The 69,995-nt window shown below is 32.1% G+C and overlaps 8 protein-coding genes across 12 annotated transcripts; 3 read left to right on the top strand and 5 right to left on the bottom strand.

Annotated features, from left to right (window-relative positions):
• The first annotated feature begins 722 nt into the window (after positions 1-722).
• Positions 723-6,615, top strand: LOC101208498 (pentatricopeptide repeat-containing protein At2g30780). 2 transcript variants are annotated; one of them, XM_031882938.1, is made up of 3 exons: positions 723-1,942; positions 2,507-3,747; positions 6,243-6,615. In XM_031882938.1, exons 1-2 carry the CDS (start codon positions 1,526-1,528, stop codon positions 3,632-3,634), a joined length of 1,545 nt encoding a protein of 514 aa, XP_031738798.1. In that variant the 5' UTR covers positions 723-1,525; the 3' UTR covers positions 3,635-3,747; positions 6,243-6,615. The 2 variants fall into 2 exon arrangements, with proteins under 2 accessions (XP_031738798.1, XP_004147968.1); XM_004147920.3 differs by having other exon boundaries at positions 724-1,942; positions 2,507-3,751.
• A 2,109-nt stretch (positions 6,616-8,724) lies between these two features.
• Positions 8,725-11,849, bottom strand: LOC101208741 (RHOMBOID-like protein 2). The gene is made up of 5 exons (XM_004147921.2): positions 11,133-11,849; positions 10,204-10,367; positions 9,933-10,096; positions 9,586-9,836; positions 8,725-9,056 (listed from the first exon to the last, which is right to left on the bottom strand). The coding sequence occupies exons 1-5, from the start codon at positions 11,408-11,410 to the stop codon at positions 8,945-8,947; spliced, it is 969 nt and encodes a 322-aa protein (XP_004147969.1). The 5' UTR covers positions 11,411-11,849; the 3' UTR covers positions 8,725-8,944.
• A 3,087-nt stretch (positions 11,850-14,936) lies between these two features.
• LOC101208984 (replication factor C subunit 2) lies at positions 14,937-20,209 on the bottom strand. Its single transcript, XM_004147922.3, has 7 exons — positions 19,957-20,209; positions 19,357-19,463; positions 19,169-19,270; positions 18,696-18,891; positions 15,706-15,834; positions 15,430-15,624; positions 14,937-15,356 (listed from the first exon to the last, which is right to left on the bottom strand). The coding sequence occupies exons 1-7, from the start codon at positions 20,110-20,112 to the stop codon at positions 15,246-15,248; spliced, it is 996 nt and encodes a 331-aa protein (XP_004147970.1). The 5' UTR covers positions 20,113-20,209; the 3' UTR covers positions 14,937-15,245.
• A 1,333-nt stretch (positions 20,210-21,542) lies between these two features.
• Positions 21,543-27,148, top strand: LOC101209228 (E3 ubiquitin-protein ligase At1g12760). Its single transcript, XM_011652137.2, has 5 exons — positions 21,543-22,372; positions 25,065-25,184; positions 25,283-25,415; positions 26,389-26,553; positions 26,686-27,148. The coding sequence occupies exons 1-5, from the start codon at positions 21,813-21,815 to the stop codon at positions 26,857-26,859; spliced, it is 1,152 nt and encodes a 383-aa protein (XP_011650439.1). The 5' UTR covers positions 21,543-21,812; the 3' UTR covers positions 26,860-27,148.
• A 1,208-nt stretch (positions 27,149-28,356) lies between these two features.
• On the top strand, positions 28,357-44,525 carry LOC101213131 (protein unc-13 homolog). The gene is made up of 26 exons (XM_004147939.3): positions 28,357-28,607; positions 28,940-29,004; positions 29,547-29,820; positions 30,146-30,212; positions 30,412-30,562; positions 31,015-31,182; positions 32,231-32,326; positions 32,468-32,635; positions 32,732-32,833; positions 33,516-33,752; positions 33,980-34,060; positions 35,181-35,267; positions 35,385-35,567; positions 35,689-35,847; positions 37,421-37,513; positions 38,203-38,274; positions 38,667-38,784; positions 39,326-39,492; positions 39,762-39,846; positions 40,717-40,854; positions 41,252-41,358; positions 41,488-41,565; positions 41,788-41,883; positions 42,024-42,119; positions 42,218-42,404; positions 43,946-44,525. Exons 1-26 carry the CDS (start codon positions 28,430-28,432, stop codon positions 43,981-43,983), a joined length of 3,291 nt encoding a protein of 1,096 aa, XP_004147987.1. The 5' UTR covers positions 28,357-28,429; the 3' UTR covers positions 43,984-44,525.
• Positions 44,526-46,565: 2,040 nt separating this feature from the next.
• LOC101213377 (DEAD-box ATP-dependent RNA helicase 47, mitochondrial) lies at positions 46,566-49,366 on the bottom strand. Of its 2 annotated transcripts, none has more exons than XM_004147940.3 (2): positions 49,154-49,366; positions 46,566-48,592 (listed from the first exon to the last, which is right to left on the bottom strand). In XM_004147940.3, the coding sequence occupies exon 2, from the start codon at positions 48,452-48,454 to the stop codon at positions 46,787-46,789; it is 1,668 nt and encodes a 555-aa protein (XP_004147988.1). In that variant the 5' UTR covers positions 48,455-48,592; positions 49,154-49,366; the 3' UTR covers positions 46,566-46,786. The 2 variants fall into 2 exon arrangements, with proteins under 2 accessions (XP_004147988.1, XP_031739224.1); XM_031883364.1 differs by having other exon boundaries at positions 46,566-48,547; positions 49,154-49,340.
• A 398-nt stretch (positions 49,367-49,764) lies between these two features.
• Positions 49,765-51,973, bottom strand: LOC101213613 (bifunctional bis(5'-adenosyl)-triphosphatase/adenylylsulfatase FHIT). Its single transcript, XM_031882126.1, has 5 exons — positions 51,887-51,973; positions 51,491-51,637; positions 50,560-50,706; positions 50,375-50,473; positions 49,765-50,019 (listed from the first exon to the last, which is right to left on the bottom strand). Exons 2-5 carry the CDS (start codon positions 51,605-51,607, stop codon positions 49,900-49,902), a joined length of 483 nt encoding a protein of 160 aa, XP_031737986.1. The 5' UTR covers positions 51,608-51,637; positions 51,887-51,973; the 3' UTR covers positions 49,765-49,899.
• Positions 51,974-53,218: 1,245 nt separating this feature from the next.
• Positions 53,219-58,234, bottom strand: LOC101209473 (cytochrome P450 87A3). Of its 3 annotated transcripts, XM_011652140.2 has the most exons (10): positions 57,956-58,234; positions 56,690-56,786; positions 56,284-56,605; positions 56,040-56,189; positions 55,003-55,254; positions 54,791-54,880; positions 54,629-54,707; positions 54,227-54,333; positions 53,973-54,100; positions 53,219-53,748 (listed from the first exon to the last, which is right to left on the bottom strand). In XM_011652140.2, the coding sequence occupies exons 1-10, from the start codon at positions 57,990-57,992 to the stop codon at positions 53,661-53,663; spliced, it is 1,350 nt and encodes a 449-aa protein (XP_011650442.1). In that variant the 5' UTR covers positions 57,993-58,234; the 3' UTR covers positions 53,219-53,660. The 3 variants fall into 3 exon arrangements, with proteins under 3 accessions (XP_011650442.1, XP_011650443.1, XP_004147972.1); XM_011652141.2 differs by lacking the exon at positions 56,690-56,786 and having other exon boundaries at positions 57,956-58,231; XM_004147924.3 differs by lacking the exon at positions 57,956-58,234 and having other exon boundaries at positions 56,690-57,903.
• Positions 58,235-69,995: the final 11,761 nt, after the last annotated feature.

Consider the following 69,995-nt stretch of genomic DNA (forward strand, 5'->3'; position numbering starts at 1 on the left):
CATTTTCGAAAGGAAAATCAACTAACAAAATTGCTACCATTCATATAATGCTTAGAAAAAATCATGATAAGTGGGTGAAGCATTGGAAATGATCGAATGAACAATAACAAACTATAATCAACGATTATGCAAATCACAGATGGTGAGAGAAAATTAGAGAGAATAGATGAAACGCTTAGAATGAAAGAGTATAATGAAGGTGGGACAAACGAAGTTTTGAATGATGGGTAAAATTGGTATTTCACACATAAAAGACAAATAAAAAGATTAAAAATCACTTTTAATCCATAAACTTTATTAAAAGTAACAATTTAGTCCATGAACTTTAATTTATAATGATTTTGTCATTATACTTCCAATTTTGTAATGTTTAATCCACAAACTTTGCTACGTAACAATTTTGTCTTTATACTCTAAAATTTGTAACGATTTAATCATTGTAACAGAAATTAGAGTTAATAAGATCTTTTTGCAAAAATAAACAAATAAACTAGTTAGATGCTCAACACTATAAAATAAACATATAACTTTGATAATTTTTTTTATGTCAAGATTAAATTGTTATAGATTTGAAAGTAAAAAAAAAAAAAAAGCTAAATTATTACAAAGTTGAAAATATCTTATTTAATCGTTAGGAATTAAAGGCGAGACTCCGATGGTTACTTCATTTAAAAGATGATTTCTTTTTCTTTTGGAAAAAAAATAGTTCAATCTAGAAATGGGAAAAACTTGATTTATGAGGTCATCAACACGTGAAAAATTTAAGAAAAAAGGAAAAGGAAAAAAGAAAAGAAAAATAGGAAGAAAACCTAAGCCCTCTTCTTTCTCATTTCCCCCTCTCCCTTAAGTCTCAGCCGCCTGAGAGGCGTTTCCGGCATTCATACAAGCGGCGGCGACCCGGAACAGTGGACCTCGCGAAGGCGGATATTCACCATAGATCCTCGCCTTATCTTCACCGAGCGGCGGTCCTCTTCGGCAGCCACCGAACAGACCGGCGGCGCGTGTCTCTCCCCTCTTCGAGATGCGTTAGCCACATATTTTTTCTTCGAAACGCTTCAGTCTCTTGATTCACACTTCTATTGATCTCATATTTCAGCACCTACTGGCTACTGCCCAATACTCAGTAAGTCGATCCATTTGCATGTTGGAACCTCACTGGGTGTAGTTTCGTACTGATTTATTGGGATTACATTGAGTGAACGGTGAAGACTCTTGTTGAGTAATCGTTCAGATTCTTTTTTTTTTCTTTTTTGGTAAGTTTGAACCTTCAAGGATTTAATCTCAAGCTTTGATGGTCTGATGCAATCATTATAGTTGGTGGTAAATAGCCAACTCTCAGAATTCCTTAGTGCTTAGTTAGATAGTCGGAGGAATGTTTGATTTAGCCTTAAATCTTAAATTTATATTGCCAGTATGGTTACTTTCGTAGTAAGTTTCCAGGTTGATTCTCACTAAAAAGTGTGTAACTTCAAGTGGATTCAGTCTGGATTACTGTAAATCCCTTTTCCAGCGAAGCAATCCAACAATGAAGCAACTATGGATGTTCTCTGTTCCTCGTAGGCTCTTAGTCAGTCGGAATATTTTTGCTTCGTTTGCTTTCTCTCTCACGAACACGAATTATTGCTTTTTACCTCATGGCCTCCATACTCAATCTCGCTCCTCCTCCTCGCCTCCGCCCTCAATCTCTTCGTTTTCGTTGGTTGCTAACCTTATTGAGTTATTTTCCAACAAGCCTGATGACCATGAGATCTTGGCGATATGTATTATGGAAAGGAAGGTCTTGGAGGTGAGTCATGAACTGATTCTGAACTCAGAGGATTCTAATAAGATAGTGAAAATATTGGAAGACAGTAAAGACTTGCTCTTATGGAAACATACCGACGGTTCTGCTTTTGTCGAGTTGCTGAAGCAGTTGGGTTCACAGCCTAACTTAGCATTGGAGGTGACTTTTATTTTACATGCTCTAAGAAAATTGCTTCATATTTAGTTTCTAAATCATATGTTTATTTGGGGATTGCTTACAAGTTACATTCTTGTAATTTGCATTAAATTGTTATTTGTTTTACCTGTGTCTTAGACTCTTATATGGGGTTATCTTATCTTATCTTTTTTTTTTTATTGTTCTTCTTTTGTACTAGATGTGGAGGTAAAGAACATCTGGAATGTATTTTGAGTGAAAAATTAAATACTTAATTGGAATTGATGAGTATGGTTTAGTAGCCAAAGTAAACTTAGCTCAACAATTGTTGGTATGACCTTCCTCTTTAGAACTGGAGGTTTTATCCCCCCATTCTCGCAGTTGTTGTACTAAAAACAAGATAATATGCTTTAGTTAACTTTTAGTGTAATTAGTCATAACATTAGGTTGTATCATCCAATTCCCATGTGAAACAAATAGATTTGCTAGGCCTCATTTTTCTAAGTATAACGTGGTAGTCATATGCAAGTCCTCGATAAATAGTTTGACGACACAAAATTTCTGATCAGCTCATTCTTTTGTGCATAGGTGTTTAATTGGAGAAGAAGGCAAGGAGGTTCCTTTCCTTTAACTGTAGAGGAATATGCTAAGGGTATTGCAGTTGCAGGTAAATCTAAACACATTGACCTTGCAGTTGGGTTGTTCAACGAGGCTTCTAATAAAAGGGTCAAGGCAACCTCTACTTATAATGCATTGATGGGAGTTTTCATGTTTAATGGCTTGGCTGACAAATGCAACTCAGTGTTTCGGGATCTTAAGAGGGATGCAGGTTGTGTTCCTAATATTGTAACATATAACATTTTAATATCGGTATTTGGTCGTTTGATGTTAGTTGATCACATGGAGGCTACCATGAGGGAAATACATAATTTGAATCTCTCACCGAATGTGAACACGTACAATAGTCTAATAGCTGGGTATATTACTGCATGGATGTGGAAAAGAATGGAGCAAGCCTTTATGAAGATGAAGGCGAGTTCAATAACGCCCAACACTGAGACTTTTTTGTTAATGCTTCGTGGATATGCACATTCAGATAACCTTGAAAAGATGGAAGAGATGCATCACTTCTTAAAAGATCATGTCAATAAAAATAATTTCCCTCTTATTAGAGCTATGATATATGCATACAGTAGGAGTTCTATAACAGATAAAGTGCATAAGATTGACGCTTTGTTGAAGCTTATTCCAGAAGAAGAATATAGACCATGGTTGAATGTCAAATTGATAAGAGTCTACGCTCAAGCAGATTGCTTAGAGAGAATGGAAAATTCAATAAATGAAGCATTTGAGCATGGTACTTCAGTCTATACCGTCCATGTGATGCGCTCCATTATTGCCAGCTATTTTCGGTGTAATGCAGTGGACAAGCTGATAAACTTCATTAGTCGTGCTGAATCTTCAGGGTGGAGAATCTGTCGGTCTTTATATCATTGTAAAATGGTTATGTTTGCATCACAAAATCGTTTGGAAGAAATGGAGTGTGTTCTTGATGAAATGAAAAATTTCAACCTGGATTGGAGCAAAAAAACGTTTTATATTTTATATAAGGCCTACTCAACAAGTGGTTGCAGGTACAAGGCTAACCAAGTGGTATGTCGTATGTGCAAGCTTGGGTATGGGGTTCCCGTGGGCTGGGATTCATCTCCATCTTGATGTTCTCTTCCACTTGAATGATTGAAGGAATGGAAATTCCACAATTGACTTAACCAATTGATCTTATTGGTTTTTCTCATGAATAAGTGCGGAGCTGAGATTTCTGAGATATTGTAGGTATGCATCATATCTCATTCTTATTATCAGTCATTTTATTACCCTTGCTTTGCATGCCTATCACTTGGACTATTTGTTCCATTTTGTGTGTGCTTACACGTGTAGCTAGAGAGATACTATCTCTTTTTTGGGTATGAGTATTTGCACTTATTGATATATGTGAAATTCAGGGTGCTTCACTATTCAACATATGATTATATTTATTATATGTTCTTACAAACTACGTAAAAGGAAGTTTTTTTTTCTCTTTGCTTTCAAGGTAATATTGATTTTATTCACTAGCAGCCAGCAGGCAACCACATATAAAAGGATTCTTTTGTACCCGTGTGGAATTTTCCCCTCCGTAGCTTCAATGCTTCTGAGGTTTAACTAATGCCTGTTGTCAAAATGTTTATTAATTATCTAATAGGCTATTATGGCATTGAAGGGAGAAAATAAGCTGTGCTCGCTTTTAAATGTCGAACCAATTGTGACAATTTTATATTCTCCCTTCCTTATTATTTTAGGTGTTGGTGGGTTATCATTATTTTTTATAAAAACAACTTTCATTTTTAATGAAGAACACAAGAGCTAAATCAAGTCCACATAAGCCCCTCTAGAGAAAGGGGACCAAATGTTGCCTAAAGAGTAATCACAAAAGGTATTTGAAATTGAAGCCCGAATGGAAACTTGAAACCTCACCCAGACTCCAATATCGCTAGGATTCATTTTCGTGCTAGGATTCATTTTCTTCCTTCTATTGTTTCTCTCGCTCCACGAAACTCACAATAAAGAACACATCCCTGTTAACCACAAGAACACGCTCTTATCCCAAGAAAAGGCTTACGAAGAAGGAATTCTCCAATCAAACTGCCAATATTCCTCTAATGAGTCAGCATAAAAGCAAAACTTTTTTTTTTTTTTTTTATAAAAGCTGATAAAAGCAACAACTTTCATTTGAGAAGAAAATGAAAGAATACAAGGGCATACAAAAAAAAGTCCATCAAAACACCCCAACTAAAAGAATTCCATGTAAGCAAAATGTTACCCAAGGAATAGTTACAAAAGGTCTTTCGAAACTGAAGCCTTAAAAGGACACGTGAAATCTAGCTAAGGGCCCAACCTCACAAGGGTCCCTTTCCCCATCTCTAAATACTCAATCATTCCTCTCCTCCCAAATGTCCCAAAGCACACCACACACTTCAACAAGCCACATAAAATGGCCTCTCTAAAAGGTAGATCGAGGAGGAACTCCTCAATCGTCACACGAACACTCCTTTAGCCAGCAAAAATAACAGAAAAAAGCACCACATTGCTTGCGTATACTAATAATCCCAAAAGAGATGATCAAGGTCTTCCTCCGTCTTCCGACGAAGAATACTACAAAAAGGCCCAACAAGCAAGGTCCTCCTCCTAACAAGACTATCAACATTGTTCTTACAACCAATTACTTGTGAAGTAAAGAAAATATTTTCTTAGAAACCTTAATTCTCCAAAGCCCATAAAACTTTCTAAGGAGGGAGGGATCCAACAACATTTGAACAATGATTTACATGAAAAACCTTGACTAGGGTTAGGACTTCAAACACGAAATCCCTCCTCCCTTCATAAAACTGCATCCCTCAAGCAAAGAAAGAAGATAGGCGACCTCCATCATTTCCCTATCAGATAAATTACGACGAAACCCGAAAGAGGACACGGAATTCTTAGACCAAACCACAAGATAACCCGATGATTTTTTAAAAGAGGGCAAGGGATAAAGAAGTGGATACAAAGAACAAAGAGTACTCTTTCCCACCCGCTCATCCTCCCAGAAATACGTATCCTTGTCGACCCCCACAATACAACAAGTGAAGCGAGAGAAAGTTGGAAGCTAAAAGGATATGTCTTTCCAAGGGTTTTAGTATGTGCCTTTAACCCCTTTCTCCCCCCAAAAACGTGTTCTATGAAGTTCATTCTTTATCTTGTTCTAGCTCCTCTTCTTCAAGTTCTTTTTGTTTAATCCTTCTTTCTTACCAGGTTTACTCTTGTTTTATCTTTCTAAAAGCTCAAGGAATAAAAGATTTGATTCCTTTTATTTACCTGCTGTTTAGAATCCCGTGGCCAAATTTTCATATCTCTTATGGTATCTCTAGATTAGAACTTATCCTTTTGTATATATGTTTTAGTAGGATAAATTCTCTTGCTATACTGCTACAGCCTTGTGATTTTTAATTTCACATTGAAGCCGTTATTTCAAGTGCGTTAGTGAGTTATTTGATGTCATTGTTGACTATTTTGCGAAATGAAAATGAAACTTTGAAACTTATACCATCAAATTATTTACACCATAAATGATGGAAAATTTAAGTTTTTGGACTTCTTTTGCTAATAGGCCAGTCTTCATTATATTGCCCTCACCACCACAAAGTTGAATGCTGATAGCATCCTACGTAGTTAATTATTTCCTAAGACGGTTGGTTTTGATGTTTACTTGAATCAATTTTACATGCATTTTTTGTTTATTTTGTAGAAATCAAAGCAGAGATTTTAAAGAATATTTCAAGAAAATTTAGTCAATTGGACAAGATCAATGGAAGAAATCAAGTAAAGGGTGGAGAAAATCAAGGTTAAGACCCGAGGAGCAGTGTCGTGATGCTGCACAAGTCATACCACCTGTGAGTGTACCATTGAGAGCATCTCAACATTACGCATATCATGTAAACCACGGATGTTGCACGTGCACTTTTTCGGAGTGTCTCAAATAACTTGTGAGTTTTTATAAGGGTTTGTTTGCATAAATGTCAAAAAAGCCTAAAATAGTAGTATATATAGCACAATGTTAAAATAATTGGATATACACCAAAAATAGTAAAAAAGACTAAAACATTCATGTTCAACCACCATTTTGGGTTTTTTTTATATTTTTTTTATTGAATTTATTAAATTAAAAACTATCACCGATGGCATCTATGGTGATAATAGCTGTCATCGATGACATCTACGCGAGATAACAACTATCATTGGTGACATCTATCAGTGATAACAACTATCACCGATGACATATCTATTAGGGATGACATCTATCAGGGATAACAACTATCATTGATAGCTTTCAATTTGAGAAATGATTATTTCTCACATTTCTGGACTTTTTCACGTTAGAATCTATCACTAATAGCTACAATTAGTTAATTTCATTGATAATTGTCATCTGTTGTTATCATTGATAGCTACTATCAGTGATAACTTATCATTGTTACAGTTATTTTTTTCTTGGTTTTCTTAAATTGAAAGCTATTATTAATAGAAATTGATAGCTATTATATGTTGCTATAATGTATAGATGCTATGAATGATAACTTTTCATTTGAGAAATATGTTATTGGTTGACTCGGGTTAGGCAATAAGAAGAGTTAACCAAAATTTTGGCCATTTCTTAGGTGCGGGTCTCACAGGGAGTCTATTAATGATAGACATGTTATTAGGTCTATTAATGATAAACTTAAAAAAGTGGAAATTTTATGCCTTCAATGAGTTTTTTAAAAAAAGAGTATCGATGACAGGCTTGTATAGAAATAGTTCAGTGATATACTTCTATTGAGGCAAATAGTTCAATGTTAGACTTCTATTCGTGCCTCAAGCATATTTTGATATCATTAGTATTATTTTTTTGGACATTTTACATGAGATGAAGTTATATTTGCAATTAGTTTTAAGCTTTCCTATTTTCTCGATGTTGTAGCCTTATTTTGCTACATACTAAAAGGAGCCCATAACTTATGCTAATAATAATGAAAATTGACAATAATATTTAGACTTGTAATGAATTTTGTAATTTACTAATCTTTTTATCTAGTTTTATCTAGTTTTTTTTTTTTTTCTATTTTTGAAGAAACCCAAATAATAATAATAATAATAATTTTTGAAGTTAAAACATATTTTGTATCCAATTATGTATTTGGGTCACCATAGGTTTAAAGCAATTAAAGGAGGCAACATTATACTGATACTCCATATGCCTTTCACATTATATTCAAATAAAGGAGAAACCATGATGTGAAATAAAATAATTAAATGGCCTTCACACAATTTAAAGAATCTGGGAGGACCTCTATGAAAATATATCCGTTCTATAAATGAAAATATGACAATTGATTTAGATTTAAAGTATCAACATATATAACAACATATTAAAAAAGATTACAAATATAACAAAATTAGCAAAAGTATACTTGATAGAAGTTTATAATTGATAAATTATATTGTAAATATTGGTTTATTGCTTATAAACCATAATAGTATATTAACCATAAAAATTTACTATCGGTAGACTTTACTATATTTATGATTTTTCTAAAAAATGTCGGTGTGCACCAAATTATTCTCAAAATTGCTATTCACTATGTTTTTTTTTTTGTTAGACATTATTTAGTTAAATATTTAGTACAACATGCTTGTGAATAAATAATGTAATAAATGAGCATGTTTCTAAGTTCATTTCATGCTTTGGAAAAATAGGGAAGATAGGAAATGAAAATGAGTTAATCATCGTTTTTTTTAATGCGTTTAAATTAATTCATTTTGATCTCTATAGTTTTAACATTTTGTTCATTTGATTCAATGTGCTTTTGAATATCTTCATTTTGGTCCTTATATTGATAAAGACAAACCATATTTTGATTCTTTGATTTCGTTTTTAGAGAACTAAAATGATCACTTTTTAAAGTTGAAGAACCAAAATAAACAATGTTAAAAGTACATGGATTAAAATAAATATTTTAAAAGTATATAGAGGAAAATGAATTAAAGTTGAGAGAATATGGACTAAAATAAATAATTTAAAAATATATGAACCAAGATGAATCAAGTGTGATTGTGTTTAAACCAAATCCAATAATGATAGTTAAAAATTTTGCTTTGCAGCCTAAGTTTATTAATCTTAGTTTTCATTGTAAGATAAAACCATAAATTGAACACTCTCAAGTGAGATAACAGAGATCTAACAACAAATAGAATGCAAAAAAGAATGAAGTGATCCACTATATCATCAATAAAGAGTTCACAAACAGAAATCTCCCTCTTTTTTCTACATACAGTGTTCTTTGAAGTAAGAAAACAAATGGAAATAAGCTGGAATCATTAACAAACACTTTCATTGACATCTAAGATAGAATTAAAAACAAAATATGAAAACAAGGTCAGAAGTATACATATTATACAATGTTGTAATGATCAATTCCCGCATTCCCATTTTGATGTTGGCACGCAACTTAGATAATGACACCAGCTGCAATGGTTGTTTCCGTTCTCGCCTCGAAATAGCATTACCAACCCGATCGTGAATCTGCAACAGCGAAACAAGACCGTAACAAACTTGTCTTTTCATTTTGTTATCAGCATTCATCAATCAGTAGCAGCACAAGAGAAAAAAGACACAACTTAACAAACAACGTATATCATCACTGTTGAGGGCCTTGCCATGTTGTGATTAACTAACTAAACGTTAAAGGTTAAAGTTCCCTCTGTTTATTAGATGCATAGTTTCTTGATCAGTCTAGATTGGTGGATAAGTTTCCTAAGATTCGGTCTTTCAAAAACCAAGTTGATATACCTTAAATCACTGGTTGACCAAAAACTTTAAGTTGTGTGTGATCATCTAACAAACACCCTCACTTGTGAGATTGGAATGTGTAAAAGACCCGGCGAGTAGAAATGAATGTTGATTGAGGTGGAAATAACATTGTAAGGTTTTGAAAACAAGACTAACCTAAACCATATTTTTTGATATACCATGTTAAATAATTGATTGACCTAAAAGCTTAAGTTGTGTGTAAAAGGTAAATTTAATATTATATCATCTAACAAACACCTACCCGACAATTAGAAGAGCGAGGGCCACGAAGCATAAAATATATTGGTAAAGCTTGTGCTTGGGTACAGCGCGAGAATTTGCGGGGAGATGTCGTCGTTCTATCCACCCGAACTGAGGACGGAGAAGCAAAATAAAGCCAAGAAGAAACCCTGTCAAGAACCCGCCAATATGGGCAAAGTTATCAACATGAGGTAGAATCCCAACAGCCAAATTAATGACGATGATGACAATGAGTGTGATGAGAGCTGCAGCCTACAAGAACAATGAATTAGGTGTTGATAACATGATAAGTTCAAATAAGATGCATCCAAACAATATGGAAATGAAGACCAATTACTTCACTATTACCTTATCTGTATATATAGTCCAGTTTGTCAGAAGTTCTGATAACATTGCACCAAGAAGCCCAAACAACGCACCAGATGCACCAACAGAGATGTTGTTTTGAATGAAAAGAGAAGATAATATGCTTCCACCTAAACCCGAAAGCAAGTATAGTATTCCAACCCGAACTGCGTGATTTATCAACAGCTAGTGAGCATGAAATTCTAGTCACCTAAGCTTTAGGAGTTGAAAAGAGCTAAAGTAAATGCAGGTGAATGTAAGAAACTTGACATACTGAATCCGAATTGTTGTTCGAGGCGAATCCCAATAAATACCAAGCTCAACATATTTGCAAGCAAATGAATGACTCCAGCATGTAGCCAAATACCCGTGATGAGTCTCCATGCTTGATGTCCATGAACTATTTTTTCCCATTCCAGGGCTCCCAGTTTCTGTAGTCTGAAAGAAATAACACCAATTACGTAAAAACTCAATGTCCAAAAAGTAGCCTCAAATTATTCTTTGCATTCGTCCTGAAAATAAAAACTCACTATGCCATTTGTGTTTCTTCTATGATTTTAAAAATGTCTTCCTCAAATGGAAATGACAAAATTTGCGCAATAGACAAATACAAAACACAAACGCACAAGAACATTATCGACAATCGTCATGACAAATTTTGAAACAAAAAAAGCTACTCTTCCACAATTATCTACTCAGATGATTAGTTTAACTGAGATGAAAATAGAGACCTGGGAAAACTTTATAGAATTCAACAAAAAGGCTTCTCCAAGGAAAAACTTTTTCTAATCACAAAATTAGAACACAGATTAGAACTTTGCCTCAGGATAAACCTTTCCAAAAGACAAATTAGATAACCACTGATTTAGATTTGTCATTTGACCCATTATTAACTAGAACCCATGGGGCTAAAAATTACACAAGAGCCTAAACAAATACCTCAAACAAGCAAAGATAAGAAATTTAAAAGAAAGTAAGGAATCTCAACTAAATAAAGATTAACACAGTGATTTGAAAACATCCATAGAAAATGCCAACAAAAACACATTGCCACAGAACCTCAATTGATAAAAGAAGGCTATAATGTCAAACATTCTCAATTAAGAACTAAGTAGAAGAGTTACAGCAAAACAAAACAAAATCCATAGAAACCCACTGGCAATATTGGACAGTTTAGAACCGAATGGAGAGCAGAAGACTCACGTGGAAGAAGAAGGACCAAATAGAGGATTCACTCTAAGAGGCTCAAAAGAAAACCTTCCTAGAAACCTGGCAACACATTCCTCAGAACCCAGACTGTGTTTGGGACAGTTATTAACATACATAACCACAATGAACATAGCAACATTAGCCACCACGAACATAGGAACCAACCAAGAAGTCCATTGTTTCTCCGAGGTTTCTTGGTAATAGGAATTTGAGTAATTCCCAGGTGGCTTATTGGTTTTAGCCCCTCCTCTCTCCAGATCTCGACTACCCATTTCTTTTTTCCTCACAGAAACTCAAATTTTTCCTCTCTTTCGCTCAATCTATGAGTATAAAAAGGCCAAATGAGCGATCACTTTCTGCTAAGGTTTCACAGAAAGGAACTTTCGTTTGTCCTTTCAGTTGGGTAAAAGATGAAAGATGAAAAGGAGAAAGAGAAAAGGAGAGAAGGAATGAGAGTGGCTTCAAAGGGAGAGAAGAAATGGCCAAATGGGGTTGCTTCAATGGAAGAAATGGAAATGGAAAAAAGGGGGTTTCACAGATTCAAGTGATCATGTAATATGAATTGGTTATTGGAGTAAAAGAAGTTTGCTCTGCCTTTCTGATTTCTTGATTGTTAGGCGGTGGGTTTTGTAAGTTTGATGCAACAACCAGGGGGGTTTCAACTTTGAATGAAAGCTGTATGAAAATGGAGTAATTAGTAGAAAACGTATATTCTTGATGGCGTTTGTTTGTTCGTGTGAGATTTGAGAGTGGAGAATCATTACAATACAATGATTGTAATTAATTATCATTTAATAAACAAAAAATAAATAAAATTAGTGAGTGGTTCTCATTTTCCACATTAATCTATAGATTTCTTTTGAGCCATATTAATCTCTATAGATTTTAGAAAGAATATATATATATATATTTCATTATTTTGAAGATAAAGAGAAAAAAAACAATTCATGATTTGTATAAGTGTTAAGTATAAGAGTTAAATTTTCAACCTATTTTCAAAAAGAAAAACAAGCTCGAAAATTTATTATTTTAGTTTTAATTTTTTAGATTGATTTTTAAAAACATTGGTAAAAGAGTAGATAAAAAGTAATAGGAATGGAACAAGTGTTTATAGACTTAACTCTTAAATACTAAAAACAAAAAATCAAATAGTTATCGAACAAGACCTAAAAATATGAGCATTCTGATCAATTGACCTATGTGGAAGGATAGTTTTAATGGTTATAACCATTGTTCTTGTTGTGCCAACATGATCAAACTCCACTAATATAAAACTTGTATTATCGAAGTCGATATAAAAAGTTAGATTTTTAACCTAAATATTACCGAGAGAAAAAAGAAAAAAAAAATTCTTCTTGGTTCTATTAGCCTATACCCTTTTTTACTCTATTGACCTATTTCTTATTATTTTTCTTGAAATGAATAAATTGCCTCAAAAGCAATTTAAATAGATTAGATTAATAATCTCTTAAAACATATAAATAAAAATGTTAAGTACTAAAACAAAATCCAAAGGACTTCAAAGTGGGAATGGTTGAGAAATGATAGTGATGGATTAGCTCATTTTTCTCACCTATAATATGAATAAGCAAAATCATCCAACACCTAATTTTATAGATGAAAAAGATTTTTAGCAAAGTGGTTTTTGATATAATGGAGTTGGAAAAAGGTTGTAGTGGACAATAACTTATCTATTATAATTTTTACTTTTATTAAAAAAAAAACATATGCTTTATATTTAAAATCTATAGTATCATAACAATAAAGGTTTCTTTCAAAAGCCAATTATTAAATAAAGAAAAATTGGAATTAAATATACAAAATCTTTGTCAAACATAAAAAGTTCCTTTTTTTCTACTCAACAATACCTTATTTGACTTTGAGATTAATCCTAAATCTTGAGTTATAATATTTTGACATATGTATATAATACATGCCTACAAATTTCAATAATTAGATGAATGGTTTAAATAAATGGATTCTAAATATAAATTTACTAAACTTTTTTTAGATTAGACATACATACGTATATACGTATATAGTATTGTCTACTCTATCTTTAAACTTTAAAAGAGTAAAATCGTCCATGTGTTATTTAAATTTATGATAATATTATGTTTCAAAATTTAATCATTTTCTTAAATTCATTTTTGATAACTAATTGGTATCTTTGTCTTGCTTTTTAAAAAGTAATTTGATTTGTTTTGTTATTTTCTCACCCATATTTTCAAAATCTAGCTAAATTTTAAAATTTTAAATGAAAATGACTTGTTTTATTTTATTAAAAATAGAACAATTTGATTTCTTGTTATAATATTGAGTAGAAAGCAATCGTAAATTTCAAACTAAAACAAAATTCTTGCAAAACCAGATCTTAGTAATTCTATTCCACTTGTCATGAATTACAATGATAATCGACGTAGACGCTCTTACTCAAAATTGAAGTTGGATCTTCCATTCTCACAAATTAATTATATATACATAGAAAAAGAAAGTAAAAACCCTTAATCATGTCAATTAATGGAAGCCCATTCAATGGTTAAATATATAATTTCATTACCTTTTTGAATGAAATTTTAGTTTTCTAAAATATTTGCATCGTTATAGAAGTAATTTGAAATAATGATTTATTTAGGAAAAAAGTTGGTAAACATAGCCTTTTTGTAAAATGTGCTATTCATTGATATGCCTACATATTTTGAAATCACAAATATACTTACTACACAATAATTAAAGTCAATCACTAAAAATATATGTTTCATGTTTTGTTATGCTTCCAAATATCTTTTTAGGTTTCAATTTTGAATAATATTATGCCAAGTTTTAATTTCTTTTTCTTAAAGTATGTTTCTTACATGGGATCTACATAACCACTACCCTACAATCATCTTTTAAAAAATTTCATACTTTTGTTCATACCAACAACAATAGACAGATTAATAAAAACTTTCATATTTAGCATAATCATAACTTCAACGTTTGACATTTTCCTAAATCTACAATGTAGAAATTTTGAGAAGCAAAATATTAGAGATCCCTAGAATTGGATGTAGATACAAATGACAAATCTAAATTGTACAAAGAGCCAAAGTTTTTTTTTTCAAAAACAGCAATTACATTTTGTAGCACTTATAGGAAATAACAATTAACTAATAGACAGATTTGAAAATTGAATCCAAATTTTGTTTATGCCTACAAATTATCTTGCATTTAGTTATATATGTTAATATTTTGCATTTGCCTGAGAAATGGGTAAAAGTTGAAATTGCCTTTTGAAATCTCAAGGGAAAAGTGTGAGAATCTATAAATTTGGTATCGTTCTTGATAGGAATTTATTTTATTGGCAACTGAAGGTGGTTGGATCGTAGTAGTTGGCTTTGAAGTTACTCACATATGGCCATGTTTCCAACTGGCAAACGATTTGTTTTAGAGCACCAATAAAATATTGCTTAACATATGGGGACCCTCTTCAAGCTTCATTTGTCAGCCATTGTTGGCGTACATATGAGCATTCCCCCCTGTTGTAACCATAAAATTCACCACAAATACTCAAAACAAACCTCCAATGACGTTACTAGGCATTGCCACTTCAGTTTCAATAACGTGTCCTTGTCTTTGAAAAAACACCCAGCACATGTGCAAAATGCGTTCGATGCAGTGAGTAAGCAAATTGTGGTTTTTGAACCATGTAAATCTGGATGATTATCAAGTTTAACTATGCTTTTGTATGAACTAATCTGTAATTATTAATTTACATGAGGTCTATCTCCTGATTCTTTGTGTCTATGTACTGAGATATCGAAAATACAGAACATAGCATTAGAGCTTGACATTTGAAACCAAAAGCTTTTAACAATAGTGAATAATGAGCATGTTAAGGCTTGTTTGTACCTATTACTAGGTGGGTGGGGGTGGGGAGGAAAACCTTGACAAGATTGCCATTGGCCTAAAACTTTAGCAAGACGATATAGTAAGTAACGTGATAAATTTTGAGCTCAATCTGACTACATCTTACAAAAATATAGTTAATATCCTAAGGAACACAGATGTTTACATTCATACTACCTCCTGTGAGCCAAATTTAAGCAGCCTCTACATGTTGACTACTCATGGTGCTTTTGCAGTCTCACGAACCATGGAAAGCTTGGCCAAAAGACCACATAGTTGAAGGTAAGAACCGACACCATCACAGATTCTCATATGGGCAAACCCAGTTTCCTGCAATTCATCAAAAAGAGTGAGTACTTGGTTAACCTGGTATGATCAAATGATGCCTCGGGTTTTAAAATACCTTCATGAATTCCAGTTTCAGATATTCGGCCATATCGTAGTTCTTAATGATTCGGAAAAGAGTGGTTATTATGTCAGTGGGGGAATAGCCTAAGTCGTAGAGTTGCCTCAGGCCTGTACAAGCATCATCAAATTTACCTTCAAGCACATTGCGTACCACATTCTTCACATGCAGCGGATGTGGTTGATCGCAAACCTGGAGAATCAACAAGCATGTCAAGATGACATTTTCTGAGTTTATAGAAGATACAAAAAGATAAAAACACGTGACAAGAACCTTGAAAACATTGTCCTGGTTTACAAAGCGGAATCCACTATGTGTAGCTTGCAAATTATTCAGCGCCTGCCTCATATCACCATCAGCAGTGAAAATGATTGCTTCAAGACCTTCTGGAACATAGGGTACCTTCATATTTTTAAACAATAATCAAAACTATACTTCCTCAATATATTCCTTTTGTATTGGGAATAAAAGAAAGGGAGGACTTGTTGACCCGCGCAGTAAAAATACAGTCAGAGCTATTCACCCGTGATCATTCTTTAATCAACTCAATGAAGTGCTGAAAGAGAATAGTTTTGTTGTAAAAGAAAACAACTTTCATTGAGTGATATAACTTGAAAGTCACATAATTCCCTTCAAAACTTGTCTCATCGTGTTAGCTGGGCCTAAGACATATGCCTAAAATCCACCAACAAACACCATTAGCCTTAAGATAACCACCAAAATAGAGGAAGAGCACACCTTTCATCTAGAGCAAGTCCTTCCAAAGAAGAAAGAGGGGAGGAAAAATGACTATACTACCAAAAGGAACCTACATCATCTTAAGAAGTCCATTCAACACTTCTAGAACTCCAGCCTTAGCAACCTATTAACCTTTTTGTCTAATTTTGGTGAGAATGACAAAATCAGAAGTATACTTAGCATTAATTTTCTGGCTAGAGACTTGAAGCCCCTCGCATTCCATAAAAGATCAGTGAGAGCCAACTCTTCCCTCAGACTAGCGAACTTTTTTATTTTCATTATTAAAGAGCATTGAAGATTTTTTAGTTTACCATTTACGTGGGATAAAAAAAGTAGTAAATACATGAAAGGGGATTATTATACAAGAAAAAGAAAAACCAACAAAACACCTCTAAAGAAAGGGTTCTCAACTAAGTAAGATGCTACCCAGGAGTTAATTACAAAAAGTACTTGAGACCGAAGTTTAAAGATAAACATGAAACTTCCCCAAAAACCAAACATCATTATTGTCTCTCTCCACACACCCCTAAACACTACATTATTCCTCTCCCCCAAAATATCTCAGAGAATAGCACACACCTCAGCTGACCATAAAAAACAGTATTTCTCAATGAAAGACATATGAAGAATGAGCTCCTTGATCGTCTCCCGAACAACTCTCTAGCAAGCTAGCTCAATATGGAACTCTTGAAAGAAATAGTTCCACACCGATCTAGCAAACTAACAATTCCAAAGAAGGTGATATAGGTCTTCCTCCGCCTTCCAATAAAGAACACAACAAAAAGGCTTCATAAGCGAAAACTTCTTCTACTGTAGTAGCCTATCCATAATGTTCACACGACCAAGTAAAACTTGTCATGCAAATTCCAAAAGGAAGAGATCAAGCTCAACAAAACCATATCTGAAGAAATCTAATTACAAAGAATAATGCAAAATTCTCTCATAAAGAACTAAATTGAAACTAAAACCTTTCAAGAAGATGCAACCAGCTGCCTAACCAAATTAATCCATAATCTAGAGGAAGCTCGAAAAAGTATTTCACTATTCAGCATCGGCATGTAGAATTTACTTGCCACCCATATGAAGGGAAATCCAAGAATGACTGAAGTTAGTCTTACATAGAGGAGAAATACATTAAACTGTTGAAGAATCAAATTAGAATAAATCCACAATCAGCAACTATTGATTTTAAATGATCTAGTATTTTGCAAGACCAAGGACAAGAACGAGTAGCAGAAGGAAACTTTGCGGATACTAGCTATTCCTCGCATTGAAACAGAGCATTGAGATCAGTTTCTAGAGGCTCAAATGTTTCTAACTTTCAAGTTCGGTTTACCTATCCAAATGCTCCAATTCCTCGCTACAAACACTGAGAGGGGAGTTGAAAAAATGCTCACCCTTCTTGTTGGATTGATTGTGAGGGGTTTTTCTTGGAGAGCCCTTCAGAAATTTAACCTTGGAGTTAGGCAGAGAGAACTCAGAGTACTTAAACTGGATAAAGTGAGGATGATGAGAAAATGACCTAGAAGAACGGGCTGGGGCTTGAATTTGGGTGCAACTGACTTCCAATAAATCATGATTAGTCTCTACAAACAGCTTGGAGCTGCTGGAATAAGCTGATGAAATAGAATGGGCAGTATTTTCCTCAAGCAAAACGGGTACTTGATCATCTAAAATCTGGGCTTTTAAGGAACATTTTTCCATAATCTTTGATTTTTTCTTCCGGATAAAATACTTCAGAAATTGCTTGAAGTAATGTTGGAAGATCTTAGAAAAATTCTTTCTTTTTAGATTTCCTCGAGAGCCTTTTGATGAGGAAAAAAGAGAAGAGAAGGAGATTGGGAGCTGAAGATGAAGATGAAGGGTTGAAAGGAGGAGTAGCAGTTGTTGATTTGATGGTGAATCTTGGCCCCCTCAACTGTCTAGGGCTACCAAACTCTTAATCCAACCTTCTGAAAGTAAAAATCTACCAGTCTTAGTTGCAGCCATACAATTAGCCCACGCAAACTTCCCATTCAGCAATGGACGGTCAAACAGCTTACTTCCATCAATGAAACTATTGAAACGCCTCAAGGGTATGTCATTTACCTCTTCGCTCCACAAAATACGATTGGTTTTTTTAGACTTGAGCTTTCTAGAGAAATTCAACCAAAACCTAGACTTCCACATTTCTCCAACAACAGTAGTTGAGCCACTTTCTCAAATTATTAATTCAAGTGAACAAAAATTCAAGGCAGAAACTAGTGATTGCTTATGTCATTTCCAAATGTGCACTCCATGGGTATATCACTTGCTTAACCAGTTCCTTAACAACCTAGCCATTCCCGGGGGGGGAAGACCAATTACATAATGAATCAATTGCATGAGATCTAACAAACTGTTGCAGCCTACCACTGAAGTGATAATTTCTTCCGAAGATAATTAAGTAGTATTTTGTTTTCGATAACAATTAAATTCAGCAGAATGACTATATTTATAACAACAGAAATGTAGTCTAGGCATTATGACAAATAAACGAACGATACCTTTTCTGCCTGAATCACCACCATAAGGCGCCCAAGAATCTCTTGATCTGTTAATCTTGAAAATCGGACAATTGCACATCTACTCTGAATAGGCTCAATAATTTTTGAGGAGGTATTACATGCAAGGGCAAAACGTGTTGTGTTTGAATAAATTTCCATTGTACGCCTCAAAGCTTGTTGTGCTCCAGTTGTCATGCTGGATTATTTTCACAATCATAATTACCACCAAAAGTAACAAATTAATAACAGGACTCAAAGTAAGAAACTGAAGAGCAGAGCAAAAGAAGACAAAGAAAATTCTTGTTTCAAATTCTCAATCAATTTTATAGGTTTATGTGTCCCATGAGTGTTCGAAACCGAAAAGAAAATACAAAATAAAATAGGACACTTTTTTTCGCATGCATGCCTGACAAGAACACTCTCCCCAAAAAAAGTGTTTGGGCTTCCCTAGCATTATATCCGTTGAAACCTACCTGTCAGCTTCATCCAATATTACCACTTTGTGTCGACCAGGAGGCAATGTTACTTTCTTTTGAGCAAACATCTTGATTTTGTTCCTCACGACATCTATTCCCCTAAACAAGAACTCAGATTAGAAAAAAAACACAGATCAAGTAACATTTGAAATATTTTGAGACTTAAAAACCATAGAATATCTCACCTATCATCTGATGCATTAAGCTCCAGAACACCCTCCTTGTAATTTGGTCCCAAGAGCTCATGAGCAAGAGCCAAAATACTGGTTGTCTTCCCAGTTCCTGGCGGACCCTAGAAAACAAACATGTAGCAACAACATACATTAAAATCCATAGCAATACATGTTCCTACCAAAACTGTCTAACCCTACAACATTTCATCAAAAACCTCATCATAGCAACAAAATTCAAGCTGCAGTACATTAAAAAAAAAACCATCAACAACGTAAATTAGCACTTATAGAGCCTTTTACTTGTCACTTGCATCAACCCCTTTTAGAAAAAAAATTGTGCATTTGATTACAGAACATTAAAACCCCGCCAAAAATGATAACAAAAATTAGGATAAAATTCGAGCCTTACTAGTTCCCAAACCCCCAAAGCCATTAAGAAAACGTTCAAGCTGCATGATTTTCTACTTCACATAGCTCTAGATACACAAGTCCATTTTCAGTACCAATTGTAAACAAGTTAGTAGTCAGACTAAAAATTAACAGAAACCCAATTGGTGCAATGCAAACTAAAGAGGGAAAATTACGGAAAATATTAGAGATGGAGAAGAGTACAGATAATATGAGATTGGGCATGTTGCCGTCCCGAGCAATGACTTGGAGACGAGAAACTGCATCTTCATTACCCACAATGTCGGTGACCTTGTTGGGCCTGTACTTCTCCACCCATGGAATGTCGTAGTTGCTACTGCTGCCTGAAGAAGACGCCATAGAATGTTCGAACAGATGAATTGGGATGCTCGAGAGAGAGTAGAACGAATTCAGGAAGAAGAACTTTGCCCTTCCAATTCCCGCTTCGCGCCCTCCACAAAGGGTAAAAATCCATTTTATTCTTTGCCTTATTTACATCTTTGACCCTACATTTTCAAAATTTTGCAAATAATACCCGGGTACGTTTAAAAACATTATATTAAATGGGATAAATAAAATGTATCGATAATATACAATGATAATAGAAATGCTTATACGTAAGACGAGAATAGATAAATCTTTTATGTCCTCGTCTCCATCCTTTGTTGCAATGTCACAATCTACATATTTAGTTTTTTTCTAATTCTTGTCTTCTATTTTATGTTAATTGATATTTTAAACATTAGCGTGTAACTAATTTTCTAGTGTAAGACTTTATTAGAAGCTCATGTATTTAGTATTTTACTAGTAATACTTGAATATGTGTTTTTCTTAATCATGTACGCATCTTTTTGTTTTGAAAGCGCTTTAACGGATGAATATTTGTCTCCATTTGGTCAATCAAGACAAAACATGAAGAGCACATGAACCTTGAAAAAAAGTAGTGTGTGAAAACATTTAAAGCAAACAAGGAGATCTAACCCACTTATTTTTTAAAATTATGAATAATAAAGACACTCAAAACCAAAACAAAAAACACTATTAAATATACTGAGCTAGCACATATTATTCTACACCATATCAAAATATAATTATCTTATGTTTTTAAAGTTAAAAGAACATATTGGGATATGAATACATTTGTATCAATGTTGTAGTTGTGAAGGCATTGAGAGTCTAATAATCTATAATATTATAGTCTACGCATTTGTTAACCTAAATACTTACAATAATTTTTCTAAGATATTATTAACATACGATTTCTACTTCATTTTAAGCTGTAGCATTAATATACAACCAAGAACTGTTTTTTACACAACATTAAAAGAAAGTTGTTGAACTCTTGATTCATACTATACTCTAGGGATTCACCTTGGGATACTTCACTTCAAACACTAACCAACTATATGAAATTAAAAAAAAAAAAGATCGTAACATCCATAGCTATAATTTAAGATCACAAAAAAATAAATGTAAAAAATATTCACATTGGATAGAATATTTCTAAGAAAAAATATGGAAGAATTGATAAACACATCCATTTTTAATATAAAAAGAAGGTAATAGAAACAGGAGATTTTCCCACAAGGATGAATCGTCAAGGTTCATGGTCTTTTGCCGTTCCTTGTGGATGTCGACATGTCGGGTCATAAATGATCCAATCCTCCCGCCAGCGATTTTCACTTTCTCAAACAAACTAAAAACGACACGTGGTTTCCATCCAATCGGTCGTCTTCCACAAGAGTCGAGAAAGACAAATTAATTACAATAAAACCACGATCACCAAAAATCCATAACAGCACGACAAAAAACCGTATCCCCATCGGAATTTCCTTCCCATCATAACTTTTTTTTATCTCCAATTCTTCCCCCCAATTTTTCGCCGGAGCTCCACCAATCCTTCAACCACCACCCCTTTTCCGAATTCTCTTCAATTTCTAGATACCCTTTTTGTTTTAGACTGAATTACCTATTCCAATTTGATTGTTTCATGTTTGGGATGAAGAAAGTCAATTCCAAGGAGTAGGGTTTGAATTCGTTGTTTTTTGGGAACTTTTCAAATGGCATCTTCAAGGTCCCCGAATGGATCTTCCGATGATATTCTCGATACCTCCCCTTTGATGGGGACTCCGAATCGGTCGTTGGACGATACGCATTCGGGTCGGAGATTTGTGCAGAGGCAAAGTTTGCGTCAGGCGGCGAGGTTTCTTAGGCAAGCTAGTAATCGGAGGACGATGCGTGAGCCGTCTATGTTGGTAAGAGAGACGGCTGCGGAGCAATTGGAGGAGAGGCAGAGTGATTGGGCGTATTCGAAGCCGGTTGTCATCCTTGATATCGTTTGGAATTTCGCTTTTGTTGTTGTTGCTGCTACCATTTTGGTTCTCAGCCGTAACGAGTCTCCTTCAATGCCTTTGAGACTGTGGATCGTGGGGTATGCGTTTCAATGTATTCTTCATATGGTATGCGTTTGTGTTGAGTATCGTCGTCGCCGACAGCTACGATATTCGGCCTTTAGTTCGATGGAGGAGGGAAATTCTGCACGCTCGATTTCGGGATTGGGGTCGAGGGCAAACTCGAGTCATTATGTATCATTGGCTCAATTGGATGAGAACGATAGCAGGTTGGAATTACATACGATGTCATATTTTTCGGCATTTACGTTTTAACATCAAGATTTATATATGATGCCATATTTTTCAGGAAGTCTGCTTTATGATGTTTGACATGCCGTGATTTCGTAATTGTTATGATAGGAATTATAAGGAACCAAAGGAGAGATTGTTTGATGGAGATGGTATGTTTGGTTGTATGCAGCATGTTCAGTATAGGACGTAGATGGATTTGCTTTTCTCTGGGAAGTTTTAGACTATCAGGATGATTACACCTGCTGATCTTGGGCTCAGCTGAGTTGTATCATCATTAGTGTGATACTGTGATTTGTTGCCTCCGGTCCAAGCTGCACATTTGCTTGGAAAATGGAAATATTAGGTTTTCTGTTTTTCTTTGGGTTTAGATTTCAAAGACCTTTTGTAATCATTGCATAGTCAAAATTTTTATTGTAACTTAGTTGTAACCTCTATTTTTAGTGGGATTTTTTATGGGTTTGGTTTTCTATAGGTTCTTGAATTTAGCAGTTGTTTCTATAATAAAAAAAATCATTTAAGTGTTAGAATGATTTTTAATTAAGTAGTTCGTTGTTATTACTTATTAGATTTGTGCTCCAGCGTATCATATTGAATGAAAGAGGTGTGAGCAGGAATCTTTGCTCAGCCTATATTTATGGCTGCACTGTTCACAATTTAATAAAGAGAAAGCGCTGAAAGGTTTTTCTTTGATTTTTCTGGTTTCTTTACTTTCGTTTTGACTGAGCTCAACACAACCAAGAAATATTCCAAACCCAATTGCATTAATCAATTATACCATCTTCATTTTTGGCATTGTGAGTTGGAGCTTTTTTTGGGATGCTCTTTTTAGATGTTTGGCATGTCATATGTTTGTCATAGAGGTGTTAGAGATATGATCAGGGAGTTCCTTCTCTATTCGCTGTTTGGGAAGAGAAGCCGTTTTCTTTGGTGCGCTAGTGTTTGTGCCACCCTTTGGATGTTGTGGGATGAGAGGAATAGGAGGGCTTTTAGAGGAGTTGAGAGTGAGAGTGGTGAAATCTTATCTGTGGTTCATTTTCATGTTTCTCGTTGGGCTTCGATTTCAAAGACTCTTTGTAATTATCCTTTAAACGTGATTTTTTGTAGTTGGATTCTCTTCTTGTAGGGAGTTCTCTGTTTTTTGTTTGTCCGTGCTTTCTTTAATTTTTTTTTTCAATGAAAGTTGTTGTTCTTATTAAAAAACTAATAATAACAAAATTCGAAGGGATCATTTTCCTAATCTAGGCCATGGGGCTCGACCTTTTTATTCACTTATGAAGGAGTATATGAAGCCCAAGGATCTATCTAAAAGCAGAATTGCCTCATGACCTAGCTTAAAATTTTTTAAAATATGTCTCTGTTTCTACCCATATCGATCCATGGTCTCCCTTTCACAACTCCTTTAGGTTTGGTCGTCATCCAAGCCATGGGGCTCCACACCACAAATTGCTTAAACAACCCTTTTCCACGGACTATTTTCCTCCCATATAGTCTCCAAAGCTATGGACAAATTTCTTGTAGCAGAGAGTCAACCCTTAATCCCCCATATTGTGTTGGGAAGGACCATACCATCACCATCTTTCCAAGTGATGTCCATGGGAGTTGTTTCCACTGATCCAAATGGAATCTCTCATTTGCTTTTTCAGCTTCTCTATAATAGTGATCCTATCGAGGGTAGCATGAGCAAGAGAATTCTACCACCTTTTGTGAAAGTCAACCCTCCCAAACTGTCAAGTATAACTCTGATCTTATCCATCAAGGATCCAGAAGAGAATGGATTTCCTATTTCCACTGGGAAAATCCCAAATGATAATAAGGGAAGTTGTCCACTTTACAGCAGTTGAGGGTTGTTTTATAGATACCTAGAGACAAGCCAAACTCCAAGAAGAAGATGCTTAGTATTCCACCCAATCTGAAGCTGGCTCGCACCTGAGAAAAAAAGGAGATTGTCTTTTGGGTATTGTAGGTAAGAGGCTTCAACGGTATCTCACATCCACCCTAAATCCTCTCAGAATATTCCTGTCACAGCAGAAATGAATTTCATTGCTGAAGAAGTCCCCGGTAAAAATGGAAAGGAAAGGGGTAGGGTATCTGCGGCAGCTCGCCCACGTGCCTTCAATTCATCAGTTTGGGACTTATGGAAGAGGTAGCTAGAGATTTAGAAAGATAATTGTGTGTTTTCTTTAGGATGGAAATAAAGGAAGCAAATGAAGTTATCTTGTTAAATGTTAATCAAGAGAGAGCAGTTTCACTGCTCGAGAAATTGATGGAAATACAGGAATTATATGGATGATTCTCAAATTACAAAGACCAAAATGGTATTGTGATGGAACTCGTAGCCAATCGACTGTGAACTCAATCTTATTGATTTTATATAGCAGAAAGTTAACACTCCTCCGTTTCCCTCTCTTCCAAGAGATAACAGGAAGATTCAAATACTCCAAAAAATATAGTATTGGAGGTCTAACATATTGTAATTTAGATTTTTATATAATTTCTTGACCTATTGAACTTTACGTTTTACGTGCAAAACGAAGCAATTGATCTGAATTGATGTTATAAGTTTTGGAAAATTGTCAGAGTAGCTTTGCCCCTTGTGACTTGGTATTATATTCTTCTTAAAAATATTATATAATTTTTATTATTTACTCTTCATTTTATTCATGCCAGTGTAGCAAAGCACCTTGAATCTGCAAATACAATGTTCTCCTTCATCTGGTGGATTATTGGATTCTATTGGGTATCTGCAGGAGGACAATCTTTAGCACAGGCCTCTCCCCTGCTTTACTGGTTTGTGATTACTCCTTTCTTGTACTGGATATCAAAGCTGATGGATTATCATTACGTGGCCAAGATTCTAACTTCCAGTAATGTGGTTTGAACTGCAGGTTATGTATCATATTCTTGGGTTTTGATGTGTTCTTTGTGGTTTTCTGTGTTGCTTTGGCATGTATCATTGGAATTGCTGTTTGCTGCTGTCTTCCTTGTATCATTGCACTTTTATATGCTGTAGCGGACCAGGTAATTTTATGGTGTTCCTGAATATGTTTTTTGATGTTTCTATTAAAGTTAAAGGGCAAATATTAGTTTCTACTATTCTATTGCTTCTTTTCTTGTGACATTTACACACAATAAGATCCTGTATAAAATTCTTATGCTTTGTCCACTGTAAAACAATTGAAGTAACCATAAGAAAAGGGAGAAAGATGAGAATCACGAGTCATATCTCCTTTTTGTTATGTGATTTTTTTTTGTATAAGGTTGATATTCTCGCATTAGGAAGGTGTATAAAAGAAAGCACGAGAGAGAGTGGGATGATGTAATTGGTTAGTTGACGAGGGACCCACCTTTTTTTTCTGTTGAAGAAACATTTCATGATGAATGAAATAAAAAAGGACCCACAATTTTGTTAATAGATTCTGACGCTAGGGGAGTGAGTCAGCGTACTAATTAGTACAGGAAAGAAGTTAACTAGCTCACGTTTGGGTTGAGTTCTTCCTAACCAGCTTTTATCAAATATTCTGTGATGAAATTCTTCTGCCTTGTGTTAGCTTGAAACCCTTGTTTCCCGTAGTTTGTCTTGAAGTTATTGGAGCTTCCTTGAAGAACTTAGCAGGCAAGGGGTGGGGCCCCTTGACTCAGTTATAACAAAAGAAAAAAAAGAAGAAAAAGGAAAATGAAAAAGAGAGAGAGAGAGTAGAACCTTTTGTTTTTCTTCTAGATAGAGAGTTTAGGACCTGCGTTAGGTAGCAAATACAATACAAAACCATCTAAGATGGACAGTGTATATTTAATTTGTTCACAAGGTGAACTTTACTGGCTTAAACAAAGGAAGTCCAATCTATGATCAATCCGGCTTAAACATAGCCACTACAACCCAAAAGAATCATCTGAGAACAATACAAACAGATATATAAAACTGGAAGGAGACAGCCACCATAATGGTCATATGCCGACTTTACTAACTTGATGGATATTATATGGATATATGCAGGAAGGAGCGACCAAAGAAGATGTCGAACAGTTGTCAAAATTTAAATTCAGAAAGGTTGAAAACACCGAGAAATTCTCCACTGATGTACAGGAACCTCTCGGTGGGGTAATGTCTGAGTGTTGTACAGATTCACCCATTGAACGCCCCCTCTTGCAAGAGGATGCGGTATGTACCATATCGTGATCATATACCAAACCTACAACTTTGTAGGATCTTTTATTTTGTTACAAAGTATAATTCACTTGCTTGTTTTGTTCTCTAGTTCATGACATTTCATTGAAATCTTTTATCTTTTAGGAGTGTTGCATCTGCCTTTCTGCATACGAGGATGGTGTCGAGCTACGAGAGCTCCCATGTGGTCATCACTTCCACTGTGCATGCGTCGATAAATGGCTGTATATTAATGCCACCTGTCCTCTCTGCAAGTACAACATCTTGAAAAATAGCAATCTTGCTCAAGAGGAAGTTTGAAAAATACGTTCTGATTTACGTGTATGAATGCTTATACAGGTGAGTTGTGTGTAGTTATGAAAGAGATGAATCAGCAAACTCATTATAGTAGGGTCGCTCTTTTGCAGCAGATGCTATTGTTATTTTTTTTGTTGTAGTTTTTGCTCTGCTCGGGTTGGTCGTGTAAATGGCGATGTGAAGATTCTCTGTAATGACTAATTCTTAAGGCATTCCCTCCTCCTTAGTCCTCAACTTATGTAATCGTATCACTCAATAAATTTAAGTTGCAAATCCTTGGTTCCTGTTCCAACTTTGTTGCTGCCTTTGGGAGTTTATGTGCACATCTTCCGGTTATAGTTGTGGATTTGTATGGCACTGAATTAGATAATAAGTTACAAACAGTTAGAGATGTTTGGAGAGCTGAAATATATTTAAAATTACTGAAAATAATGGGAATAATCAAAACACAAATAAAATGAAATAAAAAAGAGTGGAACAATGGAAAAGAAGTTTGGATTGAAAACGGTTTGGAAAAGAAGTTTGGATTGAAAACGGTTTGGATGGAGTGAGTTATATTATAAATTGAGTTCAAAATGTGCATGAGTTTTTAATTACATTATAATACATCTCCATTTCATTTCGGTCCATCAAACGGATCGTTAGATATAGATTTACTCTTACTCTTTCTTAATAAATACATATATATTTTTTAATGAAGTGATGCTGTCACTTATTAGTTTTTCTCTACCTTTAATAAATATCTAAAATTGCTAAATTCTTCCCTAATCAATAGCAAACTAATCAGTCAAATAAGATTGATTCAAAAGCCAATTAGTCAAAATGGCTACCTTGGCCGCAATGATTAAAAATAAGTTAAAACTTGTCTCTTTTTATGTTGGGAAATTGTAATGAATATCAAGGAAAAAAAAAAACTATTTAGAAGATATAACCAAAAAACATTTAAATGTTCTATAGAAAATTTGAGAATATATTATTAATTAATAAAACTCACAAATAATATGCATAAATTAATTTAAAATCATAAATACATTCAACGTACATCTAAACTCCGTCAATTCAACAAATTGACGTAAATAAATTAAGTAACAATTCTAAAGAGAATATAATCTTTTAAAACAAAAGGAATAATATTTATTTAGTTTATTTATTACAACTTGTATTTATTTAACAAAAGTCTCCTAAAAATATAAGCCCGTCCAAGAGGCATATCCGTAATAATTTTCGCCGATATCGAAATTCATGTTGACAGCCATTCCGTTGAAATTTCAAAATAAAACGTTTCCGAAAAAAAGTTGACCTTAATGCCCCAACTAGGCGCTGACTGTCATTATACAATAATTAATTTCTATTCCTAATGACATATTATGTAATTCATGAAACTTTCAAGGGCAAACTCGGAATACCAAAATGTGAAATCCTCGACTTCTATTACAATACAATGGCCGTTATATTTTTATTTATTTATTTTTTAATTATTAGATTCCATTTTTCGCGCTTTGCTTTGCTTCCACATTCTCTGATCTTTACCGCTTCTTCTTCATCTTCTTGCATTCCGTTGAGGTGATTGGCGATGGATTCAAGTTCTTTGTTGCAGCGGTACCGTCGTGATCGGCAGAAGCTGTTGGCATTCTTGCTGTCCTCGCGTTTGATCAAAGAGTTGAGGACTCCGGCTGGTCCTGTCACTGATTTCTCCGCTGTCGACCTTGACTCTCTGAGTGCTAGCTATGTTTTGGAGTGCATTAAATCCGGTAATTCTGTTTCCTCCTGTGTGAGATATGAATGCTAGTTCTTGTAGTTTCTTTAGCTTGGTTTTAGTGGAAGATTATGGTATCGAATTTGGATTTTAGTATATAGCTAACACTTGGAACGGAGCTGGAAGTCTGTGTCGTATTTCTTTTAGTTTTGTTCTTAAGTAAAAAGTGGATTGAACTTCCTTGGTTGGATTTTGAATGTTGGTCTGTGGCGGAGTGTTCGCTGTTATTCGTTTTTTTAATAGCGCGTTCTCTGTTTTTAGTTGACTGAGTAGCGTAACTTCGAACAATTGTGATGAGTTTAATTTCGTTGTTATGTTCTTGCTTAGGTGGAGTTATTGACATTTCTACAGCATCTAAGAGGAAGCTACTTGAATCTGCTTACCCGACAATGGTAAGTATATATGATTGTGAGAAGTTATTTGAATTTGTATTCTCTCTTTGTGATTAATATTCTGCTGCGTTGTTGTTCTACTGAAAGGAGATATACCCTTCTAATGCTTCCGAATATCTCTCTACTTTATTTATTTAATTAAATTTTCTGAAGCGGACTGTTTAGTTTATGCACTATCTGAAAATGCTGGATTGAAACTTAAGCTCCGCCGAAGTCTTTCTGGTGATTTCTTTTCTATTTGACGATTACCAAACATTTTCTCCCGGGCTATCTCCGTCGCATTTCATTGTCTGTGCACCAGAGTGAGCGTCTTTACTTTGTTTGGGTAGTTTGATCATATACCTAACGAAGAGGCGACTTTCACAAATTTGACTTTCGGGTTTTACCTAAAAAAAATCGATTTTTGGACGTTTTTTTCTTTGCGAAGATTTAACTGTAATTAGGAGTCTGGTGACTTTGTTTCAGGAAGTTTTATTTCATTAGAATTTATAAAAAGTTTGAATGCATTTTTATTTACTAACTAATTTGATGTATGAATGCAGATACAATCACGTTTCCGGACTACTTATTTTCTACGTACTCATCCAGATTTGTCTGGACCACCTCCTAGCCGTGCACCACCACCTATTATCGTGGAAAGGTCCTCTAGTAGTGACATATCATCTTCATCTAGGTCGCTTGATTCTTCATTTGATGACAATATTGCAACATCTAGTGATGACGGTGGTCCTCAATCTAATGGAACAACAGTCACACCTTCGAAACTTGGGAAAGAACAGGAAGTTCCAGCTTTAGGACTGCCGAAGTTGTACACAGGTATTTGATGCTTATATTCTTCTATGGAAACAAGATTTTATTTCAGAATTTTTCAGAAACTGAAATATTGATCTTTCATATTTTCCCATGAAAGGGAATTATCTGACTAGTTGTTTTGTTTCTGGTTACCTTTTCTTTCCAAAACAAAATCCCAAGGTGGGATATCACATTTCCGCTTTTTTCTAGTATTCTCTTTTGATAAGTAAATCAGCAAATGATTGTTTCATATAAAAAGTTCTCCAAAACAATGTTTAAGTTTGTATAAGCTGCCCCTCCTCCCAACAGTTATATTGAAAATTGATTCATAGTTCTATGACTATTAAAGGATTAGCAGATGATGACTTGGATGAAGCAGCGTATATAACCTTGCTTGCATCAATGGCATTTTCCAGGTGTGCTCTCTTCTTAGGGAATGATGTTTTATTTTATTTATTTTCCTGCTTGTACTTGCCAGATATTGTGGTTCCCTTGCGAAGAACCTCAACATGAATATGTGTTCATATCTCTTTCTTTCTTTTTCTGAAAGTTGTAGGGAACATAAAATGTGTATGTCTTCATTATCATTTATTTGCTCTCTCTCTCTCTAACCAGGATCGAAATCTATTCATTTGAGGACAAAAACAAAGAAAATGTTATTAAACATAGTGCAGGGATGAAAAGTACAAGGGATGAAGTAGATGTTCAATCAAAGAATTTTGAAAGACATTTGAATTTGCTTCACGCTGTCCACACCCAGATGCAGGCATGGCATAGACTCGTTCTCTAAGATGATCTTATAGCCATTTCTTTTTTACTTTGAGGTCATGCATCTTAAACTTTACAATCCACTAACTACATTATAATTGTAGCCATTTAGCTGCATATAGTGGTGGCAGATTTTCTGTCCTTAAGAGGTTAACAGAAGTTTTTTACTTCATATATGTTGATGTTTCTGACGTAAAGTATAGTTTTTCTTTTCTAACTAATAGCTTATTCCATATAGTTGGTTATCAGAAGTGTATAGATGACAAGCCCTTAAGTGAATGCAATTGCCTTGTCACAAGCTGGCTTGGAAAGACTCATAAAGCATGATAAATATATTAATAGATGTTTCATGTTCTCCCTGTTCCCCTGTTCCCCTTTTTCTCTGCATCTCTTCTCCCACTAACTTGACCAATAGCTGATTTTAAATCAGTATTTATATAACTTGACCAGATTTCAGGAGTTGCTGATGCATGCATGAGGAAACGGCTGATGGAGTTGGCTGCAAGGAGAAACTGGGGGCAAATTAATGTTCCTCAAATTTTATTAGTCCTTTTGCATAGTGTTTTCAGATCTGATTTTCCTAGTGAGAAATCTTACATCCAATGGAAGCTCAGACAGGTAATTAATCAACCATGGACCACTGAAGGAGAATTTTTTTTTGTATTTTCTTACCGTAGTTAAAACGTTCAAAAGCTCTCTAGTTCCCTTCTATGCGTTGCTGTTTCTAATTTTGAACCACACACATCAAGTAGGAAGCAACCAATTGTATTAAGATTAACTTGGGTGCCTGATGACCACACAGCTGTAGAGGCTCATTTATGAATGCCTTCTGAGAAAGAAAAGAAAAACTGCGTACGGATATACATATATTGGAAACCATATATTCAAAAACTGAGAAGAAGTGAAAAACTTTCCAATCTAGGTCTTTACACTTTCCATATGTTGTTGTCCAGACATGGGCTCTTGAAACTTTGAAAATGAAAACCTTGATTCTTTTGTAGAGATTGATATATCTATTGGGGCCTGCAACTATGAGAAGTTGGTACGGTGCAATAAAGTGAAGGGGTTAATAGATACTGTAAATGCTTGTCCAGCTCTAGAAATAATGAAATAGAACCTTTCATTTTGGGATTCTTAGTTGAAAACTTTTGTGCCACAGATGTTGGCTAATTTTAACTGTAGGTTGAATTTAATCAAGGCTGTTTCTAGAACAGATGGCTGAAGAATTTTCTATTGGATTCTCAGATTAGATAACAGCGTTTCAGATCACAATTGTGGTCTTTGTCACAGCGCAGTGTTGAAGGAATTGGATATAATTTTATATTATGTAATGGTTAGCATTTGTGTGGATTTCTTCCAAGCACTTGCAGAAAAAGAAAAAAAAGGAAAAAAAAAAAACCTCACAGGTAAGAGTGTACAAGTTTCAAAAAGTTCGAAAAGAAATTAATTAAATGTGATCGTTTATTATTATTTTTGATTAACTGAATGTACCACAATGGTCGGAAGTTGCAACGTTCTAAGTGGTACCTGTTGTAATTGTACATTTTCTTAAAACGAATGAGGTATCTAATGTAGGAGTAGTAATGTGACTAAAGTTTGATATAAACATAAAATGTCTTCTCCTTTCTTTAACTATAAAGTTTGGTGTCTGCGACTGCAACAATAGGTCAATATTTTGGAAGAATTCTGTTTCTCTGCTAATCTTGCGGCATCTGAACGTCAAATCTGTGAAACCTCTCTAATGAAGATCAGAAGTACAAAGGTTCCGTTTCCTTTTGTTTACTTTAATCCAATACAGAGTATTTAATGCTAGTTTAGAGTGGCTAGCTTTTGAGTTTTCAAAATTTCCTCTATGATCGATCTTACAAAAGAATCTGAATTATTTCATTGTTGAACATTATAGGAATGGGATATGAATATGGTTCCATCTGAGCGTGCTAAAGTTTTGTCAGGTATTGCACAAGTACTGTCAAAATTGTCAGCCCTTGATGCATATCACTTTAACATCAGATTATACGAGAAATTGCTTTTTGGTGTACTTGGTGCTAGTGACGATAACCATCCCACTATGGTACGTTTTTCTTCTAACTTCTGTTTGAGTTGATTTTACGTGTGTTGTTAACTAAGGCTCATAACAGAGGATAATTGGTTTCTTTCGTTTGTATAGGAAGTGGATGACAGTGTCGGCCTTGTAAAATTGACATGGTCTATTTTAGGAATCACTCCGGAAATACACAGTGTGATCCATGGGTGGGTTCTTTTTCAGCAGGTACTCTATGAAGTGATTTGTTGGGGTCATTTTCTTATAACTGCACGATTGAATTCTTCTTCATCAAATTGATAACTTAAATTAATGCCTTTGATAATGATTTTTCACTGCTTAATAACTTCTTTGTTATGGTAGGATATATTAGACATGCCATGCAATTTTTTCTTTTATTCCCGAGCCATTGTTGATCATTTCTGCTAGAACATCTGTTATTTTGTTGCATACCTGCAGGCACAATATTTTATTAGTCTTTCTTCCTGACTGTAAACGTTTCTTTACATGTCAGTAGAAGTTTTACTTTTCTTCAATGGTTCAGGGTTCATATTGAGATATTTTGGTTGAAGATGTTTAAATCATGAATCATAGATTAAATATGCCAAACTATCTATTTAAACTTTTGAGTTTAGAGGTCATTCAAATTTCAACATGGAATCAAAGTGAAAGATCTTGTGTTGTCACCTGTAATGTTTTTTCTTCTTAATTGTGTTATTCTTGGTGAGGTTTTTTCTTTCTTTCTTTCTTTCTTCTTTTTTTTTTTTTGTTACATTCAAAATTTAAATATGTTCCACTGCGTAGAAATATGCCTTATCATCTAGTTGTTAGGCACAGAAAAGATGTAGCTGCATGTATAGGAAAATATTTTTGGTTGCTTTTTTATCTAATTTAACTTTTTCTATTGAAGTTTGTCAAGACAGATGAAATTTCGTTCTTGGACAGTGCTATGGTTGAGTTGCAAAAAATTGCATCGTCAAAAAACAACGAGGGGAAGGAGGAACAGTATTTGGAAAGCCTTTCATGTTCAATTTCATGCAATGGCAATGGCAATGAAATGAAGTTAAATTTGGCAGAGGCCGTATTTTTCTTAATTAGCAGTTGGTGTGACATTAAACTACAAGCCTATCATTTGCATTTCCTTAAGGTGAATTTCAATTATTAATTATCTTTTTCCCTCTAATATCCTGTCAACCCCATAAAAAAATTTATATTACCCAGGTTTCTTAATGTAAGGTCACGATATTATCCTACCTCCATTATTATTTCATGTGTATCATTACCCTTATATTTGTTATGAGTCATCACGTCATTAAATGTTCTACGCATCCATATCATTATCTATGCTAATTTAGGTATTTTTTTAAAAATCAGAAACCTTCTTACTTCGGAAAAGTGGTGAGCTTGCTGTCCATCGTTGGAGTTGTTACTTCTTATGATTGCAATACTGTAAAGGTAGGTGGTAATTTCTTAATGTGCTTGAATAGATATTTATTTTGTAGATATCTTCTGCTTGTTTTTATTTTGTAGATATCTTCTGCTTGTTTTTATTTTGTAGATATCTTCTGCTTGTTTAGGTTTTCATAAATTTACTTTTTAGCTAGTTCATGTCTCGATGGAGATTTGCTTCCAACATAAATTCAACAGGAAAAATCCAACCTCCTAATTGTTTTTACTATTTAGCTAAAAAAAACTTCTCATTGATGATTGGAAAGTTATTAATATCTACAAAGACACAAACTCTCTTGGAGTAAGATGAAAAATTATAATGGCAAATCTCTTAATTCATAAAACAAAGACTTTAGAGTTCTGAGTATAACATACCTGAATAGTTTAGTCATGTGGAGTTTTGCGTGTTTATCATGGTAATTGTTATGATGAGGGTATAAATGGATTGAAGGTAATCATCCTGATGTTATATGGAATTTTAAAACTAGCTTTAGTTATAATGTTGCCAAATGCCAACTGAATTTGCAAAATTGTAAGAACATGCTGGTGCTTGCATAATTAAGTTTGAGGTTTGTCTCAATTCCGTTTATTCATGTATCATAACGAACAAGAAGGAAAAGTAAGCTTGATCAGCTTGTTCTTTTTATCTATGGTAGTTGCTTCAAATATTCTTATATTTGTTAGGTAAAGAAACAAAAAAGTATTTGGCATGCATTTCAATTAACTTTTATTTTATTTTAAATTGGTTGGAACTAAAATAATACTTTTGAGGGCATCAGGCTTTAGTTTTAAGATGGCGTGAATTTCAAGTTTTTTAAATGTTCAAATTGGGACTAATCAGGCGTATGATTTTTATTTGCTTATTTTGAAAGGAAGCTGCCTTTCCATAGATATTGGAAAGTTATGGCCTAAATCATTGTACAGAACTCCGTTTAAGAGTCTGCAACTATGATAATTTGGCGTGATAACATTTCTAGTATAAGGGAAGAGGGTTTTCCTTTTCCTCCTGTTTTCCTCGACTTTACAACTGGACTGATATTAAGGGAAAGGGTGCGGAAAGCATTATAAAATTGTCCTTTTTACTCTTTCTTTTGAAACTTATGTGAATAGTCAACAATTTTTTTAGTTAACAAGATTGGATGGTTTGAAAGCGAGCGGAACTAGAAAACTCAGAACCTATGTTGAGAGGTCCATTGAAGCTGCTTACAAAGCGGTAAGTCTCATTGTTTACGACACTGACAGTATCCTTGTATGATTAAGTGAGAAAGCATTTTTTTCATTACATTACATCATAGTGTACTCAATGATTTTAGTATGCTTATTTGGTTAGGTAGAGGATAGTGTAAATTCTGAATCCAAAGAGAGTATACACCCGCTTGCTCTGCTTGCCAATAGGCTACGATTGGTTGCTGAGAAAGAAATTACTGTATTCTTCCCAGTGTTACGTCAATTATGTCCTGATTCTGGGATAGTTGCAGCCATGCTATTGCACCAATTTTATGGAGAAAAATTGGTTTGTTTCGTTAATTCCTTTTGTAAAATTTTGTGTTTTGCCAATGTGGCTATCTTCTTTTCTTCTTTTCTATTTCATCTTTTTCTTACTTATTCCGGGCTTTTATTTCATGAAATAACAGAAACCATTCTTAAAGGAAGTATCAAATCTTTCTGATGATGTAAGGTCAGTGCTTCCTGCTGCTTATTCCTTAGATCGTGAGCTAACTCATCTGTTTACTTCTGCTTCCAAAGAAAGTATATTAAGTCCACTTCTAAAGGAAGATCTCGAGCATTATCCGGTCAGCCAATTTTCTCCCTTTTTACTGTCACATTTGGGTTGTGTAATGCTTGGATTTGAAATTTTTATTCTGTTTGCTTGTGGTCATTTTGAACTCAAGAACGTAATCATAGACTCATAATCATCCTTCCATTAGTAGGAAGATTATACATATCAATTTGGATCATGTTACAACTCTCTGTCCTATTTGAAGTAGCGCATAGTTGAAATTACCTAATTGTTACTTTTTTATGGTACATATTTGAATAAGTTTTCACCTCTGGTCCAAGATTTTGAATTATGGTTTTGATTGCTTATTCGTATCTAGTCTGAAGTTTGTTTCATTGTTATGTTTGTAGATTATATATATGCATCTCTTGCATCCATATTTTATCTTTTTTCATATGGTATCCCTTGCATATCCATGTGCTAGTTTGATGAACACTACCATGTGGGTGTGTCATGCATTATATTTGTGCTGTCTCTTCTGTTTGTAATTTATATTTCTTAGGCACTTTCTATTTTAACAGGTAAAAAGTACAGCCAGCAAAGAAAATAGTAATAATAATAAACACCCCAGAAGAGGGGCAAAAAAACAAGAACTCCTCACAGACAAACAAAACCCAAGAAAAACCTCCAACAACGCAACCACAAACCAAAGAACTAAAGCATGGCAGCAATACCTTTTTAGTTCATGAGGTTTCACAAATAGTTTCCTATGTCCCTTAACTTCTAGGCTTTGAAAATGTTCCAAATTAAACTTTGATTTTAATTTTTAGTTAGGTATTTCAACAGAAAGATGACAGGACATTTTTTTAACTGATTTTACTGATGTTGAGGAAAAATCACTATTTTATTATGAATATTGTAATTAGTAGATGTTCATGAACTCCCCATAGTCATGATCCATATTCACTTGACAGCCTCATAAATAGAGGTTTGTAGAGAACTTTTGATAATGTAATTCAAATTAATAGAGAACCATTTTACTCTCTACTATCTCTCCATCTTATCTCTTTTGTGTTCTTTTTGTTCTTCTTTTACTTTTATTTTATAACATATTTTACACTAGTTTGAGAATGATGTGGCAATAATATAAAAATATTCTCTCTTTCGCTTCTGTTACCACCTCTCATCAATGCTTTGCCTCCCTTCCCCACTTTTGTCACCGCACCCTTGCTGCACCTTTTCACCAATGTCATCATGGCCTTGCCTCACTTGTCTCCCCACTCAAATCAGCTAGTGTACAAGCATATGTTTGAGATTTGACTGCATTTTTCAATCCAAATAAAAAAATTGCGCATAATGCTATTTTTTGTTTTGTAGCTTTGAATCTTAATTTCATTACCTTTACAATATCTTCTATTCTTATAAAATATTTTACTATTGCTTATTTCCATTTGTAAGCTCTCGGTATCTTTGTCTTTCTTAGGCTAGAATCTTCTGATTTGTGCGTATGTGTGTATAGAGAAATTGATTGGACTCTTCTCTTCATTAATGGCTGTGTTACATCCATGCTTGGTGTTGTTTGTACTTGTAGATTCATACTACATCAGCCATGTACGCTATTTGTTTATTCCTCCGTCTTTTAGCAGATTGTACAAATTGCCAAGCCTATAATTCTTGACTGGATGATCGATCAGCTGGAACAAACCTCTGAATGGACTGGACGTGCTTTCAAGTTAGAGGTTGGTTATTTGCAGAGTGATTTTTTGGGTTAATAATTGAGCAGTAAGTAATGTATTATGATACTTGTGTGAGTGAAAGCAGTAGCTTGGCATTTTCTTAATTATGTAAAAAATAGTGAAATTTTCAATATTTCTCCTTCTTATTTACCACCAACAATACTTCATGTGTAGGATGGCCTCCAAGAAAGGCGAATATAGTTTTTATTCTAATCAAAATCATAAATTTTAGGTCTAAAAGGTTAAAGATACAAGAGAGAGTTTTTTCTAATTAGTTATTTATAAGAATATCCTAACCTTGACATTCATTTACAACACTCCCCTTCAAGATGAGTTGTAATATCATACAATCCAAACTTGTCATTCAAATTTGTAAGTTAGGAATAAAAATAAAAAAAACAAATGCTAAAACAAAAAACTATATTTAACCTATAATCTGAAAAGTTCAAACCAAACGGAGAAAGAAAAAAGAAAGACAAAAAAAGAAAAATCAAACGATTAGGTTGGCTTGAAATTGGCTTTTGAGTTTTAGTTGTTGAATTCAATTATGATTTATAAAATATCTACATATGATCTCTTCTTATATGGATTCAAACAACTGCACAAAGTACAGAATAATTATTTCAGATTTATATCCTTTTAACACTGCATTCACACCTTTTTAACTAACTTCCATTTTGTGGCAAGTGAAGAACTGGGAGCCGATATCATTTCAGCAAAATTTGGCAGCATCAGTTATTGAAGTTTTTAGAATAATTGAGGAGGTATTATTCCTGTAAAGACATTTACTTTAGTTAGGTTTTAATGAGAAGAATTTTGGTTTTGTTCCTATGAATTGAAATGATACTTTGGTACTTAAATATTTGAAGTTTGGGAGTGAATAAACTATTTATAGAGATACTGTTACATAGTATGATCAATAAATTTTTACCACTAAAGTTTATATTCTACCTGGAAATTTGTCTAAGTTGTTAGTGGTGATTCTTATTGGTTTGTCCTGCCTTCTTTTCAAATAATCGATACCATATGCAACTGGTGGAAATAGTAGTAGTTTGCTTGCTGCTACCTTTTTTTTATTTGCCTTTTGAATTTACTATTGAGGTTTAGTGTTATGAAGTTTGTTTAATATTATGGAATTATAATGAAAAACTTGCAGACTGTTGATCAGTTTTTTGACCTGAACCTTCCGATGGACATCACACATTTGCAAGCTCTCCTGTCCATTGTCTACCACAGTTTGGATGGCTATTTATCTGGTCTGCTCAACCAGTTAGGTAATTTATGAATTTCTGATTTAGGAAGAATGTGCGTTGATGGAAAACTGAACACACTCAACACACATGAATATATATGATAGGAATCAAGAACTTGTTATTGAATTCAAAAGATACCCTAAGTAAGGTATTATGACCTAATTTTCCTTGCACTGTCAAGACAAGACTCTATACTAATGTCAAAAGCAAGATAACTTCCTACCCGATGTCCAACTACATAGTAGTCCCTATTCTAACCATCTCATCTGTGGTCCCACTAGATGATGGCTCCCCTCCCTAACAAACTCTTTTCCTTTTCGACCCCTCCACTCATTTATGTATACAACTGGTAGTCTAAAAATACATTTATTAAATATTATCATAAACCAGCATATGCATGACTAGTGCTTTAATGTACTCCTTTCATTTCTGGAGTTGGAAGACCAAGATCATGTACGTTTAGCTTATTGGTGATTTGGTTATATTATCTTTCCTTTATTAATCTCTACTCTTTAAATGGTCATTTTATTGGTGATTTGATCATATTATCTTTCATTTGCAGTCGAGAAGAATTGTTTGTATCCACCTGTTCCTCCACTGACTCGTTTTGTGGAGACAGCCACAACAGGAAAGAAAAAGTTGCCTGAATCTCACTTAGATGAGCATGTGAACAGAAAATTGAATGGCCTGACAATATCTAAGCTTTGTATTAAATTGAATACTCTTGGTGTAAGTGATGCTATAATTTACAAGCTTCTTTTCCTCGCTAAATGTGCAGCATGTTTAAAGTTACGTGAGATAATTATCATATTGTAAATACCATACTTTTAATATCTTGGGCATGGTCTTTGAGATGTGAGGTCTGTTAATGACATTACAATATTGGGGGATGGAAGCTCCCCCTCAAGTCTCTTGTGCAACCATAGTAAACAGCATTCTTAATGGCATTGCCGATTGTTAGTTTTATTTCGTGATATGTCTATTTTCTCTTTATGCAGTATATTCAAAAACAAATTGTAACACTGGAGGACAGAGTTGGAAAATCTTGGGCACTTCTTGGACGATCTGCCAAGCATAAACAGGGTACTTTCATTTAATATTTGTGTTCAATATGCATAGCATTATTGATTGATAAAAGACAGAAACTAGTGATCTGACTTCATTTTGCTTGGACTAAAGTGCCTATTTTGAAAATTTTAGAGACCAAATATACACCAACGCCAAACATTTGGGACCAGAAAGTATATTTTGTTAAAAAGGAAAAAAGTTTTTTAGAACCATTTTTTTCATGTTAAGGACTAAATAGAGACCAATCTCAAGCCTTAGGGACCACGTTTGTTTTCTTTGTCCTAAATGTTTAATCATTTTGAGTACTTTAACAATTTTGCTTGTATACTAAGTTAAAATGATAAATTGAGTAAGAGTAGTTAAGGAGATAAAGATCACATCAAAGTTTTCTTACATAAAAATCCTGCACAAGGGAAAACATATGGGCACCCGTGCCATGAACAAGTCTACTATGAAAGAATTACAAACTTAGAATTTATGACCCAGATTTACGAGCAACACTTAATTGATGTTCTTTACAGCCCCACTTAAAATCATGGACCAAGGTGCTTCTAGATTAAAAAATATATATATATAATACATCATTAATCCACAAAGTTTAGATACCCTGTAGCTATTTAAGTTTGAAGGGCACAAACATAATACTAGAGACCAAACGAAGTCTTACTCTTCAAGTTTGTTGATCTCTAAATCCATTGCAAATTAGATAGATGACCTGGACTTGACGGAAAATTGAGTACTTCTACAACATCTGGACACCTTAAATTGAAGCAATTTTATTTGTTTGTGTATAATAAATTTAGAATGGTTATTCCAACATATTGCCTCTGCTTCATTTAATTTAAAAATGATTTTTTGAAAATATCTGTATCATCATCCAATCAGCCCAGGTAGAGGTTTCCACGACTTCAAATGGTGGTATTGGTACCTTCAGTGACGAAGCTAATGAGTTGTTTGCCAACACTTTCAATAACATTAAGAGTTTCATCGCAAAATCTATCAGCAAGTTCTGTGACTTTACTGGTGAGTTGCAAAAACTGATTTACATCGGTCAAGATTAGCAACCAATTTTATTTTGTCTTGAAATTTTTTGCAGTTAGTGAGCTTAAGGTATATTAAACATATAATTCGTTGACCCTAACAGTAAAATGCATTGTCTGATTTCCGTAATTTCTATCCAAGTATATCCATAATAGGGGGAACTGGGAAGGACATAGCCTATTTAATTCACACATGGTTTGGTTTTTCCCCGTAAATTTTCCATTCTGTTTGGATCAGGTTGAAGTTATTTTTACACTTCTATTTTTGGTTTATTTTTAAACTGTAGGAAGATGATTGTAGAATGTAACTGTCAAAATTCTTATTTTTACAATCTTTTTATCTCTGCTTGATAGTCTTTTGATCAAATTCTACTCTCCAGGCACAAAAATTATTTTCTCAGATCTCAGAGACGAATTCCTCTCATATTTGTATCGTGGCAATGTTGAAGCTGCTCGATTAGAAGGCTTCCTCGTGCATCTTGATGTTGTAAGATCTTTGATTCCCGAAATGTGATATTTTAGACAATTTTGTCTGGCACACCTTGCATATCTGAACTATAATATTTCTTTATAATTTTCATTTCTGGGTTGTATTAATCTAATCTGTCTCTTATAGGTCCTGAACAATGTATGTGGCATGATCGATGGTACTCTTAGGGATCTTGTGGTATTAAGCATTTGTCGAGCATCAATGGTACGCTAATGCTAGTTTTATCTGTTACCTTTTTGAATTTCATCCAATCAATGAAATTATAGATGAAACAATTCTTTTAACTCTGAGATAGTGGTAAATCTTCCCTTTATAACTTGATCAAACCATTGAAATTATTGTTATTTCTCTTTCCACAAGAAAAAGAAAAAGAAAAAGGAACCCTATTACATTTCACTTTTTCCTCGGAAATGTATTGTTTTCCAGGAAGCCTTCACATGGGTGATGCTTAGTGGAGGTCCTTCACGTGGATTTTCTGATTCAGATATTGTTCTCATTAGGGAAGATCTAGGCATATTGAAGGTATGTGCGCTAAGTTATGGAATTCTTGTAACATATAAGGTCATAGCTTCCGTGTAAGTTGAAAAAAAAATGGCTGTATGATCTTTTGGTTTGCGATAAAAGATTCAGACAATATTGCTTCTTGCATCCGTCAATTTCAGGACTTTTTTATAGCTGATAAAGAAGGCCTTTCCCGTATTTTTGTTGAGAAGGAAGCCGAATTTGCTGAAGAAATATTGGGATTATATTCACTTCCGGTTAGTTTATCTTATTAGTCAAGTTTATATGATAATTAAGTTCCATAGTAGAGGAATTCAGGTGGGCTGCGTTTTCAAATTGTTGCATTTTCCTGCAGACTGAAACTATTATCCAATTACTGATGAGTTCAAGTGGGAAAAATTCTACTGAGTTGGATCCATGTGGTAATAATGGCAGTCTTCAATTTAACGATTCCCAGGCATTGGTACGAATCTTGTGCCATAAAAAAGATACGGAAGCTTCTATGTTTCTAAAGCGAAAATATAATCTCCCTGCTTCTTCAGGTATCTTCCTCTCTACATCATTTAAGATTTCATAACCCTTGGAACATCATTTCTTCGTGAAGGAAAAATGAAAGTAGATAACGATATTGCAGAACCCAATAATCATAATCTTAATGCTTGTTGAATACTCAATGGTAACGGAAGTATCTCAATTATTGTTCGAAGTGAACCCCACAACTATAATAAGAGAATAAACCCCAATAATGAATTGATAAACAACTCCAAGAAAGTTAAACAAATTTGGGTTGGAAAGATGATTTCTATTTTCAACATTTCAAACTTCTAGAATCCAATTGATCAAAATAGATTGAAAATTCTAAACATGCATTCTAAAAGCAAGAATACAAAAACAACATAAAGCTTGAGAAGTTTTAAACTCAACGAGAAGTTCGTTCAAATTCAACTTTATCCTAAATCCTAAAATGTGAAAAATACATCACTTTTTATGCTAAATGAATGGTCACTACAAAGGGACACAACCTTTCATCTATGTAGTCTAGATTCAAACCCAACCCTTCGAGTTCATATATGAACCTTCAATCAATTCAAATACATAAAATCAATAAGTACAAAAGGTATTAAAGATGAGAATGAAACTGAATTCAGATTCATTCATGCCTTTTGTAGCTTGAAATGATGCAACCCTGTGTAGGATTTTTTAAGCTCAAATTCAAGAGTTTTTGCCACTTACTTTTCCTTACCAGAGAGGAATCCTATATAGGTGAAAGAAACAACTTCTAATTGAAATGATGCAAAAAATAGTATTTCTAACTTCATATCGAAGTACACACTCATATAGGACTACTAAAGATCTACCAACTTAAAAACTTCAATATGAAAAAAAACTCAAATCTAATCATCAATAATGCAATGGCTAGTACGTTTTAAATGTCACTGGACATCCTTCAGAAGGAGAACTAAAATGTAATGTTCTAATGCCATGATGGAAATTTTTTTGGATCGTTTGTAATTTGCATAATCATAGAACGCCAATTGACATTTCTAAAAACGAAAATTTTATGGAGCACAATTTTTTCCATGCTTTCTAAGGTTGCGTTTTATAATCATCACTTCTTGATTTAACTTAATCCATTGATCATTTTCACTCTCTCCCTCCTCCTCCTTTTATCACAACTTTTTCCTATATAATTTGTTACTAGGATTTAAAATAGGATGTTAATATTATTACATGAAATCGCTCAAGTAGAGTTGTTCATTGAGAGAATGGATTCATTTGATGGAACTTATTCTTTATTTGTTTCTTAACATACTCAATAACATATTAGCATATGGAGTTAACTATTCCTACTGTTCTTAAAAATACTTTCTTTTTTGCTGAGATTCACATTAGCATTTTGCAGAGAACTATATGCCTTCAGTAAGAACTTGATAACTATTAGTTTCATGTATTTTTCTTTTTTAAAAGATTCATCAAACATAATTTGCTGGTTTCTTTAGAACTGCTTGTTTTCGAAATAATCGAGTGCATATTCCTTGCTTATTTCACTAGTAATAGTTTAACTTCCTTGAAATTCTTGCAGATTATGACGATACCCCATCATTGAAAGACTCAACTTGATATTCTAATTTCTGACCAAAAAAAAATTTGATAATCATTTTCGTTTTTTTCAAAACAATTGAACTTTTAAACAATACTTCATCTAGTGCTTAGAAAATCTAAACTAAGTTTTGAAAACTGCAAAAGTAGGCTTTAGAAACATTTTCTTTTTCTTACAGAATTTAACTGAAGTTTTAAATATTTTTCTAAAAGTTGTGAGGAACTAAGGGTTATTTTCAAAAGCTAATAAACTGAAAACGAAATCATTATCATCAAATGGGATGTATGAGTCGTGTTGGTGGCCAGTTTCAAAGAAAGAGAAGGGAAAACGATAATGGATTCAGCCCGATTCTACTTCCCAAAGGCAAGTTTTATTGACGATCTATTAATGAAAAGTAAAGTTTTGTCAGTTCTACTGTTTTAGTATTCATGTATATTGTACATAATATATTCCATTGTAATGTCATTTTATAATAAAATTAATTTGTTTCTGTATTTGATTATATTCTTAATAGAGTAAGTAATATGTCCTGATTGAAAAAAAATATTTGATGTTTGATGAAGGAAAATGTGTAAACATTGTTGTTTGTTTTTTTTCCTTAGAACGTATTAGCTCTTCCCTCAATATCCATACAATTTAAATTCTCATGTAAATACGTTATATTTAGGTTGTTCACAAAATTTGATTACATGAAAAAATCGGTCAATTCAACCCAACCAGATGAGTTGGATTCAAATAAATAAAAGTCTTATGGATGGTGTTGGTTCATAGGTTAACTGGAATAACCCAATTCTAACCCAAACTTATTGTTAAGGGAAATTGGAATGGATGACTATTTTAGCAATAATAATTAAGGATATAGCAATATTTTTTAAAAATTACAAATATAGCAAAACTATCATTGATAGACTTGTATCGCCGATAGACTTCATATGGTATATCAGTGATAGACCAATATTTGCAACATAGTCTATCAGTGATAGTGATAGGCTTATATCATTGACAGAATTTGACAAATTTTGCTATATTTGCAAATTTTTTAAAATTGTGCTATATATTTAATTAATTTGAATTTAATTGCTAATTTTGCAACTATCTCCCTAAAAATAGTTTTTTAAAACATTGGAAAGAAATTTTTTATTATATAAATTGAAATTAAGTTTAATCTTAATTTCATATATATAATTAATTAAGTGATACTTCTATGTTTAACTTTTTATTTCTTTTTAGAACTAAAAGTTAGATAAATGATTGGAATAACTCGACCCAACCCAACCACTTGAATTGAGTTCAATTTTTTAATAAGGGTTATTTGGTTTGGCCAAATTTACCACTCTAACATTTGGGTTTGGTCTAAAAAAAATCCTTTAATCCAACTCACAAACTCCCTAATAATATCCTTATTTCTAAAGAAAGTTGTTTTTTTTTTTTTTTTTGTTAACTTTTCCTACCTTTTCAATTTTAGGTGTATCATGTTATGTATATTTAAGTATTTCTCTTTCATTTAAGCATAAGAATATCAGAAAATCTTCAAAACAACTCTATTTTCTTTGCCTTATAAAAACATAAAGATTCTATAGTTTAGTAGCCATTATTCAAAACTATGTTCTTGTATTACCGATATGTCGATAGCCATTTTTCCGAACCAAGGAAGAACAGTAGGGAGGAAACCTATTATTATATCCAAAGCTCATGCAGCCTCAAAGATGAGGCCATTTCATAGAAATGAGCTTCGACCTCACTATAACGATAATGCTTCCATTTCAAAACTATGCTTAACACCAACTCCTCAATTTGTGTCTAACAATTTTGCCTTTTTAAGATATTAATGTTATCTATTAGTTACAAAACTGAAAAAAAATAAATTAAGTTCATGAATTGATTAGACATTTTAAGGTAGAAGAACTCACTAGACAATTTTTTGAAAATTTAAGCATAAAACTTATATTTGAATGTTGGTATAGTTATTATTTATTACACTTTCGATCGTAAGGGAGAATGCTTGTAAATTACTAAAATATATTGAGAAATCACGAAACTTAGAAATATTTACGAAAGAAAATTTAAATAGAACTATATATATTTTATTGGTGAATGTAAGAAAAATTATTTTAAATGACAAAAACTTGTGAAAATATTTACAAATATATCTATGTATGATAGATTATTATCTGTGTCTATCTTAATCTATCACAATTCATCATAGATAGATGGCTATATTTTACAAATATTTTGGTTTATTTTGCTATATTTGAACTCTAATTGTAATGAGTATCGAGCTATTGAGTGTATAACAATATTTTTTAAAGAAATTAAAAATATAATAAAATGTAACATTTTTTATACTCTAATAGTTAAATCTACGTTTTGCTACATCTACAACTTCTTTTGCATTGTGCAATATTTACTAATAAATAATACTTGGATGCATTCCAAACTTCATTTATATTGTGCATATCATCTCACCATTCACATTAAAAATATATATATATATATATATATATTATTAAAAAAGAAAAGACAAAATTTGCCGCATGACAAGTTATGATCGAACAATTTGATGGAATACTTATATTTGAGCATTCCAATATAAATTAGGAAATGGATTAAATCTTATGCATTAACATCGAACACTGTTGCAATTAAAAAAAATATATATAAGTTTTAACTTATCAACATTAAAGCATAAAAGATTAAGTTAGAGCGGTGGAAAAGATCATAAGCCAAATTGAAGCACTTTGTATGTAAAATATTATCACTAACCAAACATAAAGAATTTAGAAAAGTGCTTCCAACCCAAACACAAAAATCTCCATTGGGATTCTAGATTTTCTCTTCTTCATTCAGAACAAGCTTTCCCTCATTAAAATCACAAGCTAAAATGGGCACACCAAGTTGCTTCTGCAGTTTCTTCACCACAAACACTTCTGGCTCCTCACAAATACTCAACACAGTCCCCATCCTTCCGAGCCGTCCCGTCCGGCCAGCTCGATGTGCGTAATGAATTGAATCTGTAGGCAGATCTAGATTGACTACAAGATCACATTCAGCAATGTCCAAACCCCTAGCTGATAATTCATTGGTCACTAAAACTCTTAATTCACCATTCTTGAAACTTTTCAAAGTAGTTGATCTTGCAAGTTTTCCAAGATCTCCATGTAGCTCTGCCGCAGTCACCCCCCGAGCCTTTAACTTGAAGACCACGTCCCTAAGTTGCTTTGTGTGGTTCATGAAAACCATCACAAATTTGGCATCGAGTGCATGAATGCACCGTCTTAACATATCAACCTTATGTTGCAACCTTGATGTGCAATAGTAGTGTTTTAAAGAGGGAGGTAGAGTATCAATGGCAGTCTGACTCTGCAAAGTTGAATCCGATGTTGATCCAGAAGAAGGCGCTCTCAGATTAACCGGTCCCGAGGGAGGAACCGATTCAAGTGGGGCAACCTTGTTGGCCTTGACAAGAAGAGGGTCGAATCCCCAGCTTTTAGCTGCCCTTACTACGGAAAATGGGACTGTCGCAGACACCATGACTAATTGTCGCTCTGCCCTTCTTGCTTGAGTGTTTTCTGATCCACGTGAATTGGCGCCTGATCTTCTTCCTACATGTTCCAATATACGATGCATGTCTTCCCGAAAATTAAATGAAAGTAGTTCGTCCACCTCATCTAAGATCAAGAAGCTACAACCATGTGTGTGAAGCTTCCCTGTAGCACTAATCTCCGCAATCCTTCCTGGTGTCCCAACAACAATGGAAGGTTTGTTTTTCTTTAAAGCTTCTTCCTGCCTTGAACGGTTTGCACCTCCAACAAGCTGCTGAACTACTTTCCGGTTTGCAGGTCCTAATATCTTCTCCACCTCTCTCACAATTTGCATTCCCAACTCCCTTGATGGAGCTACAATAACTGCCTCTATCTCCTTTTTCTTTCCAGGTTCGTCATTGTAATTCGAAATTGTATTCTTAAACGGACCTATTTCTGAAAGGATGGGAAGGACATATGCTAATGTTTTCCCAGAACCCGTGTAAGATTGAATGACAACATCATGTTTTTTCAAAATGGTTGGAATTGATGCAGATTGAATGTCAGTAGGAACCGTGAATCCTTCACTCTCTAACCTCTCTATCAATGCATCTGCCAGACCAAGCTCAGAAAATGACTTGGCAGCAAATGGAGCCATCTGTATTTCTACCGAACTTCTCGCTCCACCGACCTTCTTTTCATTGTTCCGAACAATCTTTACTTTACTTTTCGAGATATCCCGTGGGGTATCCAACTCGGCAACTTTATTCACTTGGCTCTTGTCTGTCTCCTGAAACTCACTTTTGAACCCAAGGCTAGCAAGAGTAAGGGGTCCATGGTTCACCTCTGCCTTGTTAAGACAAAACACACCACTGTGAAAGAAAGTCGATCGACAAACTTGTGGTAACTTATGGAAGGGAAACGACTCTCCAGCAAACAAAAATAACCTCCCCGGTACTAAAGCATTCATCTTTTCTGAAGTTTTCCCTAGAAAATCTTACATACGCTGGGGGAAATAACTCAGCTCAGATAACCCAACAAGAACAAATGCTACCGAAGTTCTCTGAACAAGAATGAATTCCAATTCAAGTGATGATTTTATATAAATCTGAAACAAGCAAAATGCCAAAATCAGCCACGATAACAATGATGCTACAACAAAGTAATATTCAATTTTTATCAAGATTTAAAACCACGCATCTGTCTTCCTTAATACATCGAATCAGAAAAAAATCATCATGGACTGAAGATTTTAGTGAAACATGTATCATTAATTTTGTATACAAATGAAAAAGAACCCAAATACAAGTTGGCATTTTCACAAACATGTGGTGGGCAAAGACGTGTGAGAATATCAAAACGCTCACTATCCAGCTGAATTTATGCATATGCAAGAATGGTTCCAACACAGAAAAACAATTAAAAGGCGACAATGATTTCCTAAGCATAATGAAGCGCAACTCAATATTTTTCCCCAAGTCCGAGCCTTGTCAATTTTAATGGGGGAAAAGCCGAAGAAAAAGGGTACGTATGACCAAAAAAAAAAAAAAAAGATGGAGCATAAAAGGTATTTAACTCTGAAATGTGAATAAACAGAAGCTCAAGAAGAAGAATGGAAGAGAAATTAAATGTAAAAAAAAAAACATGAAGAAGAAGAAAGTCCACTTACAGAAGAGTCCAGATGATGAATTCAGTGGAGGAAAAAGAAGAAGAGGAAGATGTAGATTCAATCTCCGGCGCCGGGTAACTCAGAGCGTCGGAAGGGAAACGGGTTTCGAAGACGGTAAAAGTAGGCAGCGGAAGTGTGGCAAACTGAAATGCTATCTCAAGAAGACAGTAACGAAAATGTATAACAATATCAATAATACATTTATGATTTGTATTCATTTTAAATTAGAATTATCAGCCTCTATTTGAAAGATAAAAAATATATAAAACTTTGGAATAAAGAAAATAATACTTTTTAAAATTATTATAAATCACATTTCTAAAAATATTTATCTATATATATGTGTAAGAAATTTTATTAATTTTAAATAGTATATTTCTATATTAGAATCTAAATCAAACACTAAATTATAGTAATGGTCTACTGTGTTTATCATGATACAAGTAAACACATATAGTAATGGTCTACTGTGATCCATCGTAAATATACAATGATATTTTACTATATTTGAAAAGAATCTTTTAAAATATAGTGATACAATTGTGAATTTAAAGAGTTAATGTTGACATCATCAACCAACATTACTAACATATTGTATAAATACCTACAACGAAGTAAAACGATGACGGATATTGACATATATCGATTATAATAATATATACATAAATTTGATGTTATTTAAAAGTGACACAGCAAACCAAACTCACAAACCTAATTAATCACATAAAGTAATACAATAATAATGTCTAGAAGAAAAGTTTTGTGTAGTGATGAGCTTCTTCTTTCATCTCCTCAAACCCTCTGTCCTTCCTCTCCTCTTCCATATCAATATGTTGCTTTGATAATTCTCTATCATTTTCATTCATCTGCACAAAATCCAAAAATATTCCAATTTTTTTCTTATTTTAATCAATTATGATCATCTACACAAGATCTAAATTTTATTCTATCAAATAATAGAACAATTATAGAAGTTTATCAACTTTTATGATTGATAAAATCTAAAATTTTATTATAATTTGTAAATATTTTAATTTATTTTACTATATTTAAAAATGTTCTTTTTTAGAAAGAAAATAGAGAAACTTATAGATGATGGAAGCATGGTAGAATAGAATACAAATTTGAAAACAAAAAGACAAAATAAATCACTAGTTATTTTAAGGAGGGTTAATAAACTAATTAATTAAATTAACATTTAAGTAAGGTGATAGGTTGTACCGCATCGTAGATATCATCATTTCTCTTAAAATCACAAGCTTTCCTCGGGATAACGTGGATATGAACATGTGGTACAGTTTGTCCTGCTTTTGGCCCATCCTAACACATTGAAATACAAATTAAACTCCATTAAGTCATGAGAGGATGAATAAATGAGGAAATGAAAGTAAAAGCTATTGGTTTACTTGAAGGTTTAAAGTAAGGGAGGAAGCGTTGTGAAAGAGCTCCAATTTAGCACCAATTAGTTGAGCTGTGAGCCATAGATCGCATACCTCTTCACCCTTCAGATCCACAAAGCGCTTAACCATTCGCTTTGGAATCACTAATACATGTTTTTATTTGTTAAAGTCAAAAACCACTTTTTCAATTTTCACATTTTACCCCCAAAAACAACTCTTCCAACTTAATATTTTCATTCATTAAAACAAACGTGTGGAGATTTAAATAGTAAATGTCTTCGTTCTCATCATATATTGATGTCGGTTGAATTAAACTTTTTTTTTTACAAAAATGTACTTTAAATAATGAAAATTAAAGATACTTAACTGCCACCTCATCTTACCTTCGAAAACTATTTTCAAAATTCCGGTGGTCGATATAAACAACTGAAGAACCTTCAAGTTCATTGAAAAAAAAACATATAGCTACCTATTATCAAATAATTAAAAAAGAACTAGAAATTCAATCTCAAACTTATTTTAAATTTCCCCCACAAAAAGTAAGACTAATAAAGAGAGAAAAAGGATATGACCTGCAAAGAAACAGTAATTTATAGTTTAGAATATTTAAGAGAATGTGTGACTATATATTATATTGTTACAGAGACTTAAAAACAATAGAAACTCAATAAATATGCTTAGCCAATAATATTGATTAATAATCGAAATTTTTTTTAAAAAAATATTATAAATGATTAAAGATTAAAATATTTACAAAATATAACAAAAATTTGTATTATCTCACAAACACAGCACTAAGACACTAATAAAAGTACGTCACTCTCTATCATTCATAGAATATTTGTTATATTTTTTAAAATATTTTGATTCATTTTACTATATTTAAAAATGTCTCAAAATAAAATTATAATGTTGCAATTATTAAAAAAATAAACATACCAGGACGAACGGGACGAAGGTTGACCATTACATATGAAAGATTAGTGGCGTAAAATATAAAATTTTTGTGTATCTTGTGAGGTCCAAACATATAGTACTCCGAATTTGACGTCATCCTTTCCTTATATCTTTAATTTCTAATATTCTGCATTTTATACAAAAGTATTGTTAAATTAAATACAAGAGATGTTCAAACTTAATTAAGTGACCAATATGATTCATGTAATTTAAAAAGTGAGAAAAATTGAAAGGTCCAAAATGGTCCATTAATTAGAATCCTCAAGGAAGAAAATTGAATTGGAACAGAAAATTTCTCCACCATAATTGGCTGCAATATAAAGAATTTGAACATAAAAGAAGTAAAAAAACCCACAAAATAAAAGAGTAAAATTACCTTTTTTTTCTGCATAAAACTGAAGAATTCAATATGGAAAATATGAGGCCATAGAGAAAGAAGAATGAAGGATTAAGGAAGAAGAAGACCAAGACCATATATATATATATATATATATATAGAAAAAGAAGTCCAAGTGGGTGGTGAAATTATATTATTATTCACAAAAGTATACAAATTAAATGAGATCCATTGGATTAATTAGCTCATCGATTTAATGTCCATGGCTCACATTTTTTAGATAATTGTTTTTTATTTTCACAAAACTTACTTCTTTACATTATTTTCTAAAAAAGAAATTGTTATTACTACTATTTCTGACTCTCTATTTGGGAAGAAAGGGTTATAATTGATTAAACATTTATTTTGGCAGCCAAAATCTGTCACAAAATTACATGGGCATTGATATTTATTCATGGTCATTAATTTAATGGCAATGATATTCTAACTTCAAAAGATACATTTTATGACATGTGAAATTTTTTTAAAAATACTTATAACAATGGATAATTATTTATTCGTCTTTATGATTACACCTATATCTTTTAATATTTTGACTCGAGATACATGATATCGTTTATAAAAAACAAAAAAAACTATATACAAGAAAACTATTGACCAAACTTTGATAAGTTATTTACTAAAAAAAACTAAAATTCTTGCCATAAAAAAAAATTGGCAAAAACACATATACATAACTTTTTGTGACTCATTTTTTGCTTACTTCATGGAATATTTATTGAAAGGATTTATTGTGCTTTGAGTCTCGGGGCTCTCAACTTTCACTCTTAACTCTTGCTACGATACTTCCTTCACCAAGAGTTAGAGCAAAGCATACTAACATTGAATCACATGATAGAGAAAGTTAAAAGAACAAAAACGAGAAACAAAAGAACAATGGGTTAGTTGAACTTCGACGGTGAAATCAACAAATGAACATATTATTAACCTTAATTATTTTAGGCCGATTGTAAATTAACCCCAAAAAGATTTCTTTTCCATAAGTGTTTTTGGATTAGGTTGTAGACATCTCTAACTAATTTAGCAAAACAATTGCCTAATAAAAAGTAAAGAGTTGTTTACCAAAGTGACCATTGTAGGTCAAAATCTTTGTGCATTAGTATATGTAGATATTTTAGTGAAATTTCTAAAATATGGGGTTTCGAAATCATTGTAAACTATGGGTAGTAGTTGAAAGATATTTTGTCTAAAAAACAAAAGGTTATTTAATTATCCCAATTTAAAAAAAAGAAGAAGAAGAAAAGTTACAATAGACTTTTTAAACTAACTAATAATTAAGTATATTAGTGATCTTTCAAAAAAAGATATATATAAGGGCTGCACAAAATTCACATTTTGTATTAGTAGTGTTTCAACACAAACACAAACCTTCATCATAACACAAAATGGAAGAAGATTTCACATTATAACAAGGGATACAATATGAAGCTTGTAGTTATGGATGGGTTTCATTTTCTTTCCCCCCTTCTATGACTGTACTATCAAGGACAGGACAACAAAAAAAGAATTTATAAGACTATGATTGATGCTTTGTGAAGATTAGACTTGTATTTTGTTTGTGCAACCACCACATTTTGCAGCATCTTCGGTTTCAACATCTTTACTCGACAGCTTTCCTTTGTTTGGATCTAAAAGATAGGTCTAAATTATATATATATATATAGCCATGAAACTCTCAAAAAGAATGACGCTCAATCCACGCATTGAAATGACTTGCTACTTCTGTTTATCTTCCTTCTGAAGGCTTTTTTCATCATTTCTCCATTATCTGAACATGGAAGCCATCGGGAAACTGTAAGCCGGGAGTTCGAATGATGTTGCCCCCTTTGATTGCTTTGAACCTGACAATCCAAAATGTACAAACATTAGTTCTCTGCCTCAATGAAGGAGAAAAGTAGCGTTTGTCTAAGATTCAAGGCATTGTGTTAAGTATATCCTTCCAATTTTATTGGATGTCAACGAAGGATTCAAAAATTGTATTACGAAAACTAAGATTTTGATATATAAAATGATCGTCCTTAGTGAAAAATCTTCGCTTCCTCACCCTCTCTTTCTTGGCACTTACCTGTACTTTGTAACCAGGCAGTGGAGAAACACAGCCATTTGCACTTTGGTAAAATCTGTACCAACACAGAACCTCATGCCACCACCAAAAGCCATGAAATGTTTAGAGCCTCCGTTCAATTCAGATTTCTAGGGGAAAAAAAAAAAGTTTCAATATTGTGAATCCCAAATGTTAAATGTACTACAAGTGCTCACAAGAGTAACTAACTCAGACAACAAAAGAAAAACAGAACTAAAGGTGTGGCCTCAGCATACCTCCCATCGCCACGGGTTAAAAGCAAGGGGATCAACGTACTTTTCTGGATTTAAGTGCACGGCTGGAGGGCAGACCATAACAGCCCAACCAGATGGAATGGTATATCCTGCTCCAACAAAAGTGCATATATTTTTAGGGCCTACTTGGATTGAATTGAAGGAAAAGTTATTTTTTTTCAAAAGAAAAAGAGAACTTTTTTTATTTAAATTCTTTTGACAAATAATGTTTTAAAATAAATTTGAAAGTATTTCAAAACTTATTTTTAAGTGATTACCAAACACTAATTATTTTTCTGTCAAATGAAAGACTTGAAAAGTTAAATCAAACACCCCCTTAGTCAGCATGTGGGATGGACTTTTGTAGAAAAAATCTAACAGCTCAACTCAAGTACTACTACATACCTTTAAACTCGATATCTTTCAGTGCTTTTCGAAAAATTCCTGGAACTATATTTGCCAGTCTCACAGTTTCATTGATAAACTGAAATTTGAAGAGGTTTTGTTTGTGAAAAACGTAAGGGTATAAAAGAGATAAATAGTGAACATATGAATAATTCAAGTAACCTGAAATGTGAATGTCATGGATTTGTATTCCCCCCATGTAAGCCTAGAATCTGAAATTTCCCTTCTCTTCAATATTCCCTCATGTTCAGCCTGATAAAGATGCAGATACTAGTCAGAGCAGGGCGGATTTTAACAAGGTTCTGGAAAGCAAGTAGATTTTATTATGAAAACAGAAACAATAGAAGAAAAAACAATCAGAATATTGGACGGACCGTCAATTCCTCAAGCACATGAGGATTGTTGAGGAGAAATTTGATGGCTGCTGTAATAGCAAGTGATGTAGTTTCAAAGCTTGCAAAAAGTAGTACGAACATGAGGTCCAAAGCAATTTCCTCAGTAAGAAGAGTTCCATCCTTCTCCAGTTCTTCGAGAACAAAATCAAAAAAATCTATTCGTTGTTTCCTTGGATTTGTTCGCCTTTCTTGTAACATGTTCTTCAGCATCCTCATTGCTTTTTTCCTGCCCTGTTAAGTCATTTCCAAGTAAAAGATCAGTTTTAAAAGAGTTTGATAACAGATCATTTTCAGTCGTAACCTGTGAAAGTTTTATGTTAGTAGCAGGTTTGGAGGAAACAAATTGAAGCGATATTAATATCAAAACACAACAAATATTAGAAAAAAAATACAAACAAATAAATAAACATATAATATATTATAAGAAGCAACGACATTTTCAAAGATAACAGAAAGATTTATTCAAACTAATAATTAGATATCAATTCTGTTTTTAAGAAAAATAAGCTTCTAAACAAACAGTTAAGTATGATGTAAACTACATGTTCATTAAAATAGCCATATTCAAGGGAGAAAAAAGGTCATTTTTAAAATTTTGCTTTTGATACCAAATTTTACTTATAAAAAATATATTAGAAAATAAAGAAATTATAAATAAACAAGCTTAATTTTGAACTGAAAACAGAATCGCTTTTGAACAGAGTCTAAAAAGAACTCCCAAGTTCATCTTGCAGTTTTAAATTAAATTTTGGCTATTGAAGCTATCCTTATTTCAAAAATATAGTATGAAACAAAAAAAGTAATTAGTATGAAATAAAAAAATAATTAATTAACAAAATTAATTTTGAATTGAGAACAGAAACGTTTTCAAACGAGTTTAAAACAGAACTCCAAAGTTCATCTTGCAGGTTGAAATTAATTATTTGGCTATTGAAGCTAGCACCGAAATTCCTATGGCATAAATGAATTTAGAGGAAGTGCACATAATTAGAATTACTGCAGAAAATTTGGATTACCTGTAAGCATTTGTTATAAGCAGTTCCGGGAACATTTAGAGGGAAGGAGATTAAGCCCTGTATGAATGCAACAAAGTTGTCTCTCAAATTCTCGGAAGAATTTTCTGAATCATAACTAATCAGCTTCTTTGCAGTCAGATCAAAAATCATCTGTATGGACAAAAAACATTAGTATCAGATATAGAAAATGAACAGATTATCTAAATATCCCATAGTTCACAAGAATGTCTTAGTATGTCATTACACTTGCAGTCTTATCCTTCAATTCAACTGGGTTATGCGATGACCATTGTTTCAATCTTCTGGTTGCTACAGCCTCAACTTCAGGTATCATCTTTTTCAGACTTTCAGGGCCAAAAAGATGAAGAACCATATTCTTTAGATATTTATACATGAATCCGTGCAACGAACCAACATTTTGTCTTCCAAATATCTCTGTGAAGGTATCAGGATACCAGCTCTGGAACAATTGTCCCTCTTGTTGAAAGATAAAGTGATTTAAGTCGGGGTCTGTTGAGACAATCAATGGTCTTCCCACCAAACTTGTTCTGAATATAGGTCCATACCTGAAACAATAGAGTGCTTTCCATCAAAACTTGGAAGAAAAAGAAAAGAAACTTGAAGGAACATAACAAACTCTCAGTAAGTACCTATCCATTCTTTTTCTAATGAATGGAGGAATATCAGAGGAGGTATTGGGAGCAAAGAACTGCAGGGTTTCACCAAGTAAGGGCAAACCCATTGAACCTGGTGGAAGTTTTCCATTACATTTGGGATTTATCCAACTATAAACCCAGTGTGTAAAACTTAAAACAACAATAGCTCCAATCAAAAGAAGCCACATTTTGGTTATAAATAGGAACAGAGAAGTTCCAAAGAAGGAATATATATATGATTGGTGCACACTGAAATGGAAATACTGTCAGAATGAGAAGAGGGTAAGTAGTGCTTAGATGTGGGGAAGAGAATAATCAGAAAGCAGAAGAAAATGCTGGCATGTATCTTCCTTTGAGTAACATCTGAGTGAGATCTTATCATCTTATATAGGCTTATTGGACATTACAACTAGTTAAGATACTAATTTAATTCTTGTCCTCTTTCTCCTCTCTCTCTCTCTGGACCTATTATTTAATAGAGAATTGAATTCTAAAATATGGTTTACAGGTAGTTAGAGATTGAATAAAATAAAGGTTTAGTGTTCTGTCTAAAAGACCACAACTCCCTATCATTTGTCAACCCCATATTTTAGATCTCGTGTGAAACTTACAGGATGCTTCCCCCACTCTCCTCTTACCCTTTGTAAGATTAATAACTCATCTTAAGCCTACATTTTCAAACCAAAAGAAGAAGAAGCACGAGGCAGAATAATGGCTTATTTTAAGGAGATTTTGCGTAAACAGAAGGCGCTTTCTTCATATATACTTTTTTTTTTTTTTTAATTAAAAGGGTTTGTTTCTCTGTAAAGTTCCAAGGTATCTGTAACACTAAATCACCAATGGAAAACCAATCTTTCTCTAGATCATTAAAGGGCCAAAAAGAACATCAGATATTTCTTTCCAATAGTTTTCACACCAAACCCAGGAAAAATATTCCTCAATATCTATGTTAAATACCACAGTATCTAAACCTCCAGGATTTGATCACCATAAACAAAACCAACATGGTGTTATTTTACAAAAAAAAAAATTGTCTCATTTTCTCATCCTAGATCTTCCCTTTTAGCTGTAACCACCACCCAATATTCCCCATATCAGACTCAATCTTGTTGCTTACATCAATTAAAGATATGGATTAAGAGCATTTGAACAGTAAAACAAGAAGTAATAGATAATACACACCTAAGTGTTTGTAAAAATGTTTCTTCCAAATTTGCATAGGTAAAGTAGGTAAAAGGTAGAGAAACTGATTAAACCCACCTTCTTCCAGACATGGAGCTCCGTCCCAGAAAGCCATTGAGCCACAAACTTCAACTCCATTATGAAAGCTACAAAGTTAGATGGATAGGCCACTGTGCGGGTTGCGAACACAATAATTGAGAGTTTTTAGCCCTCTTAATCCGATAATGTGCCTCAGAAACAGGGGTTCGTTGAAGAATTGCACTATATGTATGGAGAGTCCAAAGCTCAGGGCTCGATTGTTTCTTCTAAGCTCTTCCTTTATTCAAATCTCTCTTTTGAAATTTGTTTCTAGTTTTTTAAACATATTTCTTTGGAAAGCTAATTGATTACTATTTGGGGCTGTGTTTTTCGTTTCTCAAAAATGGGTTTTTCTTTTCCTCTAATTTTCTTTACATTTTTAAGTTTGTTAGGAAAGTTTTGATCATTTTTAAAAAAAATAAGTTGAAAAATAAGGTGAATCTAAGTACTTAATAACAAGTCAAATACAATCTCACTAACACAACATTATACAAAATAACCACACATGTGTGTGTTTATATATATAAAAACGCCAAACGTTTGTTTTATAGTTCTAATTATTTAGTCGAGTTATTATAGTTTGTATTGATTATTTTAGTTTAAGGTTTTGTTAGTATGTGTTTTAGGTGCAAACTATTTTAGTTCGAGAAAAAACATAAAAGATTATAGCAAATAATGAAGAAAAAAAATGATGAAAATAAAATGGTAAAAACTACTAAATAACAAATGAAAGTTTTGAAATAGTTGTGTGTTACTATATTATGTGTTTGGGGTGAAAATTATTATAGTCTAAATTCTAGCTGTCTATAAAATAAATATTAGTTATCTTTGATTATGTCTATTTTTTTTGCAGCACTCCAAGTTTAGAATGGAGACATGAATGAACTAATATCACATTTGAATAAGAGAGATTTTGAGAACATGAAAGTTGGCTTAAGAAATATTTAAAAGAACTAAAAGTTAATACTTATACCAATAAGGTACACCTTCCTTTTCGGTGGAGTAATTCTATGATGACTTTCACTCTGATAAACCTTTAGGACATTTAAGAATGATGTTGCTAGATCGCAATGGATGCAGAAAATGTCAAAGATCCGAATTTTGAATCCTGGACTTGAAGCGTTACAGATGGTATCAGAGCTTGGGGCGTTACAGATGGTTATCAGAGCGAAACTTCTACTAGTAAGATGTGGTTCGAGGACGAACCAAGTGGAAGCGTGATGGGCCTAGAGCGTTACACATGAAATACTATTTTAGAAAATATCATGATTATTTTTAATCATAATATGTTAACTTCAAATTGAAATAGACTCGTATTTTAATATTAAATTCGAAAAAATTATAGTTTTTTTTTTATCAAATTATATTTAAAGAATTAAAAAAATCATGAAGTTTTTAATTTTTATTTTTATTTGGCTACTAAGTTTTTTTTATAGCATTATAATTTTTAAGTTTAAAATATAATTCTAGATTTTCAAGCTAGTTGAATTGAACCAAAAAAAAATGTTATTAAATTAAACTAAAATTATATATATATATATATATATATGAAGCATGTACATGAAGTTATTTGATATAGAAAAGAAGAGAAAAGATATAGTGTTTTTTAAAAAAATAACCTAATAATAATAATAAATGAGAAAAAACCATAAAAAGAAAAAAAAAAAAAGAGAAATTGTATTTTGAAAAGTATTATGATAATTAAACTAAGACAATATTTGGATTAACTTAGACAAAAGTTTTTAAAAGATTCATTTTTATTTAAAAACTTTTGATAAAATCTTCTTAAAACAAAAACAAACATGTGTTTTAAAACTTTTTTTTATATAAAAAAAGTAAGGGTATATAGAAGTTTCTTTAGTTTGTTATATATATTTAAAATATTTTATTAAAATTTTTCAAAGTTAGTCGCAAGTGATCATCAGAGTTGGTTGTCGAAAGTTCGTTGGTGAAATCATAAGAGGTGTTGGTAGAAGATTAGCTAACGACGATCATCAGAGGTGGTGTTCGAAAGTTGGTTGACGAACTTTCCAACCCTTGAAATAAATGTCCCTTGTGGTTGAAGAATACTAAGAGCATATAGCTTATTTTAAATCTTAATTATGATCTCCAACTAAAACTAAAATTGATCAAAATAAGAAGTTGACTATTGCCCACTCCACTTGTAGTCCAAGACATACCTTCGAGTAGTCTTTAAAGTACAAAATAGGTGATTATTATAATTTTAGGATAATTTGTATCCCAAACGCTTCAAGACATTTGTAACAGCCCAGTTTGATATATTCACGCCTATGTTTATGAACGAAGAGCTTGATAAAAAGAACTTCACCAATAGAGTTCAACAATAATAAGGAATACTTATTTGATTGTAAACACAAGAATACCACCAAAATATATGGATGATTAGATAAAAGAACTAAAAAAGCAACAAAACTGTAAAGATCCTTCCTACAACCAAAGTTTGGATTACATTTTCAAGTGTTTAATTTAAAAAATAAGTTATTTTGAAAAAAATTAGAAGTGTTTGGAAGCCATTTAAAATAGATTTTTAAGTGTATTTTAAACTAAAATAAGTTTCTTAAAAAATATTTTTTTTTTCTTAAGTCAATACAAACGCACAAATTTTGCACCAAAAAGAGAAGAATAATCTCTAAACAATCAACAACTCAAAAGAATACTCAAATTTTTTGTGTTTGATTGTTCAAATTTATGAATATTTTATAACAAATTTATGCTAGATAAGCTAAGCTCATGTTCGCTGTATACAAAATTATTGTGGTGTATTTATCCAAAATAAACAAAAATGTCAACAAGAGTTTAGCTCAATTGGTATTAAAATGTGTACTAATAGCCACTAGCTCTATGACTCGAATTTTTCTATCCCCAATTGATGTACTAAAATAAGAAAAAAAGGAAAAACTAATTTCATTAGAGAAAATCGAGCTATAAGGTACGTAAATTTAAACATTGTAATCTTTGTTTTACTCGCTAATTGCAAAAAAAGAAATCAAGGTTTGCATAAAGTTAAGTTTGGTTATAGTGTACAAAATGATACTTTATAAATAATTTAGAAATCAAAGTTTAGACCAACCTCTATTTAGTATTATTATCAACTTTAGATTTAAACCTAAAGTAAAGGTTAAGACAGAATATTTTGAAATAAATGGAGGAAGTTATGGCGAGTCTTTAGAACTATTTTTATGTCTACTTATATCAACCAATTCCAACCTCTCCTATCAAATAATCTTTCTTACTATGAGTAAGACATATAATAACGTCTTGAAAAGAAATGGATATAATGATTGAAAAAGAAAAATGTTTGAGAGAATATTTCTTTAATTCTTCTATGTGAAGGAGATGTGGTGAAATGTGCATTTGGCTCAACCCTAAGTATCCTTTTCTTTTTTTAGAGACTTAGGGCAGAATCTTTGTCAAAATTAAATAATATTTATTATAAAAATCCCCTACAATATAATGTATGCATATATTTTCTCTTTTATATTTAATACATCCAATTTTCAAAATCTAATTTATTTCCTTTATATTATTTAATATATCAAATATCGTGAATCGTTTAGGATTGTTTGGACATTAATTTAGAATTGGTTGTTCGAACAATAATATCTCATTCCATATTTGGAATTGGGGCTGTGTTAAAGATAAAAATTAAAATATTATTTCGAAGGTGTTTGGGTCCAACTTCAAGTCGGGTGTGAGCTTATAGTTGACTCCATGTTTAAAATTGTAATTGAATTAAACTCTTTAATTGAATTGATCAGACTTGATGGAATTTTTACGTTATATAATATATAAATAATATATAAATAACAATCTGAGAAATACACTACACCTATCAATTTTGAGAAAGAAATTCATTCATGTTACATGAGAATAAGTATAGCAAGTTTGTGCACCACATAGGAGAACCCATTTTAGAAATTAAGTTCAAGACTCGAAACCAATTATCAAAAATATACTTTGTCAAATATTTAATGTCTTAAACACGAAGTCTAATGAGTGTTCGTAGATATGATTAAAAACAATATGCCAAAAGAAAAGTGGGATAAAGTACACATCATTTATAAATTAGAAAAAGAATCCCAACTTTCATAACTATTTTATTTATTGCCTTTTCTATTTTTAAAAATTACCTTTGTTTAATAAGATTTTTCTTAATAATCTCTAACTCATTTTCTATAAGTCGAAATTATTTAGAATAAATTTTTAAGAAAAAAATGTTTATAAATATTTAAAAGGTCAATCCAAGTAGATATTTAATCTTTTTAGAAAAAACGAAAATAGAAAGTTGGAAAAACTAGAATTGTTGGTTGAACAAAGCCTTGAAATGCACATGGGATGGGAATTAATTGTCGAACCCCTTGACCACTAAGATCATGTAGCTTAGGGATACAATATGTTAGGTAATTTCACATGTTCATTCCCTATCTTCTTTTCTTGGAGTAATAATTGAGAGAGAAAACATATGATGCAAAGTTGGTTTCATGATAAAATAAACAACTATACCCCCTTTTAGTAAGTGTGCAACCCAATTAATTTATGGTTTTGGATTAAAAAAGTATATAATATACGAGTATTTTCAAATATAGTAAAGTGTGAATCAAAATATTTAAAAAATATTATAGTCTATCGACGATGGATTCGAATCGAACTAGACCAAAATAGACTACTATTTGTGTGTCTATCTATCAACTTTGTCTATGGTTGTATATCAAAGATAAATTGTGATATTTTATTATATTAGGGTTTAAGGTTCTCTATTTTAAACTTGCTCAAAAAAATTTTAAGAAAAAAGAGGATGAAAGTCATTTCGATTTTTCTACTTTAGTTTTGTTCGCACTTCATTTTAGTCATTTACATTTAATAAAATATAAATTTAGTAGATGCAATTTTGAAATGCAAGTTTAAGAGCCATTCAAATCAAACGTTAAAATCATAGAAACTAAAATAGAGATAATTAGAATAATACTATATTTATAAATAGTTATTTGACACTTAAGAGGTCTGAAAAGTTGTTTAGTGTTTTGAAGAGGTCACAATGACAACTCTTACGTTTGAGTTTTGTACAATGTGGTCACTTGTTTTTTCAATACTCGATAGGCTAAAACACACTTTTTCATTTTAAAACAAAATAAAATAAGAGAACATGGTGTAAAAACAAGACACCGCAAGATACGAAAATCGACAAATTATAATATTAAAATAATATTATATTATATAAATAAATAAGAAGAAAGAAATCAAAAAAATTCTCAATCTTTCTTCAACTTCTTTGGAATTCTCTCCAATATTGAGTGTATTTTTACTTGTGGTGGATTAGTTGAGAGATAATTTCTTCAACATACATGTTAAAAGAACACACTAAGTTTGATTAGATAATTAACATCTCTTTAATAGAATATTTATAACATAACAAATATTTATTATTTTCTTAACTAATATATTATGGAGTATAAATCATAATAAATGAAGTACTTTATCTTACATGGTCTTTTTCCTTTTTTCTTTTTTTAATTTTGAAACATATGTTTTTGAAGCATGGAAAATATTGTTGTCATTTTATTTTATTTTATTTTTATTAGAAACTCTAATACAATATTTATATACAAAATGAAAAAAAAATATATTTTTAAAAAATATTAAGAGTTGACTCAAAGTTTCAAAATACTTTTAAAAAGTGGTTAAAAAAAAGAAGAAAGAAAGGGTGAGTAAATAAGATAAATTTTTAAATAAACATATATATTAGAGCAAAAGTAGTGTTAAATTATTCTAATTAATTTTGTAATTCACTTGAAATTAATTTTTTCTCTCTTTTTTCTCCTCATCTATATTATTAATGTATCTAACAAATGTTTGAAAGGGTAAAAACAAACACTAAGCTAGATTTAATTTGTAATAATTATAAACTAAATGTTTCAAAGTTTTCAAAAGCAATCAGGTCAAGTGTAAAATAAAAAAAAAATATTATAGAAAACAAAAGGGTGATATCTCTAGGTTATATAGTTTATATAGTATACATTTTCTAAATCTTAGAGTCATAATCATAAATGCACCGTAAATATTTAATTATGTCAAATATAGATTCTACTCAAGTTTTGAGGATGTTACTCCCAAACCTTCACTAGAGTGTGTTGTCCCTGACTCACTAACCCGTCCACGAGACTGCCGTATATGGTCGTTCGAAACGACATACAACATCATATTCCAGGCATTCCAACAACAAAATTTAACCTATGACATTCATATATTTAACACTAGCGCAGAAGAGAAAAATGCATGATCGAGTGTTATTATTTTGTGTTATACATAAATCAAGATGTTTTAGGTCAATTTATTAGGCCCGTGTATAATTGGTAACGATTTGGTTTTTAAATTTAAACTTATAAACATTACTTCTACCTCCTCCAAATTTCTTCCTTTTGTTATCTATGATCTTTTAACAGTGGCTTAAAAAACAATCTAAACTAACAAAAAATAGTTCTTAAAGTATTTTAATTACGATCAAAAAATCAATTATGATTTTTGAAAGGAAGTAAATCATACTAAAAAGGCACAAAACTATAAGGCCTTCACAATTTGTTTTTTATTTTGAAAAATAAGCTTCTAAACAATGCTTCTCAATTCTACCATTTTGTTGTTTAGTCTTTCACGAATTGTTTTAAAACGGAAGCCAATGTTTTTTAAAACTTTTGAAAAATTAAATAAAATGAAAATAAAAATCTTAATTTGTTTTAAAATTTGACTAAGAATTCAAATGATATTTTAAAGAAATATTTTATAGAAATTGTAAGAAAACAAAACGTTCTTTTTATAATCATTTTATTTTTTAGTTTTAGAATTGAGTTCACAAATCATACTTACTTTGTTTCTTATTCATATCTTTTAAAATCAAGTCAAATTTTGAGAGAAAAAAATCAAATAATATATATAAAAATGAATTTAGTATAATTTTTAAAATTATTTTAAATTATTAAAAATATTTTGTTTCTTTCTTGTCATTTCCTTCTTTGAAAAATATAAATAAATAATCATTTGTAAGAAGAAAAAAACCATGCAGGAAAATATGCTCTTTTTTCTTTCAAACCTTTTCCACAACAATTTAGTCTCCATCACACACACACACATATATATATATATAATCATTTGATTTGGTAAAGAATAATTTAAACCATACATAGTACTTAATTGTACTTTAACATCTCTCTCCTAGGTAATATCATTTGATTTATTTATAGGTAAATTTTTATCCTCTATTGAAAATATTTATAAAATATAGTAAAATTTTAGATTTTATGGATATATGTTTAAATTTTAGATTTTATGGATATATGTTTGATATAATCTAAAATCTTTTTATATTTGGTAAATATTTTTGTTTATTTTACTATATTTGATAATGATCTAGATTTATTATTACTTTTTTAGGTTTTTTCTCACCCTAATATAACTCAACAACAGGGTATTTTTAAAATAATAAATCATAGGAGTAATTTAATCCATGGTTTAACTACTATTTTGCACATCAACTTTTTAGAAAAGAAAATTGCATAAGATAACAAAAGTATTTAGAAAAAACAGTTCATGACGTCTGTTTTTTTTTTCATATTGCGAATATGGTAAATATGACAAGTAATTAGTGATGTCATATGGTTATCCGAAAGTTATCAAAGGGCTATTGACTTTTAAATTTGTTACTTTTGCAATTTAGAAAATGTAGAAACATGAGTTATATTATCGTAATTTATTTTTGCTATTTTTACAAGTGCCTTTTTAGGATATTTTTAAAAAAGAAAACATGAATTATTAGGATGACTTGAAAAGATATTAAACAACCAAAATTATGAAATAATAACATTTCACAAAGAAAAATGGTTTTTTTTTCCAAAATAATAAAAGTTATGAACTATTTATAGAGCAAAAAAATATTAAAGAATAACAACTTATTACACTTGGTTTTGCCATAAAATATAAATAGTTTGTTCATTTTATTATTTTGACCATTCTTAAAAAAAAATAACTTTTTGATTCATAAAATTAAAGGTTAGTTTTTATATAGTCCACAGTTTAATTGGTTCTTAAATTTTGAGAGTGATTTTCAATTTGAGCAATAGTTCTAAAGTTTTAAAATTTTATGGTAATAAAACCCGTGAAACAAAATTTATTACATTTAATTTTGTATAAAATGAAATATTTTATCACGTTTAATAACCTTAAAAAAGAATCCTAAGTGGTTTGAGTTTCAAGATTATTTCATCCCTATTAAAATTCATTTGTTTCAATATTATTTCATCTCCATTAAAATTAATTTAAAAAATTTTACTTCACGATTACTTTAAATTAACTAATTATTTTTAAATATAACAAAATAAATCAAAATATTTATAAATACATTTTTGTATTAGCTTGTTGTTTATCAATAAAGTTATAGATATTGATAGACTACTAATCATTAAGTACTTTTAAGAAAAAAAGAATTATCAATATAGATATTTCAACTAATTTTAAAAAATTAAAATAAGAAAGAGAGAAAAATAGGGGGGAAAAAACCACTTATAAGTACCAAGAATTAGAAGGGTGGTTAGAGATAATGGAGAAGATCTTGTGTATCAATTGCTTTCAATGACTTTATTTTTTTTGTTTCTCATGATCTTCTAAGATTTCAATCAAACGGTCAAGAATCAGCCATCAAGTTGACCTAAGGAGTAGAAAAAATATGATTGGTTCTCCATTATTTGTTAACCACCTTTGGATCTCTGCCACGTGTCTATATCACAACCCGTCATTCCAGCTGCCAATTGACGCTTCCACAGCAATAAAATTCGTGAAGGTCGGTTCAAATATTATTTTTAATTTTCATTTCTTTAATTAAGCACGATCCCCCAAATATGCACAATTTTATTTCAATTTTATTATCTTTATATTATATATATATATAAAGAAAACTAACTAATATTAATTGGATTTTTTTATAAAAATTGTATATAAAATATTCGAAAATTATTTTTCAATAATTTAGTTTGTCCTCATTTTAATTTAATTGACTAAACATATGGCTCAGGAACTGCTTTATAATGTATGGAAATATTTTATTATTAGAGTTATGTTTTTTAATTAAAAGTAAAATATTTAGTATCAAATTTTGGAATTATATATAAATAAACTAATCAAAATCAAATTTGAAGTAATAGATGATTAGATACACCATTAAATCTAATACAAAATATATAGTATTTTAATATGTATAAATAGATTATGAACTATGATAATCCTATTGTTAATCCTATTGTTGTACGTACAAATTAAAACTTTCTAAGTTTATTCTTCTTAAATACGACAAGTAATGTTAGAGCTTAGTTCAACTCAACATTTATATGAATCACTCTAAAACATACATTTGATTACTTGAATCGATATAATGTTTTATTTCACACTTTTGAACGTGTTAATCATAACATTAAGTGATTTAAAATGGTGAAGAATGTTTTGTTTGAGTGGTTTTGGAAATGACAAAAATGATTTTGACTGTTTTGAAATCACACTCAAACGTGTCTTAAATGTCTTTTAACTTTTGAACTATAACTTTTGTTTAACAATTACAGTTATGAAGTTACTTAATATTAGTTTTGCCTAGATTTGACACTTTGAGACAATAATGATATAAAATTAATCATCTCTTGGATTTAATTTGACTTTAACTTGAGAAGCTAAATTTGTGAAAAAAAATAAAGTGTGGCTTGTTTTGCAGGTTGTTCAACGTCAAAGCCTCGACACACTTTAACATTATCACTAGTCAATATTGTAAAAAGAAATTTGTATTTTACCCCATATATGAAATAAGAAAATACTTACTTGTAAATAAAATTTTCATCATATACGTACTTAGATTATTAATAGAATACAATAACAACGATTGTTTTATACTATACAAAAGCTATACATATAGATGATTTTTAGTTGATTAAACCTACAAAAATTACATGAGACTAAGTCCTCCAACAAAATCAACCTTATAATTGAACTAAAAACCCTAATAATTGTTAGCATTTAGAACTATATATCAATTTGAACATGGGAGAGACATTTCAAAGAAACAAAAAAATGAAGTAAGAAGTAAACATAACAAATAAATAATAAACTATGCATAAACTAATATATAGAATGTGACAAATGGCAACCAAAAGGGTATGATAATTAAGTAATTAAAAAGCATCTAACTTTAAATTTTAAAAGAGTTAAATAACAATAAAAACAAAAGATCAAATCAAAAGTGATATTTTAGTTTGACTGAAAAAAAAAAGTAAATTGTAATTAAAGAAAGTGATTAAGGATTTTAATGACAATGATAGTGATGTAGTGAATTGAGTAAGCAAAAAGCGATGATTAAGGAGAAAGCTGTTGTTTCTTGTCTCTTCCGTGCGCTTTGTGAGAATATTCTTATTTTTAATTAACTAATCACCTAACTCTAACTTATTCATTAATTAATCACAAACATATCTATACTTTCCATTTTATAGGGTTTGAACATTCAACTAGGGTTCAACAAGCAAACATAGCTAAATTTGACTACAACATGCATCTACTCTACATTATGAAATTAGAGGTTTGAACCTCTTTTAACTTTTATTGTATATATAACGTTTAACTAAAATATAATGTTTGAAATATGTGTCTATTTTGTTATCCCTCAACTTTTACAAGTTAGTTGACTCATGAAAATGTTACCTACGTGGTATGTTAAAGGATGTGTGCATAAACTTAGGATACAAAATTTGGATTTTGACATTTCCCTGCATCTCCTGCGACCTGTGGGTGTAACTCCCTGAGTTAGAAAATGACATGAATGAACCGATACCACATCTAAATGTGAGAGAAATTCTGAGAACATGAAAGTAAGCTAATGTTAAGAAAGAATTAAAATTTACTACCTATACCAACAAAGTGCACCTTCATTTTCAGTGGCTCGATCATTGAAACTCCAAAGTTAAGCGTGCTTAGCTCGAAACAATTCTATGTTGAGTGACTTTCTAGTAATTTTTTGGGAATTTTTCTCGAACGCACGTGAGTGAAAGACAAAGTATACTGAAAGAATTTGTGTTGGTTTGTGGGGGGACAACTTTCACTCTAATAAGTCTTTAAGACAAGTAAGAATTATGTTACCAGGTTATAGGGGTCGGAGATCCGAAGTTCGAATCCTAGGCCTGGGATGTTACACAACTGAGCTGAAAGTATTGTTGTTATTATTATTATAGTATAATGCAAAATAATTTGACAAAAATTTTAGACGTAACTCTTGGAGTGTATCAACAATAGACTATATCACCTAATAAAAATTTACCAGAGATTGCAACGTACCAATTGCAAATTACACTTTTTTAAAAACTAGTTTAACTTGTGTGGTTATTTATTTCTTTCGAACAATTCTCTCTTTTGTTTTCTTCCTTTTCTGTTTCTCCTTCTCGATCAAACCAATCACATTTATTATCTTTTTCATCGACGTGAAATTTTAAGTTAGATATTAGGAGAAGTTTAATTCTATCAACAATACTTTTTTAATACTTTATCAATACAAATTGAAATATGAAGGATAAGCTATGAAAGGAATAAAATGAGCTTGAGTTCCCTAAATTATAGTTGTTCAATACCCAAGGAAAAAGTTGCTAACTTTTTGTTATTTGACCTTTCAAAAAGGCCACACATCTTTAATTATATGTGAAGCTTTCTCCCCACTTTCTAAAATTACACAGCCTAGAAAAGCTCAATTGTTCCAACCCTATTGTATTAATTATCTTTAGGTGAATTATTAGGGCATTCTCCTCTATCATATATTCCACTATACTCCATTTCACTTCTATATCTATATAATTATTTGATCGTTGTCAAGTAAAAAACTTTAGATAATTAATCATATTTGCCTACGTGACACTAATTAAGCAATGCATGGCCAATTGGGATTATCGATTTAGAGTGTAATAAGATAAGAAAAAATGTAATTCATTGCAATAAGGCTAGCTAGTGCTTTTTT

Source organism: Cucumis sativus, chromosome 3 (assembly GCF_000004075.3).
Source record: "Cucumis sativus cultivar 9930 chromosome 3, Cucumber_9930_V3, whole genome shotgun sequence".
NCBI lineage: Eukaryota > Viridiplantae > Streptophyta > Magnoliopsida > Cucurbitales > Cucurbitaceae > Cucumis > Cucumis sativus.

Excerpts from the sequence above, each read along its gene's own strand:
- LOC101209228 (XM_011652137.2), top strand. The coding sequence starts at position 21,813 with ATGGCATCTTCAAGGTCCCCGAATGGATCTTCCGATGATATTCTCGAT. Across the intron at positions 25,416-26,388 it reads TATATGCTGTAGCGGACCAG|GAAGGAGCGACCAAAGAAGA; the intron begins GTAATTTTATGG and ends GGATATATGCAG. Across the intron at positions 26,554-26,685 it reads CCCTCTTGCAAGAGGATGCG|GAGTGTTGCATCTGCCTTTC; the intron begins GTATGTACCATA and ends TTTATCTTTTAG.
- LOC101208741 (XM_004147921.2), bottom strand. The coding sequence starts at position 11,410 with ATGGGTAGTCGAGATCTGGAGAGAGGAGGGGCTAAAACCAATAAGCCA. Across the intron at positions 10,097-10,203 it reads CGAACAACAATTCGGATTCA|TTCGGGTTGGAATACTATAC; the intron begins GTATGTCAAGTT and ends TAAATCACGCAG. Across the intron at positions 9,057-9,585 it reads CTCGCTCTTCTAATTGTCGG|ATTCACGATCGGGTTGGTAA; the intron begins GTAGGTGTTTGT and ends TCGCTGTTGCAG.
- LOC101209473 (XM_004147924.3), bottom strand. The coding sequence starts at position 56,883 with ATGTGGCTTCTTTTGATTGGAGCTATTGTTGTTTTAAGTTTTACACAC. Across the intron at positions 56,606-56,689 it reads ATTAGAAAAAGAATGGATAG|GTATGGACCTATATTCAGAA; the intron begins GTACTTACTGAG and ends CTATTGTTTCAG. Across the intron at positions 55,255-56,039 it reads CTTATAACAAATGCTTACAG|GGCAGGAAAAAAGCAATGAG; the intron begins GTAATCCAAATT and ends ATGACTTAACAG.
- LOC101213613 (XM_031882126.1), bottom strand. The coding sequence starts at position 51,607 with ATGACGTCAAATTCGGAGTACTATATGTTTGGACCTCACAAGATACAC. Across the intron at positions 50,707-51,490 it reads TTCGTCCCGTTCGTCCTGGT|CATGTATTAGTGATTCCAAA; the intron begins ATGTTTATTTTT and ends AACAAATAAAAA. Across the intron at positions 50,020-50,374 it reads ATGATGATATCTACGATGCG|ATGAATGAAAATGATAGAGA; the intron begins GTACAACCTATC and ends GATTTTGTGCAG.
- LOC101208498 (XM_031882938.1), top strand. The coding sequence starts at position 1,526 with ATGAAGCAACTATGGATGTTCTCTGTTCCTCGTAGGCTCTTAGTCAGT. Across the intron at positions 1,943-2,506 it reads AGCCTAACTTAGCATTGGAG|GTGTTTAATTGGAGAAGAAG; the intron begins GTGACTTTTATT and ends TTTTGTGCATAG.
- LOC101213377 (XM_004147940.3), bottom strand. The coding sequence starts at position 48,454 with ATGAATGCTTTAGTACCGGGGAGGTTATTTTTGTTTGCTGGAGAGTCG.
- LOC101213131 (XM_004147939.3), top strand. The coding sequence starts at position 28,430 with ATGGATTCAAGTTCTTTGTTGCAGCGGTACCGTCGTGATCGGCAGAAG. Across the intron at positions 32,834-33,515 it reads GGTGGGTTCTTTTTCAGCAG|TTTGTCAAGACAGATGAAAT; the intron begins GTACTCTATGAA and ends TTTCTATTGAAG. Across the intron at positions 38,785-39,325 it reads TGGTCTGCTCAACCAGTTAG|TCGAGAAGAATTGTTTGTAT; the intron begins GTAATTTATGAA and ends TTTCATTTGCAG.
- LOC101208984 (XM_004147922.3), bottom strand. The coding sequence starts at position 20,112 with ATGGCGTCTTCTTCAGGCAGCAGTAGCAACTACGACATTCCATGGGTG. Across the intron at positions 15,625-15,705 it reads ACCAGGACAATGTTTTCAAG|GTTTGCGATCAACCACATCC; the intron begins GTTCTTGTCACG and ends TTGATTCTCCAG. Across the intron at positions 15,357-15,429 it reads TGAAACTGGAATTCATGAAG|GAAACTGGGTTTGCCCATAT; the intron begins GTATTTTAAAAC and ends GATGAATTGCAG.